General features: G+C 38.2%; 5 protein-coding genes across 6 annotated transcripts; all 5 read left to right on the top strand.

The window, feature by feature from the left end:
- The first annotated feature begins 2,394 nt into the window (after window positions 1-2,394).
- Window positions 2,395-9,185, top strand: LOC116188391. Its single transcript, XM_031517717.1, has 4 exons — window positions 2,395-3,181; window positions 3,288-3,537; window positions 8,233-8,778; window positions 8,907-9,185. The coding sequence occupies exons 1-4, from the start codon at window positions 2,547-2,549 to the stop codon at window positions 9,012-9,014; spliced, it is 1,539 nt and encodes a 512-aa protein (XP_031373577.1). The 5' UTR covers window positions 2,395-2,546; the 3' UTR covers window positions 9,015-9,185.
- A 4,073-nt stretch (window positions 9,186-13,258) lies between these two features.
- LOC116189530 (AT-hook motif nuclear-localized protein 15) lies at window positions 13,259-15,592 on the top strand. Of its 2 annotated transcripts, none has more exons than XM_031519226.1 (2): window positions 13,259-13,499; window positions 13,862-15,592. In XM_031519226.1, exon 2 carries the CDS (start codon window positions 14,087-14,089, stop codon window positions 15,002-15,004), a length of 918 nt encoding a protein of 305 aa, XP_031375086.1. In that variant the 5' UTR covers window positions 13,259-13,499; window positions 13,862-14,086; the 3' UTR covers window positions 15,005-15,592. The 2 variants fall into 2 exon arrangements, with proteins under 2 accessions (XP_031375086.1, XP_031375087.1); XM_031519227.1 differs by having other exon boundaries at window positions 13,577-15,592.
- Window positions 15,593-24,300: 8,708 nt separating this feature from the next.
- On the top strand, window positions 24,301-27,088 carry LOC116188574 (ribulose bisphosphate carboxylase/oxygenase activase 2, chloroplastic). Its single transcript, XM_031518020.1, has 7 exons — window positions 24,301-24,466; window positions 24,879-25,204; window positions 25,306-25,411; window positions 25,571-25,656; window positions 25,735-26,207; window positions 26,301-26,582; window positions 26,723-27,088. The coding sequence occupies exons 1-7, from the start codon at window positions 24,422-24,424 to the stop codon at window positions 26,839-26,841; spliced, it is 1,437 nt and encodes a 478-aa protein (XP_031373880.1). The 5' UTR covers window positions 24,301-24,421; the 3' UTR covers window positions 26,842-27,088.
- A 6,805-nt stretch (window positions 27,089-33,893) lies between these two features.
- LOC116187079 (glycerol-3-phosphate acyltransferase 5-like) lies at window positions 33,894-36,024 on the top strand. The gene is made up of 2 exons (XM_031515666.1): window positions 33,894-34,669; window positions 34,859-36,024. The coding sequence occupies exons 1-2, from the start codon at window positions 34,097-34,099 to the stop codon at window positions 35,774-35,776; spliced, it is 1,491 nt and encodes a 496-aa protein (XP_031371526.1). The 5' UTR covers window positions 33,894-34,096; the 3' UTR covers window positions 35,777-36,024.
- Window positions 36,025-39,317: 3,293 nt separating this feature from the next.
- LOC116189406 (probable E3 ubiquitin-protein ligase RHC2A) lies at window positions 39,318-41,227 on the top strand. Its single transcript, XM_031519063.1, has one exon. It carries the CDS (start codon window positions 39,580-39,582, stop codon window positions 40,744-40,746), a length of 1,167 nt encoding a protein of 388 aa, XP_031374923.1. The 5' UTR covers window positions 39,318-39,579; the 3' UTR covers window positions 40,747-41,227.
- Window positions 41,228-51,554: the final 10,327 nt, after the last annotated feature.

Here is a 51,554-nt window from a genome sequence, read left to right as displayed (position 1 = left end):
TTCTAGAGCAGCCTCACGGTGCCGCAAAAACTTCAAGGATCATGTATACTTCCTGTCAGTTCTTGATTGAGTATGAACTGCACATCTACAATCTTGGTCAACCGGAATATTCCATGGACGACTATCTTCGTTTATGTAGTCTGGATTTTTTGGAAGGACCGCAACTCTCGCATATTCAGTCGTAAACCTTTACATACTAATCCGAAGCAATTTACTCTGCAATTTACAGCAGAGTGCCACGCTGCTGGAGATACCTTCATTCCAGTTACTTCGTCTCACATCGAGGTTGAGTTGGTCCCCTCTGCCACCGGGCTACTACAAGCTTAACACCGATGGCTCGTGCTGTGGTAATCCAGGAAAGGCGGGTGCCGGGGGACTCATCCGAGATGAGGCAGGGAATTGGGCGATTGGTTTCTCCATGAATCTCAGAATAACAACTAGTTTTGTTGCGGAACTAGTTGCTCTTCGTCAGGGTCTCCTATTAGCAAAATCCCAGGGCACTCAGAAATTGTTTATAGAGATCGATGCTACTTTAATTTACGAATGGATCTGGGGTTATGGTTTAAACTTATAATGTTCAAGTGAAACGATAAAGGACCGTGTTCCTTAGTTATTAATTAATAGTACTTACCCTGTTCACCAAAAAAAAAAAGCACTAAATGATGTGAGGTGGTGCACCGGAACAGGGGGAAAAAATGTGGGCGTGGCATTGATTGATGGGTATCTACTGCCCTGTTAGTAGAAATTACTAGTGGGCCAGAGATATTGTTTTCCTTTCACTATCACTTCTCACCCGTCAGTAGTTCAGCACTAAATGCTGGTACTGTGTGGATACATAACACGTGACGGGTCCAAACTCTAAAAACTGCTGCATATATATTAGTTATATCGCTAAAGAAATTTAAAATATCGATACCTTCTCTTGGTCTCACTTTTACGGATCACATTTATTGAATATGATGACGTCAAGCCCTTTTTGGAATTAATTCTACATACATTTGAGACGACTCTAGCAATCTCGACTGCACAAACTCACGAGTACAGTAAGCTCAACAACTTATTATGTAAGCCATCTATTGTTTCACTCACTCCGGATCTCAATTCTCTCGGCCAAACCCTCCAACAACTAGACCTTAATTAGGAGCAACATCTCAATCTAATTTAAAGCCCAAAACCCAATACATGACATGGCCCCGGTTACATATTTTAATTTCAAGATGTGTCGAGCTAGAGCCGGTCGATCCTCAACTAGCTCAGCTCGATCACGCCCCGATTTCGACACCTCCCAGAAATAAGTACTTATTTTGACAATTTTTTCCCATCTATGTTACCTTCACGTGGAGTAGTCTCCAATCACCTCCTGACCACCAATAATTTATCAAAATATACCGTACCATATTTGAAATTTTATATTTGGTAAGATCGTTATGTTACTAACTATATTCTTCAAATGGATGCCCTTTAATTAGTGAAAGGATTAATTACTATTCGTATCATCCTCCACCAAACCGTAGACGACGGGGGAGGAAAAGGTGTGGAAGTTGGTTGGTTGGTCCACTTAACGGAGCTACGGGCGGCGGCGAGGACCGACACCACAACCACAAACCCCACGACACGGCAGTGCAAAGTCTCCCACAACACAACACCTGTTGTATAAATTGCATTTATTTATATATTTACCAATTTATACTAAATTTGCTTTTGATTTTTGACTATTTCAGTATTTTTCCATTGTGTCATTAATTGCTAATTCATTTGGATTAATAACTTTATTCTTTTCGCCATTGATGAAAATTCAATCGCATGGTCCGAATGAGTTCAATTGCTGTTATTATATTTGATATTTGTGCGCTCTATATATACATAACACAGCATGGAAGTGTAGTGTGTTCTTGAGCTCAAATTTTAGTTGAGTATTCATATTATCTATACAATATATTTTATATTATCTCCGGTTGGATTCTACTAAGAAAATATAATGATTGCAGCACAATATTTTTCGTGAGCATTGTATCAGGGGGTTAGATATTTCTGTTGAAACCGTACTGTAACATTACGGCGAAATATTATTTCCTTAAGAGAGCTTTCTGAAAGTACACTGCCTCGATTTGATTTTTGAATTTCTTGTGCTTATCGTTAAATTCTATATTTTATTTTAATGTGCTTTGTTAATTTAATTCCTCGCTTTTCATAAATTATAAGTGTTTGAGTAAATTCATTAAAAAAAAAGTGTTTTGAGTAAAGTTTATTGTCGTGTATTTTATTTGATTATTCCATACCTCGAAATTTGCCGCAACAACGCCGCCAACCATTTGAATGCCGCCACTTGGCGTCTGTACGTACCTCTGCAATCGCCCCTCCGTCCATCCCGCTTTACAAAAGATCATATCACCCCTTCCCCCATAAATCTCTCCCATTTCCATTTCCCAATTCCGACTAACGAATTTCCCTTCCTTCCCACTCCCCTCAGCTCAGTCCGGCGCGATTGAGGTTGAGGATTTGGAATTTCTCTGGTCCTCCAGCGGCGGCTGGCTGAGGCTGTGGCAATGAGCCAGACTCGGGCCCAGCCGAGCCACGACCCGCTGAAAGTGCCGAAGCTCCTCCTCTCATCGGCCACCGACAAGCCCAAGGACGCCGTCAGCCTCTTCTTCAGAGCCGCTTTTCTTACTTGCCTGGTTGGCTCCATCTTGATTCTCCTCTTCTCCGCCTTCAGCCCGGCGGCACACCGCGGCACAGCCCACTGGCTCCGGCTGCCCGAACCGCCTGGTACCGATCCCGGGGAAGACCATCCCGACTACGCTGGCGATGACAGCTCGGAGCCCACCAACATCTCCCATATCGTGTTCAGCATCGGAGGTTCAGTCCGCTCGTGGCCCGGCCGCAGCCGCTACTCCACCCTGTGGTGGCAGCCGAACCGGACGCGAGGATACGCCTGGTTGGATGAGGACCCGAAGAGCCATATCGGAGATAACAGGTGGCAGGTGGCCGCGAGTAACTCTATCCCGTACCGTGTGTCGGAGGATACGACACGGTTCAAGTACTCCAGCTCGAAATCGGCGGTGCGGATCGCCCGGATTTTCCTCGAGACATTCAGATTGAATTTGCCCCGTGTTCGGTGGTTCGTCATGGGGGACGATGACTCCGTGTTTTTTGTGGATAACTTGGTCACGGTGTTGTCGAGGTACAAGGTTTCCAAGTCCATATGAGATGTGTTTCCATGTAGACATCTCCTTATCATATCTGTCTTCAGAGACATGTCAACATGATATAGATTTTGTTAATTTTAGGTACGACCACAGAGAGATGTGGTACATAGGAGGGAACTCGGAGAGCGTGGAACAGGACGTGATGCACTCGTACGGGATGGCCTTTGGCGGTGGCGGGTTCGCTCTCAGTTACCCGCTGGCTGCCCGACTGTCCAAAATATTTGACGGCTGCCTCGATCGGTACTACAAGTTCTACGGTTCCGATCAGCGGGTGTGGGCTTGTGCAAGCGAGATCGGCGTGCCCCTCACCAGGGAATTGGGCTTCCACCAGGTATGTACGGACGCAGTTCTTTTATTTTATCTGTTATATAATTATGAGTTACTCCTTTTTCTTTTTTTCTTTTTCCCCTTTTCTCCCCGTATAATAATCTTTGCTAGTTGCTCTTTGCCTATATCTTTCTGAAAATGCTTTTTTTTTTAATAAGTACTATGAATGATTTATATTTACATGTGTTAACATACTTCACAAAAATTCCATGCGGAAAAAAGAAAAGCTCCAAAAAGTTTCTTAATTGATACACACACATATATATATATTTCTTTTTTTCTTTTGCTGGGTATTCTTAATTGCTATTTTTGTCCCTCCAGAAACAAGGCAAAAAATTAGTAAGATGTCATAGATCGATGAACATAATTAAGAAAAATTCACTTGTGTATATTTTCTGAAATTATTCCTTAGCTAAAATAAATATAATGGCGTGTATTAAAAATATAATGGTTTGTATTAAATAAATAATGGTGTGTATTAAGAAAGCACAAGGCTGTATCTATGTCTGACGTCGTCTCCGTTACCAAATTTTAACCATTTTCATTTCACGTGAGTTCAAGTTTGTATTTTAAACTACGTCTTGTTAATAAGCAATTGTTTATCATTCTCTTTCTACATGATTGGAAATTAAAGGATAGAGTAATTGAACACCTTCGGTGAATCATACATGGCGTTATTTTTTATTAATTAATTATTTTCTTCTTTTTCCCTCTAGATTATCTAAGTTAGATATATATAGTTAGGACTAGATTGATAGTTTTAGAGAAATATATAAAAATTCAGGGCTTTGCTTTGTTAGCATATTATTGTTGGAAGTGCTGTATACTTCCAGCGAAAAAGGAGGAAATAACTTAAAAATTCAAATAGTTTCATTAAATTCTTCAATTTACTAATTTTAAAATTTTGAGCTAAAAAATTAAAACGTTTCATTACATTTCCCCCATCTACCAACCTGTTGGTTTTGGCATTAACGGCGTTGACGTGGTCTTGAAATCTGTCTATGTGATAGATGGCAACACACGTAACCATGGCTCTTAGAATTATGATTCAAATCGTAGAATCTTACGATTCTACGATTCAAGGGGGATCGTGCGATTCCGATATAATGGGCTGAATTGGAAACTGCACAATCGCATCTAAATCGGACCATGAATCGCGGAATCGGGTCCATTCTACGATTCCGAACTCGGCCCAGACTCGGGGGAAGGGCAGGCCAAAGTGGGCCGAAGCCCAGCCCATTGGCCTTGAGCCTAGCAATAGCAACTTTTTTTTCCCTCCCCTCCTTTCCCTTTCTTTTCCGGCTCTCTTATGTTCTCCGACTTCTCCCGATATTTTTGTGCCCTAATCCACTATGCCCACATCTTCTTCTCCTGAGCTTCAACAATTTCTTCGTGTTCGCCATTTCTTTAGATCGGATTCTTCTTGTTCTGTCAGTGCTGGGTTCGGTTATTCCGACTCCGACGAGCTTGAAGCTCCGCGATTCGACTTCACGGATCTGAGTTCTGAGTTCCACCATTTCTTCCACCGTTCCGAGTCTTCCGACCGCCATTTCTTCCGACTTCCGCCATTTTTGCCAAGCTTCGACCTCCCAAGCAACTGCCAAGGACAGCTTAGTTGCTTGCTTTGCCTCTGCCCGAGCACTCGACCCGCCGCTTAAAGTTTGGCTTTCTACTCCTTTTGCCTTCTTTCCTTGCCCATCAAAGGCGACGGGTTCAAAAACAAGCAATGAAGTTCCGTTTCTTTTCACCTCCGACAGAGTTCGATTACTGACCGGGGCGTTCAGACTCCAGACTCCAGGTAGCTTGACTCGAACATCCAATGACGTTCTGCTTCGATTCCTTCGATGTAAACTGAACTGAATGTTAGCTCAGCGTTATTTCCATGGTTCTGTACTGAACTGATCTGGATGTTGGCTTTATGAGCATTTTAGATTGTTGCTAAATCCACGATTGGCTTATTGCAAATTGAATCTACTTAATCATGTCTGAGTTGCTTTGAATCAGTTTGATGCAAATTGAATCTCACGGTTTTTAATCCTTTTTTGAATATAAAGAATCAAGGATTGATTTTTTGTTTTGCTCAGGAAAATTATGATATATATATGTTATTTTTTTAATTACAGGTAAAATCTTACGATTTATGATACGATTCTACGACCATCGATCGATTCTGGGTAGAATTGCGTTTTTGAAAACCTTGCACATAACAACAATGTTTAGTCCTTATAACCCAAAAAATCAAACAGTTTGATATTTTTTCGTGATCTATAAAAAAATTCAAAATTAACGTATATTACATATGTTTCATAATCTATCAAAATGTGAATTATAAGTTTGAATTACGAAGTCATATATATATATGTTGGTTTGAAATTGAAAAATGTGACCACATATGCCACATTTATAGTGTGTGATTTTAGAGTTAAATAGAGTTCAATTTTGATTTTAATTACTTTATAATAATTATGTTAAATTATGAGAAAATATATAAATGTAACGAATAGTTAAAAAAATAATGATTATATTGTTAAATTGTGAAAAAAAATAATTAAGAGAATTTAGTATTAAAAATTGAATTGAATGATTAAAAAATTGAAAAAAAACAATAATTATGTTATTAATTTTTATTATGTAATAAGTAGAGTTAAATTTAAAATTAAAATTTTAAAAATTCACCTCGAAACCAAATCCACCTTACACTTTTTCTCAATTTTAATTTTAGGCTATTTCTCCAGAAGTACCGTGTACGTGGCTGGTCCTCATTAGTTTTAGCGAAGACAAGGTCAAAAGGATTTCTCACATCTCGTCTACCGAGGAGGTTTGAGAAAGACGAAGTGGGCTTCTGCCACGTGTAGTTGTCGTGGTTGCTTCCGACGATTAGGGGACAAAACTAATCCCTGGTTTGATTTCATAGTGTTATTTTAAAATCATAAGTATAACTTAATTTTATTCATTACAAATTAAAATAACTCATACAAAGTTAAAGAGTGGGTCTCATTTATATCACTTTTTTCCACAACAAAACAATATAATTTATAAAAAGTCAAAAAGTGAACTCTATTTATATCACTCTTTTTTAAAATTAAAATTTAATTTTAAAATCTTATTATGAAATCAAATTCAACATAAGAGTGGGGACTAATTGGTCAGCAATTTCTCCATTTTTGTCTAATATCATGCTAGTAGAAGGCTAGGTTTTGATGATATGATAATATACTTTAAAACTATTTAAACTCCCTGACATATATACAACATGTGGTAGGTTTTACCTTTACATTGTAAAGATGGTCCATAAACTTAATATAAAAAATAAAAAATTAAATAATGAAACTCATAATTTAGTATAAGAAAATTTTCATTCTTAAACGAAAAATGTGTCGCTGTGTTGTACTCTTTTTTTTTTTTATGTTCGTGTACTTTTTTTTGGGCGCAAATTTTGACATTTTGAAAGTACATCTCTCAGCATAAATTGTTTTTATTTATAAAACTCGAAGCCCACGTTTTGTTAAGGGTGTTTGTTTATATACTTCCATCCTGAAGAAAGTGAAAATTGAAAAATAAAAACTCAAATCATAACTTTTTGCAAAAGCAATGATATGCGCATATTTAAATGTGGACGGCCTACATTTTAAGGTCCTTTTCCACTGTGGATTCCACAAGTGACGGGCCAATTTTGTGTTGGGTCTACTTTGTCCTTTGCCGTGAGGAACGGTTTGTGAAGAGTGGAAAGTAACATCACCTTTTTACTTTGCTAATCACACCACCCATCATCTTCTTCTTCATTATTTAAAAAAAAAAATTGTCGAATTTTAATAAAATTTTTAATAATTAATAAAAGAACATATAAAATTTTCTAACGAGAATTAAACCTATAATATTTTAATTGATAAATAAAAATATACGTTATTATACTATATCATCTGTTCATGTTAGATTTTCTTTTGTTAAGATGGGTCCCCCAACATTTAAAGATTGCACTGTTGTTTGGTACTGTGTGCTGTGCTTCCCTCTCCCCACCCTCTCTCTTAGTAATACACCAGTTGTTTTTGGGGTCTTGTCGATGGATTTATTGCGGGACTGAGCCGGCCGTTGACCGTTACTGTGGCATCTTATATGCACAGAAAATTCTAAACGCATCAGAGTGGTCGAAAAGACCCATGTAACTACCTGTGATTCATTGAAACGTATCATTTACAAATTAATAATAATTAGAAGACAAAACATGCGATGGAATCTGATTAGGGATAAGGAGCCGATACTTGAAGTCGAGTGTTAGTGGCGAATGTGTTCCATGGTTTTAGTTTAGACTTTATGGTGGGTTAGTCCCCTATTTTCTTGCCATGCCAGCTCCAACTTATGATGCACTTTCAAAAGTAAAGAAGACTCATAATTATCTACCGAAATAATAGAAAGACTCATAATTAGGTAGTTAGATTTTGAATTTCCAAGTCCACCACTCTGCTAGTGCTTGTCAGCCAATTTTGTGCATAAATTAATGGAATTGGGGCTCGACACGCCCATCAATCAAAGAATAGTATAGTAATTCTTTGTGAAATTTGAATATTTGCAATGATACGTGTCGTGAGATCACAGGCCAAGTCAATAGCTACGTGAAATTTCCGAGAAACATGATCAACAGCTGTTTTGTCTTTTAGTTGTCGCGTTTGATTCCGATGATGATTCGTCGTTAATTTTACAGATTGATATCAGAGGGAATCCTTACGGCCTTTTGGCGGCCCATCCGCTGGCACCGCTCGTAAGCCTCCACCACATAGATTCGGTGGACTCCGTAATCCCCCACCGGACCAAGTTCGACTCCCTCGAGACACTCATGAGCTCTTATAGGGTCGACCCGCCTCGGATCCTCCAGCAGAGCTTCTGCTACAATAGAATCAGGAAATGGTCCATCGCGATATCATGGGGATACACAGTTCGGATATATCCGTCGCTCGTTGCGGCTCATTTGCTGGAGACACCGATACGGACGTTTAAGACGTGGCGGACCCGGAAAGATGGGCCGTTCACGTTCAATACCAGGTCCATGGAGCCCGACCCTTGCAGTGCACCAGCGGTTTACTTCCTTGACGAGGCTCAGGAGGTGGGTCAAGCTGGGTCTTTGACCAGCTACAATAGGTCCGATGACGGGTCAGGGAAGGAGTGCAAGAGTGCGGAGTTTGACCGGGTTATGGCGATTCGGAGGATCGTGGTCTCTTCGATGAGGATGGACCCCGAGTATTGGAAGATGGTACTGCCTCTACTTATCAAAATCTTTTTACATATTTTTGGCGCAACTTTCACTAATAATTTTTTTTTCTTATTTATATTTTTAAGAAATTGCTGATTGTTTTGTATACTGAATAATACTTTTTACAGGCACCACGAAGACAATGCTGCGAGATTATGGATCGGGGAAGCATTAAAAATGGGATATTGCGTCTTAGGATTAAGAAATGCAGGCCCTTTGAGACCATTACCATCTAGAGTAAAATTATTTTACTGATTGATTTTTCCCTAAGATCAGCTTCTCCCTTTGTATATAATCTCTTAAGTCAAGTAAATAAGATAAACAGATGAGTAATAAGAGGCGGCATGAATAAGTTTTCTTTCCTTCACTGAGCCGCGATTAGAATATATCAGAAATCGATTCTACAACATGTGATCTAATGTGTGCATTATAAGCGCTACTCATGAAGGAAAAACATAGTTTTTGTTCAAGGATATTTTATATATACAAGTACCACATGAGCTGACCCGAAAGACACTTGGATAGCTTCTTTAGTTCATAGAGAAAAGATAAATGACATGGGTAAAAAAAATTTATGTCCAAGATTCAATAATTAGTCAATATAAATGTATATAATCATTGAAGTAAAAACATGGAGAAAGAGTTGTACTAGCAAGTCAATAGGCCTCTCTTGTAATCGAAAAAAAAAATTTAGAAACAAGTGATTAGATCGGAAATATACAAGGCTTTTTAGTTCAAGGATATCTCTATTTCATTTGGGCTAGTGACAATTAAATCCTTGGTGATATCGGGGTATCTTCTCTAGTTAAGTTGAACAGAGCAACTCTACCAGGCAATGTCATCGCCGAACTTGCTAATCAATGCAAGTGGGCCTGTGATAAGGTCCATTGGGCTCAAATGGGTCTTCGGATGCTTCCAAGCAAGAAAGTAACCCATGGGCCTCACGAATTTACTTTTTCAGCCCAAATGGATACCCAAATTATACTTGGATAAATAATGAGTCCATGATTTTTAGTGTACTCACTAATTTGCGCTTAATCATCTTCTCAAGTAATAAGCCAATTTCCGGACATATCTCAGCTTTTGCTAACCAGAGCTTTTGCAAAGAAAATTCATATAAATATATATATATATATATACACACACACATACACACACATTTTGGTGTGTGATATGTACAATTATGGACATGAATGGTGGGTTTGGTTTCAGAGTTAAAGTAATTTTAATTTTGATTATAGAAAAGGACAAATGATTGTGTAATGTGTTGAGTTAAAGTTAAAATTTTTGACGTGATAAATATATATTTTTATTATATAGTGTGTTGAGTTAAAGTTAAAGTTAAAATTTTTGTGATTTTAACTGCGAAACCAAATGAAGTAGTCTCATGCTAAGAAATTGGATATGGAACCTTTTAGTTCTAGATATCGAAGGCAGGTACTGATGAATCAAACTTCTTTCCAAATAAGAATTTAATTAAGTTTATTGAAAGTGGGGATAAATTAAATAAGAGAGCAAGAAAAGAAAGATTCTTTGACATGCATATATATTTGTGGGGGCCTTGGATGGGGGTTGTTCAATAAATGACATTAGATGGACCTGACCCTCATTAACCGTACATATGGAAGAAATAAACTTTTGTCAAACGGAAAATTTAATGTAGTCGATGGATGATGACGATGACGATGATGACGGTACGATTTGAAGTGATCGCGAGAAGACCAAAACGACTGATTTGAAGGCCCGATGGAAATTAAAGGAGGACAGAGATGAACTGAATTGATGAATTGCCTCTAATTGGAAGGAGTGTATGAAATAATTTCTGAGGGTAGGACCAAGGAAAGCATTGCAATCAATAGTAGTGGCCTATCGGTGGAGCAGAGCAGAAACTCTCATCCCATCCACGAGTGTGTCTGCAAAACTTTTATTTCGGCAGAAGAAGCTGAGGCTTTGGTCACACCCTAACCCAAGCCAAGTCCTCGAGAAACGTTCCCTCTTTAACACATTACATCTCCATAGATAAAAACCTAACGGCAATTCCTAGCATGAAATCATGTCATGCTAACGCATTCATAGGAGTCGTTACATGTGGTGCTGTATGCAAGAATCACGCACATCACACGGCTCTTATATGGTGGTTATCATGATTCCGTATCATGCTAGAAACTCTCAAACCACATATGTAAAATTACGCATCTCCCCGATCAAAGGCCGCCAATCGATGTGTATTTATGATTTCACCATTAATTAATCGATTGATCAGTTAATATTTAAACATTATCAATCATTAGGATGACGTATGGGATATCCGTAAAATCTAAATCGTGTCGGTCTCTAAGTCGATAATCAGTCTCACACGCATGCATTTGAGGAACACATACGACAACTTAATTAATTACACCATTTACCCAGATAAGTTGAGCTTGAGCTTGAATAGCTAGGCCGGGTGCAATATCATTTAGTCAAATATTGAATAGATGGATGGATAGATAGATAGATAACGTGATAAAATTAAATGAAGTATGGGGATGGGGATATGGGGGGGGGGGGGGGGGGGGGGTCCATTTATATTGTCGAGACTTGCAGACAGTGACGTATATGATTTATCCCCGTTGCCCAACCACACCTCCACCCCACGCTTCCTCCCTATTCAACTTCTAATTGGTTCTTCTGAATTACTACTACTACACAGAGAAAGAGAGCGCACATAAATGTAACTCTTTCGAAGGTCCAAGAGCTACTTAGCAGCCATTCTTGATTCATTTCGACAGTATTATCCGAAAGATTATGATTTAGTCGTAATTATCGTGTCAATAGTATAACCTGCTTTGATCTCTTATTGATAAAGTCATGAGCCTAGGGCCGGCTGGATAGAATCGTAGGATAAGAAGCTGCGTTTTGACCAAAAGTAAGCGTGTTTAACACGACGCGACTTTCTCACCAAATAGTTCCCATGTATGTAGAGTTGACGAGAGACGCACACTAAGAATGTAATGTTTATACCATTAATGAAGGTAAATTAGTCATGTCTCGTTTGTTAATTTGACTTTTGCTGCAACGATAAGATATATTATACCAACTAGGGCTAGTCCAAGTGGTGCGAGACATGCTTCTCGTAAATAAATTTTCGATCTTGATCCTTGTAAATAAAGAAAATTTATGATTCGGAGAGTGTTATATTTTAATGAATCGATTCAGTTTGAATCTAGGCCGTTTACACTTCCCAGGTACTGCAAAGTGAAGGGAAAAAAAAACCATAAGATATATATATATCATTCTAGAATTTCCCAAAATGCAATGGAATATATATATATATATATATATATATATGTGGAAGATAAAAGTGAAGTACCAAGTCAATTGGCAACTAAAATCATGAGTCAATTGGCAACTAAAATCGTGATGCCTCATTTGCGAAATTGGTTAAAACTGTTAAGAAAAGTTATATCAATGAAGGCACTCACAAACACTGGAATGATTATATAGGAGAAAAGAAGAAGCGAACACGAACAAGCTAGGAGGCTGCAAACCGGGGACCGAACTCAAGAAATTATAGAAGGTAGGAAATGTAGAAGAGAGGAAACTCTTTCCTACCGAAAGTTTGTTCTAGGAAAAAAAATGGTAGTTTGTTCTTTTTTTCTTTTTTGGCTAGAATGTGCTAGTTTGTTCTTGGGATGGCCATGCATGTGTGGATATGTTCATTCTAGCCGGTTGACACATTATTATTAGACATAAATGTTAGCAATCTTTTGCATTCTATGATTAATGGAAGAGAAGAGATTAAAAGGGAAGAATGGTTCAAATTGTGATTTAAAAAGATGGTGTAGCGCGGTGAAGCAATTCTTGCATGTTAATCAAGAGGTTTCATGTTCGATATCTAGTGGTACTAGTCGCACCATTTTATTAACTGTTATGATTTCTATTTTATTGTATTAGTCTTACGAACTTCCATAATTATTGTACAAAATCAAACTGAATTTGGTCATTATAAATTCATTATTCAAGTCAAAAACTAAATGCAAGCTTATATTCATCCGTCTAACTTGACCTCGCTTTCACTAGGGCCTAAAATCAAATCCTGCGTCCGTTGTTGAATAGGGCAATCAAAACAATGAAATGAATTGATTATTATTATTATTTAGAGGAGCTCACGGGGGCGTCCACTTTCTGAGGGGACCGAGAGTTTGAAACTTGTACAGCACTAAATCACACCCACCCCGAGGGACAAAACAAAACCTGCCACCTCTGCAACAAATTCAAACATCACACACACACACATACAATATACTATTAAACAATTATTAATTTAGAAATCATCAATCATCAATACATATTAATATAAACAAACAAAAAATAAATAAAAATGGTACTCGAGGAAATTAGGAAAAAAATTAATAAAAGCAATAAAATAAAATAAAAAGAATCTTTATCTTGAAATGAGGAGAGAGCTGCTAGGGTCTGGTCCACCTTTATTTGGCGTACGAACCCACTGTCCCCCTTCTCCCCGCCCCCAGCTCCAGGCTCTGTCTTCTCTTTGTACTTGCTTAGCTTAGCGCCCCCCCTTCCCTTCAGTCTCTTCTGACCAAGCCTCTCTTCATTTCCTTCTTCTTCTTCTTCTTCTTCTTCTTCTGTTTCTCCTTCTTCCCTCCTTCCCTTTAATCAGTATACTACTTAACTACTACTACTCATTCAGCTTTCAGGCCATCAGCACTGATTCAAAGGTTTCTTCCTCTCTCTTTCTCTCTGGGTCTCTCTCTGATCTTTTCTTGTTTTTCAGTCTGCGTTCCTTTCTTGTTAGGTCAGCAAGTAAGTACTAAGCTAGCCGTACTTCATCCAATTAACCCATCCTTGAAGGGCTTCCCAGTGCTTTGCCTTATTGTCAGTCTCAGAACCATAAGGGGAAGGAAGGAGTAGTATAAGGAAACCCATTTCATCATTCGTCATGCACTCATTTGGATTTTTGTGTTGTTGTTCTCTCTCTGTGAAGAACAATTATGCCTTCCCTGTGTCAGATCTGATCCGACCATGATTTCCCTCTCCCTTTCATCATCTAACCCTGTCTCTGTGGCGGATAACATTTTAGGGCTTTTCTACATTTGACAAAGATCCAAGAAGCTGCCGTATGTCTCAGTCTCACTATGTTTCATGTTTTGAGGAGATAAGGTCTTGGATTCCATCTTCATCGGCGATAACCGATAAGCACGGCGAGGTCGGAAGGAACTAAGTAGAAGGGAAGGGACTTGTTTGGTCTATATCGAGCTAAAACAGGAGCTAAGAAATTATTAGTTTTAATTGTATTGAGATTGATATGGCGAATCGATGGTGGGCGGGGAATACTTTCCACTTGAAGGAGCCAGAGTTCGCGAACAACCCCAGCAGCCCTAGCAATAATAGCAATAACCCTAACTCCAATAGCAGTGGGAGCTTTCGGAACCATGAGGAGGACCGGCTTGATCAGGAGCCACGTGATAGCGCTGATCGGGACAACCTTGAGGAGACTCCTGGGAGTGGGGGATGTGGCGGCAGTGGAGGTGGTGGGAGCAGTGGTCGCCGGCCTCGGGGCCGCCCCCCGGGGTCAAAGAACAAGCCGAAGCCCCCGATCGTGGTCACCAAGGAGAGCCCCAACTCATTGAGGAGCCATATACTGGAGATCAGCAGCGGGACTGATATTGTTGAGAGCATATCCACCTTTGCTAGGCGGCGTCACTGTGGGGTTTCCGTCCTAAGTGGTAGTGGTGTAGTGGCTGACGTGACCCTCCGGCAACCTGCTGCCCCTGGCGGGGTGGTGACCCTCCAAGGGAGGTTTGAGATTCTGTCCCTCACTGGGGCGTTCTTACCAGCCCCTTCCCCGCCCGGGGCGACTGGGCTGACCGTCTACTTGGCAGGCGGGCAGGGGCAAGTCGTTGGTGGCACAGCAGTGGGACCGCTTGCAGCATCGGGGCCTGTCATGGTGGTGGCAGCCACATTTGGGAATGCAACGTATGAGAGGCTTCCCCTTGAGGATGAGGAAGCCGAGGCTGGGGAAGGAATGCGCTTGGAACCGAATTCCGGTAATAATGGGACTTCCGGGTCACACCATCAAGGTTTAGGAAGAGGAGGAGGGGGCGAGCATGGGTCCATGCCTATCTACAATTTGCATCCCAATTTGGTTCCTAATGGGCAAATTCCTCATGAGGTGTTCTGGGGTTCTCCAACTCCTCCTCGGCCACCTCCTCCATCGTTTTGACAATGAAAATGTTTCCTTTACATGGACTCAAGTCCTGGAATATGGTTTTGAGGCAAGTGATTGTATCTTGCTGCTTGAGAATCGGATGCAGCTGCACCTTGTTTTTTGTCCAAGATTCATCGCAAGGTCATTTCATTCGTTTCCATGGTACCAAGACATTCACCGGCCTAATGAAGTTCATTTGCAGTTTGGAATCAAATTCATGCCACGAGTTCCGTGTACTTCCCATTCACCACAACATGGGAGTTCTCCGTGACACTCTTCCAGGAATTGTTCGTGACCTGTTTATTAATGGTGTAAGAAATGGTTTTAAATTGTGCTTTATTTAGAGATAGTTCATAGATTTCCGATCGGAATTATATTAGCTTTAGGAGATCTTCTCTGACATCATGTTAGATATGGGAAGGAAGAACTGATCTTGACCATTCTTGTAACAATAAGATGGTAGCTGTTAAGACTTGGGCTCTTGTGTCTTTTGGTTTGTTTTCCAGATGCAATATTTGTTCTCGAGTTTGTTCTTTTGGTAGCCCTTGAAAATTAGAGAACAATAACATATGTCATGAAAATTTCTTTCTTATTTAGGTTTAACAAGTGATTTGACTCTTTTGTTACTTAATATAACATCGAAGTATTTTATGCGGATCTAGCGTCTCACATGGATTGTGTCAATATCCCTGATGGTATGTATGATCAGAGTCGATCACATTCTGACTGTTATGCATGACTCACGCCGGAGACTATTGAATTATAAGGGAGTCACTAGAAAATTTGGTTTGCTTGGTTTTTTGGTTCATGTATGTGATTGGCTAAGGTACTTTAAGTCATGTATAGTTCCAATATCAAGTGATTTTCGTAAGTTGCTAGCTTTCTTTTCTTTTTAGCTCATGGAGGGGATCAAATTGGTTAAATTTGTTTGGCTTGCAAGTTGGGTTTTTGCTCAACTCTTATGGTGTAAGTTGGAAGGTATATGGCACTTTGCATGGTTTACACGTTGCAGGGGGTTGTAGCTAGCAAGTGTCATCGTATGCCTGTTTGTTATAAGAAGTAACCTGTAGAGAGACACAACCCCCCATCGAAACTTGTTCTTGAAAAACTTTATAATTATACATATATAGATTTATATATAGATATAGATATAGATATAGATCATTAATAATAACTCTGTCTTATATGTCTTATACAAATGTCGATAAATTTTTGGAAAGGGCAATTCGCGGTTTCTGAGTAATTGCATTTATCTTAAAGGATGCATACTATTTTCCTATCATACATTTGTTCTTCTTCTTGAAATTACTTTTTTAATTTTTATTCCTAATATGTCTTTGCCAATTTTGCAGAATAGGTATGTATCAAGTTTATTTTGTTATTAATATTGTCACATGTCCTTCCACATGTATTTTGCTTATGTTTCCGTTTGATATATGGCGGGAATATAAGTACTTTTATGTGGTGTCTTTAATGATATTTATGTTCAAGCTTTATATCTTATCGAAAATCTAAAGAAATGAAAACAGGTCCAGTTCTCATCCCTCATTAAACCACGTGTAAGTGGCCTTTTTTTTTTGCTTCCTTTCCAGTTTTTTTAAACAATGGTTCCACCTTTGATTATTCCATTCTTATCCAACCCTATTACCAAAATTTTTTTTTATAAAAATTCTCATCCAACACAAAGCCACGTGTAGATCCCTCATTTTTTAATCTTTATTTTGGGTTTTTCAATATTTTTTAACCATCTATCTATTGATTGTCTTCTTTTTGTAAATATATTAATTAATAAAACATATAAATCTTAAGAATCCTAAAACCAAAAATTTTCTTAAAATAATTAAAACATATCCCTATTTAGACCGGGGCGATTACGCCTCTCTTTCAAACTTAAACACGCGTTTTTATTATCTTTATAAACAAAATAAAAATTAATATTAGTTAGCGCATTCTTATTGAATGGAGATGTAATATACATCTTTATTTATGTATATATGACTATTTTGAATTTGATAGCTTATTTTTATTTTGAAAATAATCGATTATAACTTGATATTCATATACATAAACGACAAAGTAGTCGAATATTTAAATGATGATATATAGTATGGACAAGCGAGTCCTCCTAAAAACTAAAATAAGGAAAAAAAATGATATGTTAATTTCTGTAAAATATGAAAAATATTAAATTATTTTAATTAAATTTTTAATAGTTTCAAAAGATATTTATTTGAACTTAATTTGTTATATTAGAATGATAACTAAATCTATTGTGTTTCTTATATTTATACATAAATTAGATACAAATTAATGGACATGCGTAGTTATATATTTATTATTAACTGATATCTTGACCGGCGGCAATGCGCGGGCCTTATAAGCTCCTTCCAACTTATAGTACATGTGATCATCCGGAATAAATTAGTTTTCAAAATTTGTATTCCTTGACGAAACAATTTCACTTTCTGCCTCATTTCAACTACGATGAAGGGGAAAGAAAGCTTTTGCTAAATTGATAATAACTTTTCTTCTATTTCTGTTTCAGCAAGTGACTATATGATGTATCGTATGATATATATGTTGCGACAACAAAAAATATTTGATTCTCGGCATTCCTTATCGAGGGTATATAGCTGCAGTATGCTTGATCTTATATTTAAGCTCCTATGGGCCTTTGGTCCCTTCCTTTCCATTGTGGCCTTATAGCTTGCTTTTCTGCTCGCGACTAATTCAGATACATCATACATATATATACACATGTAGGAAGGGGTTTGAATCATCAATCATATCATATCGTATTCATATCTATTAGAAAGACCTTAGATGATTATTTAAGATATATTGTAGCATCTTTGCTTTAGTACAGAGACTTACAATGGACTTCACAGGAAATGCATAAATGATTAAGACAAGAAAGAATCGGACTCTTAAAAAAAATTTATAAGAAAGGCTCATAGGTCCAAATACAATTAAATGAAAATTCTAATGGCTAACTAATAAATGGGCACGAGTAGCCTTTTTATGATCGAATTCGGAATCTCTTAATTACTATGCGTTACTGTGTTACACCCTCTTTGATAAGAAATTGGACTAATCTATAATCTAATAAAACGAAAGATATAATTACTCAAAGAGACAGCAGGTCTAATTTAGGTAAAGAGCAGTTGCCCTCTGATTGTTGAGAACAATGATAGGGGAAGTGGCAGTTTTTCTTCGCCATTGTTCTACTTCTACCTACTCATTTGGTCGTCAAAGGAGTTAATGGCCGCAAGAGTTGGATTTTCTTTCCTTTTCCTTTCTATGGATAATGCTCAATTCTTCCTTGGTTGGTAGCTAAATGTTGACAATTATATAGAGGACGAGTGTCATGAACATACATCCATTTTCATTTTTTTGGAAAACATATAGTCATGTTTAGACAAAGTTATATACATATATATATATATATATATATATATTCAATTTTGAATAAATTTGATAAGTTTATTACAATGAAATAGAAATTTTAAATAATTAATAAATGGATATTGACAGTTTCATAATAAATACATAGAATCTTTTGATTATCAAAGGATAGAATAAGTGACTGTATTTACACCCTTTTTGATAAGTCATATATATTGTTATGAAGCAGGCAAAAATTTTTCTTTTCCTCTGACATTTTGGAGAGGGTCTCGCCTAGCTACTAACGGTTCTCGTCGGTCAAGATTCTAATCATTTACTTTTTAACCAGTCGAGTCGGAGACTGTACAGACGAATTTTCATATACGGTATCAATCGAATGTGTCGTCCTTTAATAATTAGTATGTAATTTAAATTGGTTGTTATATCTTGGACACGTCAAAATTGATTCAAAAGAATGCACGCAACTTCTCATGTACAATTGCCCTTCTAATCGGAGTGGGCGATGCATATCAGACAAATAACTGCTAAATGGTCTATTTTTCCCCCAAGACGAATTTCACTGCATCAACACGTACATCTACAGTCAAATATATATACATATATATATATATATTTATATATATTGCATTCAAGCACCTTCCTATCATGAGGAACGTATTCACATATATACTATGTACTATATCTTTGAAATTACAATTGTGGGCTATTTAGGATTATATTTTGGGAAAATATAACAAAAATGATGACAATTAAACATAAATGCAATTTACGCCACCTCAAATCCAGTCTCTTAATTTATCATGTACTAATAATAAAGCATGTGTTTGATAACTACTTAATTAATAAGTACTTAGAAATTAATTACAAATTAATTACAATAAAAAATAAATTGAAGGAAAAGAAAAGGAGGAAAGGTGATGATCCAATCTATTTAATCATTAAGTCAAAAGTCACTTAATGATTAAAGCAATTTTTATTACTTACTCATTAAGTATACTTTGACTCAAGGATTAAGTAGATTGGACCCCGTCATTTATGTTTTTTTTCTTTTTCCTATTTATTTTCCATTATAACTAATTTGTATCTAACTTTTAACCAGTTATTTGGTTAAGCATTTATCAAACACATGCTAAGTGTTAAGCACATAACTCATTTCGTATTGTTTGCTTACTGTAAAACACTAAAGTTTCTATGACAAAGCTCAAGATTGGAATACGATCTAACTTAACTTGTACTTGAAAATTCCAATTAAGTGCTGAAAATTAATTTTTCAGCACTTAATAAAATTAATTTTGTTTGATAATACAAAATGAAAATTGACTTAACTTAATAATCCAATTAAAAAAGTGTTGAATCATTTAAGTAATTCAAAACCTACTTAATCATTCAACTTTACTTTTGCTTACCGCTTAGCTGGGGAGACTTTTGCCTTATTTGCAGCGGTACTTCTCAACTTTTTTTATTTTACAGTTGGATCCATTCCCCAACTTTCGATCAGAATGTTCGGGGGGGGGGGGAACCGATGAAGAGGGCGGTGGTGGCCCGAGGTTGCCGATGACGCTGTGTATCATTGACGACCTCAACTGGGCGGTGGTGGGCCAAATTTGGGCCAACACTGCCCACAATTACCCATCTCTCTCTTTGAAAATAAAAAAGAGAGGGGTGAAATCGGAGCGGTGGGGGCTCCACCTTCGGCCCCCATCGCAACAAAGAATGTTGCCAGCGACGTCTACAGTTGTCGGCGACATCCTCTATTGCTGTAAGGGTGGGCGACCTCTTTTGTTGTGGTGGGGGCTGACGATGGAGCCCTCACCGCTCCGATTTTGCCGCCCTCTTGCTCTTTGATGTGGGTGGTGGTGGCCTCGATCCCGGCCACTATCTCCTAGGTGAGGTCCTTGACGAGCCCTTATGTCACTAGTGACCTCCCCTTGGACTGCGGTAATCGGAATTGATGGCTACCACTGCCCCCTTCCCCAGATACCAATCTACTCTCTCCACTTTTTCTAAATAATTCTTATTTTATTATTTTGAGATATGATAAAAATAAAATAATAGTAAAGATAAGGGTCAAAAGTGAAAAGAAAGAAAATAGTGGGCTAGCATGTGAGTACTGCACCAAAAACTCTAGACATTCAACACTTAACTGTATCAAATAATTTTATTTAATCAAGTAAGCACTTATTTGATCAAATGCTTAAAATTTCAATACTCGATTATCAACACTTAAAATTAAGTCCAAGCAAACATAAATTCAACGTTTCGTAAATGTTGTATATATGCAAAACAAAGTAATCAAAGTTGTTCAAGCCTCAACCGTTCGTGCTATATATAGCTAGGAACTTCAATTATTCATATGTACATTGTATGTATACGTAAGCTGGAACCCCAGTCCGAATATAAATTAAATCACGTTGACACTCGACATAGAGATTTTACTGTCTATCCCTTGAGCTGTTGTCTCAAAATTTCGAGTGTTTCATTAGATACATCGAGTCAATCATCTTTCCCACCTTGGCCAATAAAAACACATCATCTTCCCCGCCTTCCATCCGGGGTCTTACCTCATTGTTTCTGGTAATCAAAACTAAACCCACAAAACTGGGGAACTTTTGGCTCTCTCTGCCATCCTTATTATATGCAGGAAATTAAAGAGGTTTGGGTTTTGGGAGAAGATAAGATCGGGCAAACAAACCCATTGCATGAATAAGCAAAGCCCATGAAACAATTGGGCTTCGATGTCTTTAAGGCTTATTTTCATCATGAGGCCCGAACCAAGTTGTCGTGGACTTTCCTATCCTGTCCTACCCTATCCTATCCTATTCTATTGAACTAACGACACGAGTGTTTAGCAATTCGTTCATTTTCATGCTGCTGTATCCTCGCATCATCATTTTCTGATAAATTAGAAGCAAAGATGTTCACCCCAGAAAAAGTTAGAAGCAAAGAGTTGGATATAAGTTTACCAAAACCCTTCTGAGAGACACGAAGAAGATAATCATGGGACAACTCCCCGTACCGCAGACTAACACGAAATCATTGAGTTTAAACGGTATGTATAATTAATTATGTTGTAAATCTAAATTGTTTATCGTCACAATTTAGATTATATCGTCATAAGGATTATATCGTCGCGTCAAACCCGAGAATCTTCCCCATGGGAATAAGAGGTTTCTAGACACTGGTATGTAGTAGCTGTGCAGATCTTAGAAAATCGACAAACATTAACTTATGGAACAGAAAAAATCTGTGCACGTAAAAATGAAATTTCATATAAATATTTGTATCCTCTTATTTTTCCTTTGTTTTTGGGACTTCCTACAACTGGCATTAGCTTGTGGTGTAGAACATCAACTCTGATTCATACGTAGAGACAACCCCAAAATTCTCTCATGAAAATGAGCCGAAAGAAAAATCGAAAAATACAAAAGACCAGAGAGTTCCTGAGATTGACGCAGTTTGTGTGGCAATAAATCAAAGTGGTGAGAAGATGAAAGATTTTTAGTGGAGAAGGAACAAACAAGACTTCAATGTCGACCTCAGAAAACCAATAATGGAAGGAGTTTTATTTTTTTTCCCTCTTTTTTTTTTTAAGATAATGAGGTAGTTAAGACTTAACTTTCTTCTCTACATCGACTTATTTCTGAACATGAGGTGAACTTTCACAAAATTTCGAGTTTGTACGTAGTAAATAAAGTCCAACGTGGACCAAAAAGAAATAAGTAGAATAAAATCAACGTGGGTTAATTCAAATGGCTCGACACTTATTCCTTTTAATTAAGATTTGGGACGTTTCAATTCTACGTCAAGAACGATGTGACTGTCTAAGGCTTTCCTTCTCAAAGTGGGACTCTAAATTATTTCTTCATTGAGATGACGTCTTATCATGTAATTAATTGAGACTAATCCTATGTATATATTAATATATACATACATATATATATATATATAAACAAAGCACAAGTCTAATTCTCATACCGTCGCATCATTAAATATATAATATAGAGCTCTCTGACACAGTCACATTATCATTTATGTACTAAGAAAACCTTTTATATTATTTCATCGTTAATTAAGCAGTAGAATGTATAGATCATTTATATTTAAAGAAATATTTATGTTCTTTTATCAAAAATATTTTCATATAAATTGTCCTCATATATCCAATTAATATTTATGTGTAATGCACAAGGCAAGAATATGCAATAGAATATGTAGATTTTATATACACTATCCAATTTTTTGATTTTTGACATATGTCCATTAAAGCTAATTATGTGTGTTAACATATATATATATATATATGTATATATATATCTTATGCTTTAAGATGTTCATATATATGGGAAAAAATTTCAACATATATGCATATATTTTTGTGGCATTACGTATATATTGTCATAGAATTTTAAATATTATATCCCCTTTTATTAAAGTTAAATTCTTTCTTTTCAGTTGCCAATATATATGCCTTTAATGTTTCTCTAATTCTATGAAAAACAACAATTCGTATATTCTCAAATAAAGATTGTCTCTCCCATTTATTCTCTACTATGTTTGGAGCTCCCTAACATCCGGTCAAGATTCAAGTGGCAAAGGATTGACGTAGATTCTACCTCATACTAAAATGACTTCTTTCCATAAGAATAACTTATACAAAGACGATTCAATTTTCTTATTTTTCGTTAGGATTTTGAGTTGATTTAGGGATTTTACGAGGATATCAAGCACTTTACGGTATTATGTTTCCTTTTTTATTAAATTTAGATTCTATCTTTTATGTTACCTATATTTATGTCGTTAATATTGCTCGAATTCTATGAAAAATAACAATTCGTATATTCTCAAACGAATGTCATTTAACCTATTTCTTCTTTGTTTGTTTGTGGCTATCTAATAACCCGTCAAGATTCAAGTGGCAAAGGATTGACTACGAGATTCTGCCTCGCAATGTGATGATTTCTTTCCATAAGAATAACTTATACAGAAGAGGATTCAATTTTCTTATAGTAGTTAGGATTTTGAGTTAATAGCCTAAATTTTCATTAGGGATTTTACGAGGATATCAATCAATTTGGTGTATTAATTATCTGTTATATTTTACCCAAAATAATTAATTTTCTGTAAAATTGTTGCATTTTAATTTACTTTGATATTTGATAATTGATATTGAGAATTAAAAAAATATATATTATTGTTTTTTCTTTAACATAATATTTCTCATTTATTATAAAGATAAATGTTTGATATTTTCCCTTCGTTTTTTCTTAAAGATTACTCTACTTTACCCATATATATTACTTTATATTTTGTTAGATGTACTTAATTAATTTATCGAGATAATTTGTCTATATCCAATATGAATGAAATGTTGTAATTTGTTGATATATCTATAACAAATTGGTCTAATTTTTCATAAGCCATATTTATCCATAACGTGTACAATTGTTTCATAAAATTAGTTGCAACTAAAAATTATTTATTTTCTGCCTGTGTAATACGCGGGTTTTCAACTAGTTCAACTTCTTCTCCTGAAATTCTTCCATTCGTGCAATGAATGCTTAATTTCCCCCTAAGCGTATTTTTCCAATCTTATTTCAAATTTCCTTAATGTATTTACAATTTTATTTGATATCTTTTATGACATAAAATTTTAACAATATTCAGATAAAAATAAATAATTAAAATGCTTACGCAATGCGTAGATTAACGGCCAAGTAGTTGCAGTACATTTTGGGCCCTCATGATCATCATTCTCCTCTATGGATGGGTGTGATAATAGTGAGACACCTCAGTTTTGCCACGTGTCACAAAACCAATCTCCATTGTGTGGCCGTTATGAATTCTTCCTATCGAAAACCAATCCCCATGGGGGATATTAATTTTATTTTTCTCTGGACACCAAAAATAGCAGTATAAGTTCAAGGCACAGTCTCCCTTCTGGCCTCTGTTCTAAGGCAACTGCGCTCTCTGCACTTCGTTTACGATCTTCGCTGCTCTTCAGAAGATTTTGGTAGTACTCCGATCAAGATGGCCACTGCGGTCTCCACGGTCGGATCCATCAACAGTGCTCCGGTAATCTATATATCCCATTTCCCATACTTCGAAACATCACTTGCATATGTATTCCAAGTATCAGTAAGTAGGGCAGTGTTGCTTGATCAGAGTGCTGCGCGAAGCTTCCTAGTGTTCGCGATTCTAGACTTCGGTAAACGCTAGCAGTAAGCCTAGCTAGTAGGACTCGGTGGTAACAATACGTATGTTTTGCTTTGTCATGGTACTGTATGAGGTCATCATGTTATATGAAGATATAATTATCCGAATATTTTGTTAGCAGTATCATATTTTAATATTCAGCTTTCATATGTATTTATCCAAAAATCAAATAAGATGGGATATGAGTATTAGAAGGATTTTTAGGTACGATAGTGAAGAATCAATTATTTATTTCAAATTAATAATTGGAGAGAGAAATATTTATTTGCAGTTGAATTTGAGCGGGTCGGGCAATGGAACACCATCAGTCCCAGTTAGCACGGCCTTCTTCGGAAGTAGCCTGAAGAAGGCGAACTCGAGAATTGCTAGCCCGAAGGCCACCTCCGGGAGCTTCAAGGTCGTCGCCGGCGAGGTGGACGAGTCGAAGCAAACCAACAAGGACAGATGGAAGGGCCTTGGCTACGACATATCGGATGACCAACAGGACATCACCCGAGGCAAGGGTATGGTCGACTCCCTCTTCCAGGCCCCGCAGGATGCTGGCACACACTATGCCGTCATGAGTTCCTATGATTACATCAGCACGGGCCTCCGCCAGTAAGTCATCTTTTCGATTCGCATAGGTTATTTTCTGATCGTCATTTATCATTTTAGAAGCGTTCATGGTTAACTCGAGTCCCATAATCATGAATTTTCAGGTACGACTATGACAACAACATGGATGGGTTCTACATTGCACCTGCCTTCATGGACAAGCTTGTCGTCCACATCACCAAGAACTTCATGAACCTGCCTAACATCAAGGTATACACTGTCCGTCTTTATGTCAACTGTAAATTTCCTTCAGTTAGATTCGTTAGGCCAAACAACTGTAAGTCTCCTTCAGTCAATTAATATCGACTGTGTGATATTTATCAATCAATGTTATATATGTATATGTATCAAGTTATTGGTAATTTGCAGGTTCCTCTTATCTTGGGTGTATGGGGAGGCAAAGGTCAAGGAAAATCATTCCAGTGCGAGCTTGTCTTTGCTAAGATGGGAATCAAGTGAGCACCACAACTTCAGATGATTGATTATTAAACCTTGTCAATGATCGAATTTAATGTAACTTAATGTAATTGCAGCCCGATTATGATGAGTGCCGGAGAGCTTGAGAGCGGGAATGCAGGAGAGCCCGCTAAGTTGATCCGACAGAGGTACCGTGAGGCGGCCGACATTATAAAGAAGGGCAAGATGTGCTGCCTCTTCATCAACGACCTGGATGCCGGAGCCGGGCGGATGGGCGGGACTACCCAGTACACTGTCAACAACCAGATGGTGAACGCCACCCTCATGAACATTGCCGACAATCCCACCAACGTCCAGCTCCCTGGCATGTACAACAAGGAGGAGAACCCCCGGGTGCCCATCATCGTCACCGGAAACGACTTCTCGACCCTTTACGCCCCCCTGATCCGTGATGGGCGTATGGAGAAGTTCTACTGGGCCCCAACCCGTGAGGACCGGATCGGTGTCTGCAAGGGTATCTTCAGGACCGATGGTGTTGCTGATCAGGATATTGTCAAGCTCGTCGACACCTTCCCCGGCCAATCCATTGGTGAGTTAATTGAGTTGTTTCCTGGAAATGGCTTGCTCATCTACTTTTAGGGACAATGAATCAGGTCCTGACCATCTCTGGGGATATATGCAGATTTCTTTGGTGCGGTGAGGGCTCGGGTCTATGACGACGAGGTGAGGAAGTGGATATCGGGTGTTGGGGTTGAAACCATCGGGAAGAAGCTGGTGAACTCGAAGGAGGGGCCCCCAACATTCGAGCAGCCAAAGATTACGATCGAGAAGCTGCTGGAGTACGGCAACATGCTTGTGCAGGAGCAGCAGAATGTCAAACGCGTCCAGCTGGCTGACAAGTACCTCAGCGAGGCCGCCCTCGGCGACGCCAATGAGGACTCCATCAAAAGCGGCAGTTTCTACGGTTAGTCCCTGGAGAAATATTCATCTAAGCTGGCATTGAACTCCCCGTTTATTGACAGACTCGACCTGTCAGTCTGGCCATTCAAGTAATGGTGTATCAGTGAAGGCTGTCTAAGGTGATTTTGCTGTTTAATTTTTCAGGGAAAGCAGCTCAGCAAGTAAACATTCCGATCCCAGAGGGCTGCACCGACCCGAACGCTGCAAACTTTGACCCGACAGCAAGGAGCGACGATGGGAGCTGCATGTACACATTGGAGTGATTAACAAAGACGATGTACGCATTGATTTCATAAAAAGCAGGATCAACCTTCACGGAGCTTTTATTTACTAATAGCTAGGTGTATAATTTGAGTGTGGACGAGAACATTCTTATTCAGTTTCAGATCTGCTTGATTGCTGAAGAAAAGGGAGTATGGTGGATCAGATGTGAAATGAATCAATGACGGATACTATAATTCCCTTGTTCTAATGGATGTTCCAATGCTTAATACAGAGCAGTGAGCACCATCCTCTGCTATTTGCTCCACTCTTTCTGTCGAGAGACGAGACTCGATATTAGGATGGACCTGGAGGTATTTGAGCGATGCCTATCAGGGTCCGAGGATCGATGACTCTAATAAAGACCATAAGCAAAAATATTTGCAAAGCTCTCCAAATAGCTAACTCGCATTGCAAAGTTTATTATTGGCTTGATCTCGGACCAGGGTAGCAAAGGCTATGCCTAGACTGGAGAAATCATACAGGCTAATAACAACTGGGTTGTTACTCGTTGCAGCAAAAGCCACTCGTCCAGTAGTCTCCATATCAACAGAGTTGCATTATCCATTAACAGCAACGGGAAAATGAAATGCCAGAAGTTCATTGTAACAAAATGCTAGGAGTCTGCTGGTATATGCTGATTACGCAGCAACACGATACCCTGGACCATAGCGATGGCCCTGAACTGAATGAAGCTCACTGTAAGCACAACACGAAATGTATTAAGCACGGCTGTGGTGAAAATTTTGGCGTGTAGAATTTGCATGGTGATTAACAATGTTGGGATGGATAAAAAAACTGAATCAGTAAGATACCTTAGCTTCAATCGCAGGAATATATATATATATATATATATATATATAAAACTAAGCTTCAAACATTTTCAAATATTACCAAAGCCTAAACTGGAACGAGAAGCAAAATTTAAGCAAACTTAATTGTTTATTTGTTTAGGCTCAATTGTTATACGGCAAGGCAATTCGCCCTGCATTTATGCAGTTTATTAGATTAGCCTCTGGAAAATTCTATGGTGCAAGCAGCACCACCATAGAAACAGAAAGAGAAAATTCTATGGCACCGTGCTTTCCGTTTAAAGAGAAACAGAAAGAGGCGAGTGTTCATGACAATACTATCTATGTACATGATGGATTCTTCAGGGCCAGAACCCGTTCTTGAGACATGCCTGCTGCAACAGTTTCGAGTGATTTTGACAGGTGATCGGTCAGTTGGAGGAAACCCTCTGAAATGAAGGGCTTCACCCTTTTGAATCTTGAAATAGCTCATCCGTTTTCTTGCAGATTCGGTCGAGAACAATGGCGAGCCATACTACCTACTGGTGAAGCCATATAATACTGTCCCAACACCGCCACCAGCAGTAGCTAAAACTTCATCTTCTTATCCTCCCCTCCTCCAAGAGTCGTCTCCTCCTGCAGGTGTCTTACTTGTTTGCTGGGCAAGCCTGCCCGCAGAGATAAAAAACAGAGTGAATGTACCCATCGGCGTCCGCTCAGAGAACACGGTTTGCCCCACAAAAACATCGAAGCCAGCAACAGCTCCCTCAAAATTAATATGCAAGCTCTCTTTCCCCATCGCCATGATTCATGGCCCAGGCTAGCTACTGAAGATGAGCTTTTTGTAAATAATAATAGCAGCACTGACAGAAAGCATTGGTCACCATACGATCCTCACACCTTTGCGTTCACCTCTGGGAAGACAAGTAGTAGATGGACCAACAAGCTGCGCCATCGATATTGACGATTGTTGGGGCCCACAGGAACGAGGTTCCTCCTCCAAGAAATTGATCAGGCGGAGGAGGGGGTGGAAGTGACGGTGAAATTGTCTCCAGCGGTCCTCTTCCACATTGAACGAGTAGAAGCGCTTACTAGAACGCATGTACAGCATGATAAGTGGCTTTTTCTGACGTTTAGTGCCATAGGCAGGGGCCTGTCCCACAGAAAGTAAAAGGAGGGAGTGGTCTCTGCGATGTGCCGAGGCATGTCCCTAATCCTAGGCTGCAGGAACTTGCCAACTCCGAATCATAGATCTCTATCCAAGAGAATGAGACTCTGATGCCTCCGAAGATGAAAAACTTGCCATCATAGGCACGTCCATAGGCATGCATTCTTTCTTGCTACATGTGACCGAAAAAGCGCCAAGTCCAACAAAAAACCGGGATTGATAGGTCCAGGCTGTGGTGATGGTGGTGATGCAGCAGAGTTTAAGGACCACAAAAGATTGAATGGGATGCCCAAACCTATGCGGAGAACCTCCAATGACGAACAAGGATCGGCCAAAGAAGCAGTGACCTGGACCAACGGGAATATCTTGACTCATTGCTCCATCAAAAACAGCACAAAATGGACGCGGCTTAGAAATATCATCATCCAAATCCAAATCGGCATTGGCATTGGCATTTTTTTGATCTTACTGACATTGCAAATATGGAGAAACTCGAGAATGGAAACGGATCACTTCTCTCACTTCATCTGGGCAACTGAGTAGAGCGGCTGCAGACATCGGAAGAAAAAGCGAATGAACAGATCAGACGTCGCGTAAGGATTAAGGAAGGATGACTTGACGGAGAAGAAATTTTCCCTCCACCAAAAACCTTCACAGACCTTTGCCCGAAGAACTTAATGGGCCTTTGGACCTGTCCACGAACTTTCTTGATGGGCCTACATCTGCGGCCCAATAAATTAGGCCTTCGAAGTCATTCACCCATTTACATATCGAAGATGCGTGTCATCGTTGCCCACTTGCCCCTACCACTCGGTAGCCTGGAAAGTTCAAATTTTTTTAAACTTAAATCATATTATTTTCTTTCTATAATCGTTAAGGTACTGAACCACTCTTCCGAGAAGTCTATTATTATAGTTAGATGATAGTAGCAAAAAAAGAAACACTGATAAATTAATTTTTTTTCGATAAAACCACATATGTCCTCCGTTTATTGACCATTACTAATAATACCATTAAAATCTGATTTTGAATAAAAGATTCTAAATAGTTTTATAGACTTAAAATTAGCAAAAATATTATAAGCACTTGGAATTATACAAGTATAAACAAGTCCATCCCTTGGACGCAATGATCCAAATGGCAAAATACTTTTTCTATATACATCCTATGGTTTATGACATATATATACTTGTAATAGCACATATACAAAATTATATATACTTTTATAGGAAAAACTTCATTTTTCTACTGCTTTAGTTTTTGTGATCTTCTATTGTCATTAGCTATTTATTTTTGTCCGAGCCATTAGTCCATCTTAAAATTTCACCTTCCACGTAGTTTTCTAAACACTCTGTCTCATGTGATTTTCGGGAGAGAAATTGTGAGAAAATATTCAGTGAGTATTACATAGTCACATGAGTGTGTCAAATTCTACCAATAATTGATACAATATAAAAGATATAGTTATAGTTCATAAAGCTTTTCTCTCCCCTCCACATATTCAAGAAATTGCAATGGGTATTACATAGTCACGTGATTGTGTCAAACTCTACCAATAATTGATATAATGTAAAAGATATAGTTATAGTTCGTAAAGCTTTTCTCTCCCCCTTCACATATTCAAGAAATTGCAAGCTGTTCAAGTTCAAATTCTTCTATGATGTTGCACTTTTTTTTTCTGTTATAAATGAGACTTATGGTCAAACTATAAGAATAGAAATAGTAAAGTTAAATAAAAGGATACGGGAGTCCCACTGACGAGAATTGAACTTGAGACTTTATAGTTTCGAACGGTGACTTGTGCCACTGCAGTAAATCCCCTACCTCAATGTTGCCCTCTTTCTTTATTTCTTGTTATAGCAAGATCATTTCATGCTCCAATATAGAAATACTTTAATTCATTTCGAATTCTGCAAAACTAAGATGGTTGGTTAGAGAGCTATATCTCATCTTCCAAAATAAAATGCTCTCCCACCCGACCCAACCATGTACCCATATGTGCGGCCTATCAACTCCATCAATATTTGACGTAAATTTAAAATTTGATACATATCTTTATTGTAATTTTGCAAAAATATGGTAGTTATCCTTTTGATTTTTGGAGTCATAAGAGAGGTCCATGATTTAGTACAAGAAAATAGAAATAAGAAATCGGACACGGATAGTCCCACCACGAGAACTGTAGTTGTCTCTAGATTATAAGAAAGCGTTTGTCATTGCACTACTCTCCTTTTTCATTGGTGATTATCTATTCAAACTATAAGGAAATAATAAGTGCATCACATCTCGAAGTACAAAGACGTGTATATATATATATATATATATTATAAAGTACGTAGCATTTTAAAAGAAGAGGTTGTTGTAGAGGAAATTAATTAAAAGCGACGAATTACATTAGAACTAATCCAATATATTATGAAAATTTTAAAAGTTAGTTAATTTGTGCAAGTTGCTATCACCAACCGATTATTGTCTCTAACTTAGAAATTCTTCTGCAGTTGCAATTTGGAGAGGGAAAGCTGCCATTAGATAAGTTCTGGTCAAAAATTCTCTCTGGGAAACGTTTCTCGGCCTTCTACATTTTCTAACCAAACTTTACCAAAAAGATGAACAACCCGTGATATATTGGACAGGAAACAAGTTAACAAAGAGATCATCTCCAACTTCTTGGCCAAAGGAAATATCTCATTAATCGACTGTATTATATCGTGGGAGACTATCGAAAACCAAGTTTTTCTAACCTACCATTGGTTAGGATTTGATCTCTCTTGCAAGCTTAAAATGACAGCCAAAACTTCAACCCTTCTAGTCGAGCAAGAATAAAGATCAAATTAATCCATAAGATGCAAAGTAAAGGAAACCTAATAATAATAATAATAATAATAATAATAATGGGGACATAGTATTATCTTTCTAACCTAATTTATGGTTTTCCGGCAAGTTATGGCACGGCAACACCAGCAATTTATATACAGCTTAATTATGTTTACATACTGACAAAATTTCAAACGTGGAAGCTGGAAAAGAGATTAATTTGTATGTGGCAGTCCGAATGCTGAATTAATCACAAGGAATAGAAAGTATTTACTAAAGCAATCGAGAAAGTACTATGGTCAACATTAGCTCTATATAAACTATACATGTTGCAAGAGAAATAAGAACATATATAAGAAAATCAACAATTAACAGATAATCCTAATCGATAGATTCTGATGTAAAATAAATTTTACAACTCTAAAATATAAATTGCTATACTAATTTGTCATCTAATATCTACTAACAAAATAAATGACATCTTCCAAACAAATGGTGAGCGAAGCAAAAAATAGAAAAGTAAACAAAAGAAAGCTGTATACATATTGCTGGTGTTGCCGTGCCATAACTTGTAGGAAACTTGAATAGTGTTTAATGTAGATGACTTACAAGCCACTTAAAATGGCATAGCTATTCGAATGAGAGCTAAAACGTTGAATTGGGCGAAAAATTTATATTTCTGAATATACTCTTAATCGATTGAATTCATACGCACTTAGTTGATCGAGCTATTAGAACATAAGAAATGATCAATCAGTACAGCAAATACTTCTGTGGAGACACTATTTCGTGACATTTAAATCAGAAGGCGTCTGAATTTAGCTACAGAAAACTACTTTCGTCCACTTTATCCATGCGGAAGACGTATAATCTAATGTCTTTCTTGGTTGATTTCAAAACTCCCGACAACGTGATGCAGAGTCGTTTCTTAACATATGATCACATGGTTTAATTGGCTAGCTTATATGAGAAAGTAATAGTACACGTAATCTACTTGAGTACATGGTGACCAAGATTGCCAAATATTTATGTCGACCTGCTGATTGACTTGTGGGACATGCTGAAGGAACTTTGAAGATGTCACATTTGCCAATCCGATCTTCCCAAATTATCCTCATGACATATTATTTTATAAACTGTGTACGTCTGCAGCAAATTTTTTTTCCCCCAACAGTAAATTTCGAGGACTAAGCAGAAATGGTCTAACTATACAGTTTCTTCCATAGGACGCGTAAACCTTGCAAGATCCACTAGAGGACTTGTTTAATTATTTCAATATTGTATAAAAATGATAAGTATTGCGGTTATGATCAATTTTGGGAATTATTAAAATCCCACATGAAAAAAATGAAAGAATGTCCGTGAATTTATATGAAACTTGAGAACCACAATTTATTAGCTTGAGCTTTTAAGTGACAATGAGTCTAAGTCCATATGAGTTCAATGAAATTTCAATAATGAATAATGCACATATGACTTTACAATTACATGTACGGTGAGTCGCGCACTCACGAACATTTGTATTTGATTCTAGTATATGGCTGATAGCTCTATTAATTTTCAACTGGTTTGACCTGGTTTGACGGTATCGAAATATAACAATTGCGAACACGATGCGATTCACATGATAATTTGTCTGAACAGCGTCATACAAGTAAATCACAATATGGACCGAACGTGAGAAATAATCTTAGATTATAATTAATTTCCAACAATACCTTATAGAACGCTAGAGAGAGGTTTCTGGACATAGCAAAATATGGAATACGTAGCCGGCAGCCGGAAAAATAGGTGACACCTCCACCGAACAAACAGAAAAACCAGAAATCCGCAGAAATAGTAATCTAAACACACACACACAAAAAAGAAACAGGAACTTCTCAGACAGGTCCTCTTATACGCATGTATACGTGGACGCTTATTTTGACATAGAGGTATATATGTAGTCATAAGGTTTTATATAAGACCATCAAATATCAAAAATCTCTCCGTGGGTTAGTAACCTACACATGTTTACACGCTTTCTCAGGTCGACATGTGGCATAGATAGATGAACTTATGCATACATACATACATACATATATATATATATTATAAAAAGTTCAGCAAAACAAAATAAAAACAAGTTGTTGAGCTTAATCAAACTATCTTCGCGGGAAAACTTGGCGATATTATACGTACCTATAGCCTTAGTTCAAGAATAAAATAATTATAAATTGTATATAAATCGATGTCAATGAGAAGGGAAGCCCCTATAAAAGGGGTGGGTGAGCTGATGAGCGGCCAAATTCCTCTGTGAGAAGAAAGTCAAATTGTAAGTGCAATATTTGTTCCCTTATAAACCCTAATTTAACACCTTTCATTCCAGCATTCTTCCTCCCTTCCAAAGAGATCAAGAAGGAAAGGGTAAAAAAAAGGATTTGATAGCTCCACATAAACTTTGAAGTGCGATACGGGAAGTTGTCATCGGCCATATATCGAGCTATGCATCGAGAAGAATCCAAGATGACAACTGTTGTTTCTGAGTTTGAAGGCACGCTTCTGAAGGACCCGGACCCCTTCTCCTACTTCATGCTTGTAGCTTTCGAGGCTTCGGGGATCATACGTTTTGCGCTGCTGCTATTGATGTGGCCGGTGATTCGGGTGCTGGAAGCATTGGGGCAGGGGGATGCTGGCCTCAGGCTGATTATCTTTGTAGCGGTCTCTGGCGTCCGCATGTCGGAGATCGAGTCGGTGGCGAGGGCAGTCTTGCCAAAGTTCTACATGGACGACGTGAACATGGATGCTTGGAAGGTCTTCAGCTCCTATGGGAAGAGAGTCGTCATAACCAAGACTCCGCGCATTATGGTGGAGTGGTTCGTGAGGGACCACTTGTTGGCCGATGAAGTTGTCGGGAGTGAACTTGTCGTTAACCGGTTTGGGTATGCCACCGGTTTCATCAAGGGTGAGATGAGTGTCATCTCGAATCAGGCTGCTCAGGTGTTAAGCAGCGAGGACCAGCCCATAATAGTGGGGTTGCGAAGGCCAGAACCAGGTTGTTGTTTGCCTCCATGCAAGGTGAGTTCACATATGTTATAACTTTATATTACGGAATAGCCTATATTCGATGAGAAGAATGTCAATCTTCATTGGAATATGTTTTCTCTCTTGACCCTTTCAATTAGGTTACCATAATATGTAAGTTGGCCGCCACTATTTTTTATTTCCCACAGATTTGCTAACATAAATTATCTGTTATTGACATAGGAAACGTTGTATCCACCGTATACTTCAAAAGCGAGGCTAGATCGGCAAGATCTACGTCCTCTTCCGGTCATCTTCCATGACGGCCGCCTAGTCAAGAGGCCGATGCCCTTCACAGCCCTCGTGATCCTATTGTGGATACCTCTGGGCATAATCCTTGCATTTATTCGCATTTTTATTGGTTTAATCTTGCCGATGAAAGTGATCCCGTATGTGACTCCTATATTCGGGGGCGGAATGATTGTGAAGGGAAAGCCACCGGCACCTCCCGGGTCCCATGGCAACTCTGGCGTTCTCTTTGTTTGCACTCATCGTACATTGATGGATCCGGTTGTCCTATCCACGGCACTGGGGCGTAAGGTTCCAGCAGTGACTTACTCCATCTCCCGTCTTTCGGAGATCCTATCCCCTATTCCAACCGTCCGGCTGTCAAGAAACCGAGAAGTCGATGCCCAACAGATTAAGCGTCAACTTGAAAAAGGCGACCTAGCAGTGTGTCCAGAAGGAACAACATGCCGGGAACCATTTCTCCTGAGGTTTAGTGCACTTTTTGCTGAATTGACAGATAGAATAGTGCCGGTGGCAATGAACTATCGGGTAGGGTTCTTCCATGCAACAACCGCTCGAGGTTGGAAGGGCTTGGATCCGATATTCTTCTTCATGAACCCTCGACCCGTCTACGAAGTAACCTTCCTAAACCAGCTACCCACTGAGGCAACTTGCTCGGCAGGTAAGAGCCCATATGATGTGGCGAATTACGTGCAGAGGATCCTAGCAGCAACGCTAGGGTTCGAGTGCACCAACTTCACAAGGAAAGACAAATACAGAATACTCGCTGGAAATGATGGAACGGCATCCTATGCTTCGCTTAGCGATCAAATCAAGAAGGTTGTGAGCATCTTCAAGCCGTTTATTCACTGATCACACGGTTGGGATGTTTGTTCTCCTTGAATATGATGTTCGTAATTTTTTTAAACTTTTTTGGGATTATTGTTTGATATTTAATTTGTCAATAAATATGTGTTAAGGATAACTGATGATGATGATGTCTTGTATTGTTTTGGTTGATTTAGTTATCCCACTGCAGGAGATACGACGTGGATGTTCTGTATATTAATTATTTGGCTCATATGTATCACAGCAAATAAATTTGGTTCCTTTTGGTGGGATGCCTACTCCTTAACTTTAAATTTTTTTCCCACACTTTTTACCAATTAAGGTGGAGGATTATGGATCTACTATAAAAACAATAGAAAATAGAGAATCTAATAAAAGATTATGTATAAATTCACTATGATAATCGAATATAAAATTTATAAATTCACAAACGAAAACATCATGTATCAGTGAGCTGCACTTCCAATCTCAATATTTTTTTTTCAGTATAAACCATAGTATCCGAAAATCCAATTGAGCACAAACTAATCCAGTAAAGCCGGATCGACCTATTAAGGAGTAAAGCTCTCACAGCGTGGATTTTCTGCATTCACATGAATTCGAACTGAAACCTTATTTAAGAGAAATAAACGTCGAACCGCTTGAATCAATTCATATTGGTTATCTCAATTTTTTTCATTCCAAATAAAAATTTTCCCATACCTTCATTTTGGAAAGAACTATGAACTATCATGGTCTCGTTCCCTTTTTCTTCCCAGTTAATAAATTAAAATAGGACCTACCAAAGAAAAGAGGAAACAAAAAAAAAAGGCCAGAACCGCAAAACTACCCAATAGTGTGGTATGAAAATTGTCCGATTTTCGGAGTTGTTGACCTCTCTTCTGTCTAATCTTATAAAATTTTTCACGTGAACTGCTATGACGTATTTTGTCCCAAGAACTTTATGGATCGTCCTAATACAAATAATATGTACTAATATTTCTTTGAGGCCATAAAAGAAGGTGTCCAAGAGCAAAGGCAGGTCTTGGAAGTAAAGAAAACGACGATTTAACTTTAATTAACAATCATAGCTCGCAATTAGTTCCTCAAAATAGGATGATAAGTTTACTCCTGTCTTGTCGTGCATAACTGTCATAAACACGTAAGTCGCTCTTGCATTTCTGGCGAAGAGAAGGGATGCATTGTTTCCACGCGTTACGAACCGAAAATCGACAATGTCAGCTCAACAGGCAGCTCTGATCTAAGTAGCTCAAAGGTTTCCCTGTGAACACAAGCAAAACGCAATCAACCACACGCAGCCTAATTAGTTAAGATGACATGTGAGCACACGTAGTCTCAGTTACAATGACGTGTACGACAGTCGAATCATTCCTGCGGCACAGCAAAACTATGTATGGTCCCACCTCGATGCTCCCTCATCTTACAGTCCCGGGGGTCTCACAATATCCCGACCAAGGGAGCAGTGATCCAGGTGTTTGGATAAATTATTAGATGAATCTAATCCTCTACATCATTCTTGATCCAATCATTTGATGAATGACGCGTCGACAAGGTGGTTTTACACTCAATTTCGAAAAGCCCAAAATTTTAATATTTTCAAATGAGTCTCATCTCCCTCTCTCTCATCCTCCTTGCTCCTATCCTACAAATCTGTAGAACGCTCAACTAGCCCCACCCCGTTCCCTCTAGCATGGGCATTCAGACTTCCAACTGCGTGTCTGTGTATGAAGTCAAAACTCCTTGTCTTTGTCGGAATGTATACTCCTCCGACTTTGCACTCTCGCTCTCTTTAACTCTCTCTTTCCCCCACCCCTAGTCTGCCCCTCTCTCATTGGATTCTCGACTCGGACTTGGATTGACCTCGAGCCTTGCACCTCAATCTTCCTCGCAGAAAGAAGGGGAGGTTGGAGGGTTGAAGCTCATGGCAGTGTCAAAGCTCATGATCCAGTCCATATTCAATTCGAACTCGAAGGGGGGAGAGAGAGACAGATTGCATAGGTTAATGTAGATTCAGTGGAAAGAGAAAGAAGAAGAGAGAGATGTTACAGCGGTCATACGTCGTCAGGGAGCACGAGTCACCGATTGGCAGGGGGAGGTGAGGGACAGGGCTAAGTGAAGCGCTAGTGAAGAGTGGGAGGAGAGAGGGGGAAGATATACCGATTTGAAAAGATGAAGAGTTCTGAACCATTTAGATATTAACCATGCGTTTGTTTTCGGAGTTAAAGTTAAGAATTGGTGATTGTGATTTTGATTGTAGAAGAAGACAAAAATAAATTTGCCCGTTTGTGGGGTCCACAAACCTGTCTCTCCCCTTGCCCCCCACTGCACCCCAAGCCGGCAGAACAGTTCTTAGTTTGACTTAACAGCCTCAGTGAGAGGCCCGTACCCAACGTTCTTCTGATCTTGAGACACATCGCCGCCTCCCCCACTTTCTTCCTTCTGTGATCTACATCCTTTAAGCTTTAATCCGCGAATCTGTCGGTTCTACCGCACGATCCCTATCCTGTACGAACGCGTGAAGCCGCATAGTCCCCCCTGCAGAATTCGGTCGCCAGTGGAATCAGTGGACAACCGTCGAATTTTGTCGGGCCCCTACCAGTGAGTGTTACGGTATAAGAGGCGTCTTTGTCCGAAACCACTTCCATATCGAAATGAAAGGTACTTTCTTCCACCAATTTCAAGTTACATTCTGTGATTTTCCACCATTTTTATGCCGAGTTGAGGATATTTCTTCACCCATGCTGTTGGTCGAAGTACCTGATGATTTTTGGTCGATTTCGGTTTGATTGCTTTCTGTGTACATTTGTGCGGTGGATTTTGTTGTTGCTATTGGTCAATTTATCGATTCCGGCTGCTTTGGATTGGAATACTAATCTGTTTTGCATTGATCTGTTTTGCTGAAACCTTCCTCGTTGCATTACGTAATTGTATTGCAAATGCAATATGGAATGCGGAAACAAGAGGAAATCAGTAATATTGGAATGAATGGAAGGTATAGATAATTAATTATAATGAGATTGTATGTTTAATAATATATGGGGCCCACCAGTTTGACTTTTGAAATGTGTGTTTTGTTGTGTAGTGTATTGAGTTAAAGTTAAAGTTAAAATCTTAAACCACGACTCTGAAAACAAACGGGCTAGGTGTGTTTGATTTTAGAGTTAAGTAAAGTTGAGTTTTGATTTTAATTGAGTTGTAATGATTGTGTTATTGAATTATGAGAAAAATGTGAAAAAGTAATGAATAGTTAAGAAAAATAATGATTATTGTTGAATTGTGGAAAAAGTAATGGATAGTTGAGGGAACTTAATATTAAAATTAAATTAAATAGTTAAAAAATTGAAGAAAAAAAGTAATAATCGTGTTGTTGATTTTTATTGTGTATTGAGTTGAATTAAAATTATAAAATATGGTTGTAAAATTAAATGGAGCGTATATTCTGGTGGCGCCTGACACTGAGCCCATATTCTCTTACTTTTCTAACCAATCACGTACCCCACGTGTCGGATCCGAAGCCGTTCATCCGTCCATGATAAATTTGTTCATGTCCGTTACCGTCTGCGGTCAGACACACAACCACCTTTTCCGGTTTTCCCCATTTCACCCTCTCCGACAATTCCCATTTCCTTCTCTTTCCGTTTGTTACCCGACAAATCCCCTGCACCGTACGGCCCCCTTTCCATCTCAAGATCCGTTCTTTCTTCCCAATTAGCATCCACCGCCGCCGTCCCGGTTCCCGAGCGAATTGGTCGGTGTCCTCTCGATTCGGGGGCGAATTCGCTGCTTTCGGGGCTTTAGGGTTCTGCAGGCAGCGGTCGGAGTCTTCGATGCCTTCGTCGACGCCGTCTTACTGGTGCTACCAATGCAGCCGGTTCGTCGGGATCTCCTCCCGGGGCTCAATCACCTGCGCCGACTGCGACAGTGGATTCATTGAATCGATCGAAGCCCCAAACCTAGGGATTCAGGGCGAGACTCGCCGCCAGCGATTGTTCCCAGGGGACGAGATGTACGTGGCGGGTTCGGGTTCCGGTCTTGGTCCTGGCTCTGGCCGGAATCCTTACTCCACTGCTCGACGGAATCCTAGAAACCCTAGCCCCAGCAGCCGATCTCCATTCAACCCGGTGTTCGTGCTCCGCAGACCCGCTGATCAAGAGGACGGGAGGAACGGTTTTGAATTGTATTACAACGAGGGGGGTGGCTCCTCCCTTAGGCCGCTGCCACAGGGGATGTCGGAATTTCTACTTGGGTCAGGCTTTGATCGGCTTCTCGACCAGCTATCGCGAGTCGAGGTTAATCCCCTCGGGCAAGTTGAGGAGATCTCACCTGCCTCTAAGGCCGCGATTGAATCAATGCCCATTATTAGAATCGACGGGGATCATGTAGGAACTGAATTACATTGCGCTGTGTGCAAGGAATTGTTTGAATTGGGGGCAGAGGCGAGGGAAATGCCGTGTAAGCATATGTATCATCCAGAGTGCATACTTCCGTGGCTTTCGACCCATAATTCTTGCCCTGTTTGCCGCCATGAGATGCCGCTAAATAACCGGCAGGAAATGCAGGAACAGAGCAGGGATGAAAACAGGTCGGAGGAGGACGAGGACGAATGGCCAGTTGGATTAACCATCTGGAGGCTGCCAGGTGGCGGGTTTGCCGTAGGGCGGTTCTCAGGCCGGAGAGGAGGAGGGAGTGGGGAGAGGGAATTACCAACAGTTTATACTGAAATGGACGGCGAGTTTAACAACAATAACAGTAATGAGGGGTTGCCAAGGAGAATATCCTGGGCTCCGAGGGAGAGCAGAAGAAGGGAGCGCGGGGGGTTGAGAAGGGCGCTGAGGAACTTGTTTGGGTGTTTCAGAGGATCTCAGGGCTTGGGGTCGAGTTCCAGTTCGACTTCAAGGGTGTCAAGAAATGGATCTCCATTGCCTTTCCGGGCCTCATCATCAGCCAGGCAGAGGGCTTGGAGTGTGGAGGCTAGGTCAGGGAGTAGAGAATGATGATTTTGCAGGGTAAATTTTCAAGGGTCGGAAGTTAGACATGTTTAGGAGAAGCATGGATTAGCAGTAGCTCCTACTCAACAAAGTTTACATTCGGGAGGGAATCACTGCTTCATAGCAATGAATTTGCTTTAGCTTTGGCATAACAAATTAGGAATATGGAGTCCCCCGGAGCTGTCTGAGTAGAATTAGACGGGAAGTTGGAGACTGTGGGAAAGAGCTGTGAAGATTTCTCGGTGGGGGTAGTAGCTGCTTTCTTTTGGGGGCAGGGAAGGTAGCGGCTCTTCTATTTAGTCCCTTCCCAAATTAATTGAAGCCCAGTTTCTGGCGTGGCTGTTGCTATTGATATGATGTACACTTTGTTGCAACTATAGGAGGTTGTTCTTGCATTCCGTTGGAACTCGATTGTATCGTTGTATAAAGAAGTGAGATTTTACCAATGAATGGAAACACTGCACAAAAGTTGCAGATTCTGACATGAGGAGATTGTTGTTACTTGTTATGAACAAGATATATGATGAATTAACCATTGGATTCTGTCTTGAAGTTTTAATAGCAATCTGACTGGTACAATTCATAGCTCCTGCAGAGACTTGTTCGTGTCCTACATCTTGCAACTGTCTTAATTGCAGCCGTTCCATTATGGCCTGTAATTTGTCCTTAACCGGGGCTGATAGGATGAGCTGGTCCTTCTTTCCTTATATGCAGCAGGAGCTTGTCCTAACTCGGTAACGGCAGTCACGAACAGTTTAAAAGTAAACCGAGGAGGAGGATGCTCTGCCACTTCTGGTTGAGTTGAGACTTTCCTGAATCTACTGATGAAAATCTTCACTCACTTTCTGTTATTTTGTACTAGTCCTTGGCCTGCCTTTAACGTCACTTTCCCGCATCTCGGGAAACAAACACGTGATTCAATGTATTCATAAGAATCCTTGAATGATAATAAAAAAGCAACAATTGAAAAGAACATACTTGCGGTAGTTGCAGGAAGATATAGGTCTTGGCCATAGCTGGATTATGATTTTCTGCTCCTTAGCTCCAGTCATAACATACTAGAAAGAAATTCATTGCATGTCATTTAAAATAACTCTTCGTACTTAAATAAGTTCTACATACTTTTATTATGGTTAAATTCATCACCGGACGAAACCCAAATGTTCTGGAGAAGAGAATCACCGGACTCTTTACAGCAATATGAGATTTCTACTTTAGATTTCTATCTTCGAACTTTCAAGGGACATCCTAACGGTAGTCAACAATTACTCTTTGGAGAAAAAGAAAAAAAACATAGCGCTTATCTGAAAAACTGATTAAAAGACATTGAAGGATCTATTTCTTCAATCATCAGCATTTATTAGTGATAGGACCTGATACATAAGCTTAATCCATTTCTGTATGTAGCAAATTTTGTGGGCTTTATCAAAGTCGGGTGCAAAAATAAGAAACCGCCACTTCATAGCGAGACTTACTGAGTAAGCGTATATGGAGCCATCATTATTGAAGGTTCCGCAAGTTATCTGTTGGCTGCACTTTAACAAGGCCTAAATTTCAAGGGAGAAAAATTAATCAGTGCTGATGAATACTCCCATGAAACATTAGAGGAAGTCGACGCAGAAATAATCAACCAACAATAATAGAGTAAATCTAAGAGTTCCATCATCGCCTGGGAAAGGATTCTACCAAGTTTGAGTTCAATTACCAATACAGCTCAATGGGGACGAAAGATGGCAATCAAAAGACAGGAAAAGCGAACGCATTGTAACTGACAGAACGTCCTAGATAGATGTAGCCTATGTAGCAGCAGCACTGAGCAACTTCATGGCCACAAGTTCCTAAGAGGGTGCTGAAGAGATACGACTTCCTGGATGAAAACCAGATGATGAAAACCAGCTCATTGCCTGGATGACGGAATATATATCTCATTGCCCTCGCGATGGCACTTAAATGTGAAGCTTTGCTGGGAATCATCCAGATGATAAACACCGGCTCGCCCTTCAATTGACCCAAACTACCATAGGAAAAAACACAACCATCAACCATGGGACCAAAAGAAGAATCTTTGACAGAATGTGACATATTTAATTATGAAAAAGATGATCTTTCTATAATGAAGAATGTGAGCCATGTGGGTTGATTGAGCGGTCGAAAAGAGTGAATTAAGATGGTGGTGACACTTCTCAAGCTTGACTTCCGACACTCTCGTACAACCCAGAGCGGCCATCAAAGTGCGTTTGCCAGAGAGGCTAACGTAATTAATTCTTTTAAGCTTTTGAGGTGTTCATGGCCAGGATTATATCAACAAGCTCATTATTATATGCATCGATGCATTCAGGGAAACTAAAATTATACCGGCAACACCTACCCAATTCAGATAATGTCTTTTCGGTTGAGCTAGACTTTTCGGTGCACGGCATACCCTGTGATGGCATTAATATTAACGATGGTGTTAATATTCTTCCACATACTTTTTCAAGCTTAATTACTTTTTTTTTTAATCATTTTCAATAACGATGGCCGTAATATTCTCTCGTCTGTTCTCTGTGCCGTCCACATCCCGATCAAGTACATTCCAAGTTCCTCATCTTCTTCTAGCTTCTCTCTCTCTTTCTCTCGGCCGTTCTCTATGCCGTCCACATCCAGACCAAGAACGTTGCAAGTTCCTCTCAAATTGTGCCGTTGCCTGAGGAAACATTTTCTTCCAATATTTTCTCTTTTTCTTAAATATAAAAAAAGGAAGAAAAACAAAGGGGGGTTTTAGGGTTTAGAAGTTCAAGTATCGGTCGCTTCCCCTTGAGTCCAACATAGATAAAATATATATGTATGTAAGCATTTAAAGTTCATATATTTTTTTGAAAATAAAGAAATAGTGAGGCCCAACGTACAATTTTTTTTTGGTTGGAATGTCCTTGATTTGTTCGGCCCAGTCCAAGGTCCATAAATTTATCTTCTTTGCTTCAGTTCCAGCAGGGCCAAGCCCACTAGTGACCCAACATCTCTCTTCAAATAACTAAAGGAATTCGAGCAACTAAAATGGACCGGCCCAGTCTAAGTCCAACATCATCAATTTTTTGTTCGGCCCAGTCTAAATAGTCCAACATTATCATCTCCATTATTGGAGGCGTGATGATTTAACTTGCTTTGCTTGTTCATGTTTCCCTCCGGCTTTAGCCCAAAGTGAATGTGTGGAAATTGTGCCGACTATTTCCCTCCATGCATTTTAATTTCTACCACAAAAAATAATAATAATTGACATTTTTATATTAGAATAGTTAATAAATAAATGACAATTTATTGACAAAATTCATTTCTTTATCCAGAGTTATTTCACTCGTCTTTTAATGTAAAGCATACATATAATAATGCCATTAATTAAATTGGTGAGGTAAATAGGTTAATTAAATTTTATTAAACTCATAACCTGTACCTACACCCAAAAACGAAACCGTCAAACCCCCAGTAAAATTGAACAAGCAAGAAACTGTTCCTCCGAATTGGTTCAACTCTCTGTGGAACTTCACATTCTTCCCTCTTCCGTAGAAAAGATTATGCTTATACAAATAAGAAAAAATAATAAATTATCGGGGTTATAAAATGACATAGAACCGAAATAATATAGTATAATTACCAGGTTCGTGAGAAAATAGGATGATGAACTAACATAATTCGAATATTAATTGAACTGTTCTTAATTACGTACACTATTATCTCTAAGATATTGAAATCTTGCTTCATATATATTAGAGCTAATGGAATTGGTGTAATTCCTAATATATAAAATATTAGAAACTCGAGTATTATCAATGCCTAGAAATAAACTAATGTATGACAAAGGCATAAATTTCAAAAAAAGGAAGAATTATACATTAAGAGAAAAAAAAAAAAGAGAGAGAGAGTGAATTTTGTGCAAATGTTATATTAAATCGTCACATGAAATGAGGCATCACAGTCGGGGGATGTTGAGAAGCGATTGGGGTTCAAGAGAAGGAGCAGCAATTGAGAAATGAGGAGATGCGGAATCGGAGGGACGACATCGGGGAGGTGGAGCGCTTAAGGATTGGGAGGAGGAGCAGCCGTTGAAGAATTGCAGAGGAAGGAATAATTCAATGAGGAGACCTAAAGAGACAGTTAAACATGGAGCAAGGATCCACCAAAACCGCTTATGTGGGAAGCTCTTATTACCTGAATGGAAGCTCCTCGTTATGTCTTACCTTAGGAGTCAACTTTAATATAATATAAATAGATAAATAGACTGTAAAGATTTTTGAAATATTCAATAACCATTACATATTTTGTATTAATATTTATTACACTTATAAATAAAAATGATTCTACGAGACTACCTCTAGTGGGGGATCTCTTCTTGGTTAACATGGCATCTTTTGGGCAGAGACCCCCATTGGGGGGCTGCCTCGCGTCTCTTGTTAGAGAAATGCTTAAGGAGCTGTCGCATGGCGGCAACGGGCCTCACGTGGCAGCTTTCCCACTCTTCTTTAATTTTATTTAAAATCTGGTCATTGGGGATAGAGACATTAGTAATTGTTTTTTTTAATGTATATTCATTATATGTATATAAATATGTGTGTGGGTCCATTAAGAGATTTGAAATTCAAGATTGTGATTGGAGTAGTGAGTCTCTTTTTTTGGTGAGTGAGTCTCTGTCTGACGTGGGATTTATGTGGTAGTATTGTGGCCTAGTTTAGAGACCCAAAGAGAGATTAGCATTGGAGATAGTATGAGAATTGATCTTTTTGGTGTGTGTTAATCATGGTATTCAGAAGCTCGATTGGATCCGACTACTCCAATCAAGCATGGCTGCCCACTACGAGGTAAAGCTAATCCATCGTGAATTTTTTACATTCACAATGACTCGAGTCGAAAACCTTATTTAAGCAGAACAAATACCGAACCGCTTAAACTAACCCACATTGGTCTAGAGAATTGATTTCTTTAGAAGTTCGTAAAATGATTGGAATAAATTTAGTTTTCATTTTTATTAAATTTACTTAAAGTTGAAACATTTAAATTTTATGAGTGATTTACTTTTCAGCGAGTTACGAGTGATTGAAAATTAGGATTCTTTTTATAAAATAAAGGGTTTAATTATTACCTTAATTTTAATCGAATTAATGTTGTTCATGTTTTTACTAATCTTATCTATAAAATATATATTTATACATTTTAGATAAATAATATAGTTTCTTATGTATATATGATAAATTTAACAATTTTATTTATTGTTATTTGACAATTATCAAAGAGTTAATTCTATAAGTATAAGCTAATTAATATTTTTGAAGACCCTTTATAATAAAAATATAAAAATTTATATTATGATAAGCAATCGCACACAACGCGCGGGTGAAATGACTAGTTAATTATAAAACTGAATAGGATAAGGCCATGGGACTCGCATCAACCCACCCTCCGACTATCCACCGCCTACAGTCGCACTCTAGGATGGGAGTTGCTATTTATTAAAAATTTCATAAAGGTTTCAGATTGCTAGCTCTTGATCTATCGGAGAATGTAGATTTTGCAGCCTCTTTAAAACGACGGCAAGTATCATCAACACACAGGCAAACTCAGGCTGATCAACCTGACATAAAAAAACTTATATATATCAGCCAGGAATCCGACAAACTAACACAGCCCGATCGAAGCTTCCTTTACGCGTGGAAAAAACTAGCTAGAAAGAGCAAAATCTTCGGCGATTTGGCAAACTTTCGACCAGAAATATCTTTTACTTCCTTCGGTCGACACAGCAAAGAAGTGAGACTGATCTCTGTAAGGTCCAGAATCAAACAGACACGTCAATGACGAGCTCCACTCCATCGTATCGTAGCAAGCAAACACAAAAGGCCGAAGAACTACTGAACTTCGAAGGCCAGGCAGCGCCTAGCTATAATTTCCGTATAATGCTTTTCAGCAGCTCGCATTGCCTAATTACTTGAATGGAAGCGCACCGCACCATAGACAGTGGCATTGATAACTGAAGAAGGCAAGCAAAGCAACAGTACCTTCCTCGATAGATTTGTTAGGACTCAGGATTGTGAGTCACCGTCGAAGCAGCTCCGAACGTCGCCATGGCCACTGAGAATGTGAGCTGCAGAGAGTGGGAGAGGAGAGCAAAAGTGGAAAATGTTGCATACCAAAAAAAACAAAAACAAAAACAAAAAAGATGTGAAAAATGGAAACCGCCAGCGCCGGCAAATGTTTTTTTAACAGACGCCATGGAGTCTTGTGTGTTTGTCAAGCTGATCGCCGTCGTGTAAATTTGCGTCAAGGCAAAGTGATTATTATATATATATATATATATATATATATATATAGAAAAGAAATAAGAATTCACCCAAAAAAAAAGAAAAATAGAAAATTTGCATCAAGATCAAGTTGAAGCGTTTCAAACGGAATTTGGGCCTATTGTCTATGGGCTGCAGCTGACCGGCCCATTTCGTAGGAGCCCGTCATTAGCGGCGCCATCCTTAGATCATATATTCATTTTTTTGCTGAACATTAGATCATATATTCATATTATATATTATATTAGACTACGGCCACTAATAATTTTTTTTGAGGATTTTTCTTTATTTCTTGCATTATTTAAACACTAGATGCACGACCAGCGCTACGTGCATATACTTAAAAAAAAAAAAAATTAATAATAATGGACTTAAATAAAAACATTAATGGACAAACAATAACTTTTGAAAGCGAAAAAGGGGAGGTGATGGGCGGCAAAAGAATGCGGAGAGAGTGGGAAAAATAAAAAGGAGAACTTTTTTTCTAATTCCACATTCTATAAAACTATTCGACCCCATAATTTGGAGTTTTATACTTTCATGCAATTCAATGAGTTCACTAAGCACTTGATATTTCACGATCAAATGATCAGGCCAAATAACTTGATTGCTTGGTGGGACTAGTTAATTCAAGAAAAAATAATTCTTTTCTTCAACTTTTATCTAGAATCATCCCTTTTGTATACAAGTTCATCCCAATTTTTTTAGGACAATTACCATATGTATACAAATAATATCACCTATGAAGCAAACCTCTACGGCAATCCCATATAAATATGACATCACACTTGTCGCCCCTCAGATGGACCGAGGGAGTTGAAGGGACAGTTATCTCCCTTGTCGTTCAATGAAAATTTATAATAATAAGTTTGTGTAATTTTTTTTGATAATATTAACAGATTTTTAATTAAATTTTTTAAAATGAAATCTAAAAATTATTCTTTTAGCACTTTAGGAGCATGTGCAATGCACGAGTTCTTATACTAGTATCTTCTATCTTCTATTTAAGCTAAAAGAGAGTTATAAAAAGTAACTATCCCATAGATTGGCAAGTGGCCTAATAGGGTCTCTCATTTTTTTTCCTTTTCTGTTTTATTTTGTGCAACTTTTATTTTTGACAAATTAGTCCCTTAAGCTTGATTTTGTTTATTATAATTATAATGTTACATTCCCAATTCTAGATTTCTATTTTAATAACTTCTTAATTAAATATTGAGAATAAGGTGTTGGGTAATAAATTTACATAGAGTAAATAATGAAATATTTGATATATTTGATAAAGTTTAAATTTTAAATTTCAATAGATTTTTAGTATTTGACATGTCAAAGTCCTCAAAGTAATATTTTCTAATTGAATCATCATGATTCACGTGACAACCACATTTATATAATATTTCTTTATTTCCATGTTATTTTTTATATTTATATAATACTATGTTTTACTGAATTTTTCGATTTTAAAATTTATTAATTCAACCATTTTTACTATCATAATATGGTAAAGTACATATATTGGATAATGATAAATAAGAAATATTCATGAAGATTTCACTACAAATCAATAAGAAATAAAATGTACATGATGATTATAATATTTTTGAATTTATTAAAACATAATTATGAATTAAAATTATCAATTCCTTTATAAAATAAACTGCGGCAAACACGCGGATGTGTTTCCTAGTATATGCTAAAGGAGAGTTCCAATACATTGAGAGGAAGAAAACTTGATATGGTCCTCCATCTTTCTCTATTTCTTCAATCAAGTCCTCGTCCTTATTCCATTCTCCCAAACTCTTGCATGCAGCATGCGGTTGTGAGATAAGGTTGTTCTGATAATATGCATGAATCCAACCTCCTTGATTCAGCACCCGCCATCAATATCTCTCCAATTAGAACCAGCAAAAGAACAAAAGAATGCCATTCGTGATATTCTGAGATCGGTTAAAGCGAGAGGGCATGTCGCACATACAATGGATATGAGGAATCGCAGTGGCAGTTAAATAACTGCAAAAAATGGTCCACCGGTCCCAAACCTATACCTACCAACCTAATGTTGTAAGATTATGGGCATGTCGTCCAATGTCAATTTAAGACAAAAGATCATCCCATGTCGGAGGACTCCTATACATCATGAAGGTGGGGGGCCCACCCAATAATTCTGGGCCAACACTATCAACCGTAGGGAATCCCCACCGGATGGACAGCCCTAACTACAGCTGGGCCCTCGAGAAAAATTTGGCACTTGGATCTGCCATCTGATGATCTGAGCCCATCATCCGACGTGTCAATCTGATCTTACACAACCAATTAAATTTGGCAAACCGAATGTGAATAACAATTATTGATCACAGCATTTGATCACTTTCTTGTGTATTTGAGCCGGTATGCTTCATCCATTTCGACTGTATAATGACTCGACTTTTAATATTGTATGGTTTTAACCTCTACGGTCCAAAATTCCCGTGTTATGTATGATTTCTTTATCTTCTTTCGAATTTTGTATGTTATACGCTTGATATTATAATACTAACCACGTCAAATTCTTGTGATGTTGATTTCTCATCAGCATACCTAAAATGTCACCAAATATAATTTTTGAAAATTGTTTTTCACATGTAATTAACTTTCTTCTTTTCGTATTCCCTCCCCCCCCCCCCCCCCATTTAAGAAACTTCATTCCTCGTTTGTAAATTTACTTTGAAGGAGATGATTTTCCTATATGTATACATAGGTAGATCTTCCCTAAACACATGGCAGACAAGACGAGAGGGGGCACACCATAAGCCATGTGCGTAGCCTATCACTGGATCCTCTCTCTGATGTGACCGTTGACCATATTGGGACCCTACTACTTCTCCCCTTTATTGCAGAAAAAATTGTCCTTTCCGGAAAAAGAAAACCTAAATGTATAGAAACAGAAAATCTTCTCCTTTTTTTTCTGTAATGTATATAAAGAAAAAATTGCACTTAGACTTAAAAAAAGATAAATTTGTTTTGATGTTTAAGGATCGAGAAATGGGGAAAGAAAAAGGTTCAACCTTGAGAAAATTTTGAAGAACTCAAAATGAAGGAGCTCAAAATGTATTTAGGCATTAACCTAAAGTTTGTGCTTCAATTTTTAGCTATTAAGCAAGCATCAATGAAGGTAAAATAGAACTGATGAACTTTATTAGATGAAAAATAATGGAGAAAGCACATTCGAAATTATAAGGGTAACAATCAAATTTAAATTATCAAGTTCGTGGGTAAAAATAAATTATTACTATACTGACCTATTTTTTGATAAATCATGGCATATCATTAGTAAAAGATGGCTACAAAAGTCATATAGAGTCAATACAATAGATAATCGGCAATATGGAAGAAAACTCGAAGAGGACTGATAGTAGGAAAGGTAAAGCCAACGACAAAGAACTTAAAGCCAAGCATCCCGATTTTTATCAATGTCAGATTTAGTTAACCAGTTTCTATCAACGCCATATTACTATACTGACTCTATATATATATATATATATATATATATATGAAAATAAATTTGCGTTGAGTTGTTTTCATTATCAAGATATATATATATATATATATATATATTTTGAAACTCTCTCCAATTGGATTACTCACTTCTTTCTAGGATTTGTGCTCGCTATAGAAAAGCAACGTTGGTGGTAATGATTGGAGATCTTGTTTGGGTCATGAGCAAAATCAACACAAAGATACTCGAAATTTTAGCAGACTGCATTGTAATATTGACCCTACCTATGCATGCCTTGGGAGACAACAAAATGCCAATGTAGATGTGCAATCAACAAAGAGAGCAAGACGAACCAAAGGGGGCAAAGGGTAGCCTTCTCTGAATTAATGAAAATTTATATATAGATTTGTCAATTCTCGATAAATTTACATATGATCGTTTCATCTCGCTCGAAAACTTTATACTCCACTCCCCTAAAAACCCCACTTCCCTTAATTCGAATCTCGCATTCATCTTTGAAAAGAAAGTTGTCCTAAAGATTTGTGGGGGTAAGTGATATTTGTTTCCACTTGGTTCGTGATGACACTATTGGGAATTGACCTCAATTTTCTAACAATTAAATTAATATGATTATTAATGCAGATGAAAGGGACCACTTTCCTTTCGCATGCCAGTGAAGATGCTCAATGATTAGTTTCCAAATGATGTTCGATTTTTAAGATTATCATCATTTGTTTGGTTGCTTGGAAATCGTATCAATAAAGCATGGAATTAAACAGGAAAAGCAAATCTTTTCTTTTGACCACAACAAAAGATGCATAGATCTGTGAACAATGAACTTGGAATTGATCGTTAACCCGACAAAAATAAATAAATAAAACAAATAAAGAACTCCGAAACGATGGATAAATCGGCACTGATATAATTAAGCCCAACAATGTGATGGTCCTATCTAGCTTGCCATGCGAATTCGGAATTCATGATTGAGAAGTATCGACCTAGTTGAGTTCAAGCTTACTTTCAAGATCGATTTGTTG

Source organism: Punica granatum, chromosome 8 (assembly GCF_007655135.1).
Source record: "Punica granatum isolate Tunisia-2019 chromosome 8, ASM765513v2, whole genome shotgun sequence".
NCBI lineage: Eukaryota > Viridiplantae > Streptophyta > Magnoliopsida > Myrtales > Lythraceae > Punica > Punica granatum.
The sequence above is the reverse complement of the archived record's forward strand: the minus strand, read 5'-3'. Positions and strand labels throughout refer to the sequence as shown.

Coding starts and splice junctions, on each gene's coding strand:
- LOC116188391 (XM_031517717.1), top strand. CDS start 2,547: ATGAGCCAGACTCGGGCCCAGCCGAGCCACGACCCGCTGAAAGTGCCG. Junction 3,182..3,287: donor TTGGTCACGGTGTTGTCGAG/GTACAAGGTTTC, acceptor TGTTAATTTTAG/GTACGACCACAGAGAGATGT. Junction 3,538..8,232: donor GGGAATTGGGCTTCCACCAG/GTATGTACGGAC, acceptor TTAATTTTACAG/ATTGATATCAGAGGGAATCC.
- LOC116189530 (XM_031519226.1), top strand. CDS start 14,087: ATGGCGAATCGATGGTGGGCGGGGAATACTTTCCACTTGAAGGAGCCA.
- LOC116188574 (XM_031518020.1), top strand. CDS start 24,422: ATGGCCACTGCGGTCTCCACGGTCGGATCCATCAACAGTGCTCCG. Junction 25,412..25,570: donor TGAACCTGCCTAACATCAAG/GTATACACTGTC, acceptor GGTAATTTGCAG/GTTCCTCTTATCTTGGGTGT. Junction 26,208..26,300: donor CTTCCCCGGCCAATCCATTG/GTGAGTTAATTG, acceptor GGATATATGCAG/ATTTCTTTGGTGCGGTGAGG.
- LOC116187079 (XM_031515666.1), top strand. CDS start 34,097: ATGCATCGAGAAGAATCCAAGATGACAACTGTTGTTTCTGAGTTTGAA. Junction 34,670..34,858: donor GTTGTTTGCCTCCATGCAAG/GTGAGTTCACAT, acceptor TTATTGACATAG/GAAACGTTGTATCCACCGTA.
- LOC116189406 (XM_031519063.1), top strand. CDS start 39,580: ATGCCTTCGTCGACGCCGTCTTACTGGTGCTACCAATGCAGCCGGTTC.